The 72,089-nt window shown below is 41.6% G+C and overlaps 3 long non-coding RNA genes across 6 annotated transcripts; 1 reads left to right on the top strand and 2 right to left on the bottom strand.

Annotated features, from left to right (window-relative positions):
• Window positions 1-32,273: 32,273 nt before the first annotated feature.
• Window positions 32,274-35,636, bottom strand: LOC130532715 (uncharacterized). The gene is made up of 3 exons (XR_008952417.1): window positions 35,166-35,636; window positions 34,962-35,049; window positions 32,274-33,803 (listed from the first exon to the last, which is right to left on the bottom strand). It is a non-coding gene; the product is annotated as an uncharacterized LOC130532715 (long non-coding RNA).
• Window positions 35,637-36,030: 394 nt separating this feature from the next.
• Window positions 36,031-54,811, top strand: LOC130532704 (uncharacterized). 2 transcript variants are annotated; one of them, XR_008952412.1, is made up of 4 exons: window positions 36,031-36,272; window positions 36,373-36,636; window positions 53,761-53,813; window positions 53,901-54,811. It is a non-coding gene; the product is annotated as an uncharacterized LOC130532704 (long non-coding RNA). The 2 variants fall into 2 exon arrangements; XR_008952414.1 differs by lacking the exons at window positions 53,761-53,813; window positions 53,901-54,811 and adding an exon at window positions 37,534-38,351 and having other exon boundaries at window positions 36,035-36,272.
• LOC130532697 (uncharacterized) lies at window positions 42,194-46,766 on the bottom strand. 3 transcript variants are annotated; one of them, XR_008952410.1, is made up of 4 exons: window positions 46,266-46,766; window positions 45,654-45,815; window positions 43,010-43,235; window positions 42,194-42,866 (listed from the first exon to the last, which is right to left on the bottom strand). It is a non-coding gene; the product is annotated as an uncharacterized LOC130532697 (long non-coding RNA). The 3 variants fall into 3 exon arrangements; XR_008952408.1 differs by having other exon boundaries at window positions 42,194-43,235; window positions 45,654-45,818; XR_008952409.1 differs by lacking the exons at window positions 45,654-45,815; window positions 46,266-46,766 and adding an exon at window positions 43,701-43,847.
• Window positions 54,812-72,089: the final 17,278 nt, after the last annotated feature.

Here is a 72,089-nt window from a genome sequence, read left to right as displayed (position 1 = left end):
AAGTGTTCAATGGATTTTATTGAGGTTGCTGCCCAGGTTTGTCTGCAGATATTAATCCCCACCACTTCACTTAAGGAACACTAATTTGTGGCATGGACATTTACACAGTCCTTCCTCCGTCTTCCTGTTGTGGTTGCAGAATTAATAAGTCAGTGTTTTCAGTATTCCGCTGTTTCTTCCCCCAATTGTGGATTAACTCCAACTTTAAATTAATAGCCAAATTAAGGAATTATCTTGGGCTTTTAATTAACAGAGACTTCTTATTCTTCTAAAGACAGCCACCCTCCTTGCTTGGCTGTTGTTTATAGTTGCCGCTCTTCTTTCCCTGGAACAGAAATACAGGCATCCTTGGTTGTCGTAATCAAAGCATCAAAAAATTACTCTTGGATTATATATTCTGGGTCTTTCCAAAAATGATGACGCAGTGACTTGAGATAATCCGCAGGCCTTGTCAGGAGGAGAACCGTCTTTTTGTTTCCACTTCTGTGCAAAACAAAGTTGGCATGGTTACCCTGGTTAAATCAGCTAATGTTTCAGTTCCACACACAACTTTAAAACACAAGTGATCCCCCAGTTCTGAACAGCCTGCATGCATGTGATAGCTGATACATCACTCATGAAAACACAGACGAACGCTTGTTTTAAACAGCAGCACATGAACCTTAGAGCGGTACATTAAAAAGGCCAAACATGACAAAAGAGTTCTTTAAAACACATCATTTTAAACTTACATTTTCGCCCCATTTACCTGAAGTAATGCAGAAATGTATGACTTATACTACATCCCACCATCAGGGGGCAACAATGATGCTTTGGCTTCACTCCTGGGAACGCTCACTTTCTTTCAGTACATTTAACAGGCATTCTTTATCAGAATATTCCTTCAACAATTTTGGTTAAAAGTTTAAAAGCTAAAAGCCAACACTGAAGGCGTCAGTCTAATATCTTCAGACAGCTTTGGTGTTAAAATACCAGAGTTGCCAAACCACACGGACAGAAAGGAGATGACACAGCTCCCTGCCAAATACTGAACCGGTTTATAAAACCACAGGTTGCTAAAACATGCTCATTCATTATTTATTATTGAGCTATTTAAAGGTGAGCAAACCAGTAAAGATAGATATGGAGGCTTTCGATCTGTTATGTAACAGTATCTACCTGCTGGAAAAGGCAGAAAAACCCCTCAGTCAGATAATAGATAGCGATTCCTCGGGCTTGGAAGGCCTCACCTACCAAAGTGAGGCCGGGATGAACCACATTCTGCGCTGGCGTTCATTCTAAGTCAGCCGTTTCTTAAGGAGTCGTCCACTGTTGTGTCTCTGAGAAACGCAGGGTTGTTTCTGTCTATGCTGTCAAACTGAATATGTCCTCTCTTACTTCACTAAAACTTCAGCCATTCCTTGCCTGAACCTGTTGAACTTCCCCCCTGTGATTCTCCAGAAGTTTCTTGGAGGAATATTTTAATAACTTTGGTGGATCGCATGAAAACTGCAACGTCTGCCTTTGTGTACCTCAACTGAAAGCGTGTTTCAGTGTCATTTTCACTTCCAAAGAGGTAACATGAACCAGTGAGGGGGTGACCCCGAGACTCGTCTCTCTCTGATCTCCGGATGACTTGGCAAAAGCCTCAAAGTCTCCGCTGGTAAAGGGCAGCTATCTGCTTTACTCCTGGGACAAGTGTCCTGGAAGTCCTGGAATGTGCTCCTCCTCTCACTTCTCATCTTTGAAATTCAGCCTTCATACTGACGTCCTTCCCCTACTCAGGATGACCATGAGCTTTGGTTGACCGTGACACCTTCAGGAGACACAAACTGGCAATCCCTCAGAAGCTAATGGAGAGTCTAAAACTGTTTTCACTTCAGGATCATCATCTAACTTGATGTGTTGTGTTTACCAACCACAGCAGTTTAGTAGGGACATGAACACATCAGCTGAAGTCTTGTCCCAAACCATGACTTGTTGGGTATTTTTAGCCCCTCGGACTCTTTCCTCAGAACTCATTTGATTCACATGATTTTATCTCAAATAAATTTGGGCAAATCGGCAGTCTTGACGAAAAAAGAAAGAACAAACCGCATTTTTTGCAGTTTGATGACTCTGAAGAAGAGATGAATAAATCCACTGAAATACAAGGAGCCAAAATGAAGTAACCGAAGACGCTGCAGAGATGTTATTTATGAGCTTGTTCTGAGCAGACTGTTACAGTGCATTAAACTATTGTATAGTCTGTAAATCGCTGAACTATAAAATAAACATTATAATAATGGGCTGTTTAGAGATGATGTGATTTATTAAAGGCATCTTAAAGGTATCACACGGGTGTAAATATGACCTGTTTAGCAGTATATTGATGCTCTTTTTTCTTTTAGCAAGAAATGGTTACTAAATATATTCCAGGTGCAACATAGAGGGACTAACAATAACAAAGTTGTTGGGGAAATGACGTCTGCGGCCGTGGACGTCAATGTTAGCTGAGCGAAAATAAGGGTGTGTTTTGTTGCATAATAGGCAGGCTGAGGCCAGCACTTTCTAAAAATAGCAACATAAATGGGATCTGCTGGTGTTACACAACTGGTCATAGGTAGGAGACTTTTCAACATGTGTTTTTAAAGTTTTGTGAGTTGGCCACATCCAGCTGTGCTGCCGTTCGGTTTGACGTCAAAGCGGGGTGAAAGGAAAGGTGGGGGAGGGGAGGGAGAGCTGATACGGAGATTCAATAATGATGCCTATGTCATTTCCCCTAAGGTACCTTTGTTTTGCTTTTCAACAACCAATTTTCTCATTTCTTTCACCAAGCTGTTCTCCCAAAAAATGTTTTTTATTTAGTGTACTCACATAGAAATTATGTTTTTGTACCTCTCCTCCATTAGAGGGGACTGACTTAGTTATCCTCAATAACCTTTTTCACATGTGCCGTTTAGCCTGTCATCTCTGTACATGCTTTTCTGTTGAGTGTTTTGTGCCGTTAAATGAAAAAAGAGTGAAGCTTGTTTTACCTTGCAAGTTTAAGAGCAAGTTCTAGTCAAATGGCTAAGCTAGCTCAGCATTATGTACTGCAGATTTGTACTTTGCATGTATAAAAGACTCGTGATTCAGCCTCCTGCAGCTCTCAGTGATCTGAATTTCACGCTTTTCCTCTTCTTTCAAATCTCACTTGATCACACTGGTGTATCGTGTACACGTGCATGCGAACAATAAATATTGAAGCAAGGAAACACAAGTCTATAAACACTTGGGTGCTGAGTCGCCCAGCTTATCCACTGTTTATATAGGCTCTGTGAAGACGGCACTGCAAAACCAGCAAGTTCTCAGCTTGTGAAGTCATATGGATATGGAGATTACAAGCCCCCGCTGGCCCTACAGCTAACATCATACACACACTGCGGAGGGGATCGGACTTCCTCACTCTTCTATGTTTTGGTCTGTTTGATAAAACTAGACAAGAACTGACTGCATTCCTTATAGGAGTGTTGAAACCCAGTCCTCGACGGCCGCAATCCAGCCGGGTTCGCTGACCAAAGGGTCGTCTACCAGGTAGGACAGAAATGCCGGCTGCATTGCGACCCTCGAGGCCCGGACTTTCCCATCCCTGCCTTATTGGGAGAGGAATCACATATAGAGAAATTAAAATCTCCCCACTGCTGGGCGTTTGTACTCAGATGTATCCAAGAATCATGCACATCGCAGTCATTTTTATGAAGTTAAGTGATCTGGAACTGAAATGGAGATTTGAATTCATTCACTTCGTCTTCTCTCACTTATCTCGTAGCCTTTATGATTCCATAAAAATGTGCTTATTACACAACTGACCCCAACTCCAAGCCCAGCCGCTTCACCTCACGTGAAGATGCAAATGTCCGTCATGCTAATACCCGTCACATGTAGCATTCCCCCATGTCGTATATTTATCCAAGCCTTAGCCTAGCATGCAAGCAAAACAAACACGCGACTGCGGTTGATTAGGCGGCACAAGAGAATGGGGGGAATGTGGTCCCGGGTATGTTTTGAGATGCAATGAATGGTTTATTTTTGAGCTTCATGACTGGAGCTGTAAAGCAAAGTGCTGGAATCAGGAGCTGCCAGAGGAACCCGGTGTGGTTTTTAGATGGAAAATAAGGGGAGAACAAAGATTCATATTTTACAGTGAGTGATGATGAACTATTTTTTTTCTCCAGGTTACCAAAGAATACAAAGAAAGCCATAATTCCAACCTCTCTACTTGTGCCAGAATGCTGCTTTCGAAGAAATGTGTGTTTGTGTGTGTATGTGTGTGTACATTACTGCAATATGCAGGTCACAAGCAAATGGTTACATTTTTGGGAAGGGCTATTTGAGGTTTTGGACTTAATGATTTTTAAGGTCAAGGTTTGGATTCTGTTTAGCTTAAGCCTAGTTAGTTGTTATGGTTAAGGTTAAGCTTGTGTTATTAATGTATTTCTATGATCTCTGCCTATTCTATCCTCTACCTGTCCTCCCTTTTCTCCTCTCTCTCTACCCAGCCGGCCATCAGCAGGAGGGTCCCCCTACAAGAGTCTGGTCCTGCTCAAGGTTTCTTTCTGTTAAAGGGGAGTTTTTCCTTGCCAGTGTTGCTTGTTGAGGGGGGTCAGGCCCTGGGATTCTGGAAAGCGCCTAGAGATAATTTTGATTGTAACAGATGCTATATAAATAAAGATTGATTTGATTTGATTTAATCTTAGGTTTATGTTAAGGGCAACACTTAGACACAATAGAAGAAAGCTCTTTGCATGTTTTCAAGTTTGGACAATAGACTATTAACATCCATTCTCGTCAGCTTGTGTCAGCAACATTTGGACCAGCTTATATGTCTGTGATTTCTGGTAATTAAACATGTTCAAAGCAGCATTTCTGCAGATTTGACAGGGAGCATTCTGTTGAAATATGAGTTTTACATCCAATAAGTCTGCAAAGCTTCATTTCTGCAGATTGACCTATAGCTGATATGCTGACTATTGTCCAGGTTCCCCTTTCATTTTTTATTGCTCCCTGTGGGAACAAGCGGGAGTCACCCACTGCCGGCGTCACACCCACACACGTCTCCAGCATTACGCCACTTCAGATTTTAATTCTGGTGGCTGACAGTTCACCAGTGCTGTGGTATGAGGAGATTGGAATACTAACGTATCATTACTGGTCCATTTGGAAGGAACTCCAAGAGATTGGAGGTTTCAGTCAGTCGAAGAAGTACTGGCTGCTGGCGTTGTCGTGGTTACAAGCTACAGTTGAGCGTGGGTGGGTAAACATTGTGGTTAATTTTTTGGATATGTGTACAAGTATCCCACAGTGTGTGTGTGTGTGTTTGTGTGTGTGCACTTGGGTATGTTCAAAGCAGTTTTTTGTGATATATCTGTGTGAGGGTGGTATATGCGTGGATCTGTGTACGTGCCTGGTTTTCTTCTCCCATTAAAACCCTCCACAGTTTGTCAGATACTGGTTTTCCCATAACTCCCCAGTTTCTCCTTGAACAGATGACAGAACTGTGCTGGTGTGGGTCATCTCCGCCTGACCCTCAGCTACACCGTTAAATTGGTGTCTCCATCCTGATCAGCACCAGAGTGGACAAAGTTCAGTTAAAAAAGGCCACAGGAGGAATAAAAGGTTTAGTCTGCAACCAATTCACCCAAACAGAGTCTTTGGCCATTATTGATGAGTCATTACTGCATCCAAACCCTTTTTTGACTCTCATTTTGCTTATGATAAAAAGTCTGAAAACAGTATAACCCTTTAAAATATATTTGAATTTAACAAGTGTTAAATATACTATAACTTATACTTATATAACTATATAAGCAATCTAAGAAAGGTGTGGTTCTGTCACGTTGATCAGGCATAAATGGGTCATTCTTCATGAAAGCCATCGGATTGAGGTCTGAGTTTCTCCTTGGAGACACCAGAACATTCAATCTGTTGCCTGTAAGCCATTTCTGTGTAACTTTCCCAGTGTGCTTCAGATCCTCTCACTGGAAAATAAATAAGTCCAAGTCCTTCTGCAGAGTCTTAGCCTGGCAACACTCTTAACGATTTTTAAATCGTAGCCGAGTTTAAGAACCCAGGACACCACAGACATGAGGACAGTTCTAACTGATTTTAACCTTGTAATCCTCTTAAAGGAACTCACTAGACCAGTCAGCCAGACCACAACACCACACACCTGCTGCTGGGAGCGATGGTGACTCAGCTCGAGATCTCAGAGGAGCTCATGGAATCAAATGTGGTTTCTGGGTAATAACAGGTAAGGGTGGCGATCATCCCGGCTCAGACCCCATTCACACTGTACATGTGGGTCTAAGTACAACTCGGAGTCCTCTCATGCCCAAAGGTTTAACACAGATACTGGGGTGCATGAGTGTTGGGCAAGAGGACAGGAACAGGAAACAGATCCAGGACTTGGCTACATGGTGCCATTCCAACCTCCTCCACCTCAATGGCACTAAGACTAAGGACATGGCTCCATGACTTCAGGAGGCCCAGGTCAAACTCAGAACCTGTGTGTATGCCCTCAGAAGGCTGGCATCTTTAAACATCTGTATTATACTCTTACTCTTCTTTCTGCTGTGGCGAGTGTCCTCTGCTCAGTAGTGGCTACGGAGGTGGGTAGCCTTGCATCTGTGGCAGAGCGACAGGTTCTGTGAAGACTCCTGTCAATCACTCACAATCTACTGCATCCTGTGAATGATACCATCGACGGGTTGAGGAGCAGTTTCATTGGCAAGCTGCTTTCGTTCCCCTGCTCCACCGGGTGACTGGTTCTCCCTCACGCTATGTGACTCTTTAATTCTATGAGGGAAACAACTATGTTTCCCACTTCTACACTTTGTCTACACTGCACCAAACCTCAATATCAAAGCTGTTGTCAGCGTTGTGGCAAACCCACGTGCAGCTCGCTTAACTTTGGATGTAACCAGGGTCCTCTGTGTATCTTAATGGTGCAAGAGGCTGAGACCAGTGTGGGCAGGCTAAACACCTTTTACAAGTGTTGTGTTTCATCTCTGAGACTGCTGGAAGATGCAGAAACCTCATGGAATAACACACTTAAGCCTGTCCACCGAGCTCTGTTTATAATGACCATTTAAAATGTGTGTTTTTGCAAACTCTGTCTGTTAAATTCCTCCACCATTCAAACGCAGCAGTATAATATCTACTGGAATCACAAGAACTTGCCCAGAACCGCAAAACCCACCGCGCAGCTGACGGAGGAGGCAAAACTCAAGCATGTGTTTTTTTTTAAAAACAGCTTCTATTGCTTTTTTTTCAATAAGTTCATTTGCCTTCGGAGAGTAGGGGAACAGAATACGGTCGCCAGAAAAAATCATTAGTTAATACATATTTACTTTATAAATACAGAAAATTGTGTATACGCCAAAGAAATGGCACAATGGATTACCCAGAGATGAATTTAAATCATGTCAGATGTCCCGATGCCACCATAAACATTGCTAATGCTAAAAGACTACAGCTGAGGCTGTAGGGTCTGTTGCCAGGGTAACAAGGATAAACACACCTCCAACATATTCAGTAGAGAGGAGGAGGAGATTCACCAGGAGAGCTAAAGAAGACAGGTGGCTAAATATAATGGCTGCACCCTGAGTGAGCTGTGAGGGTGAGAGGGAGCATATGAACCTTTACACGTGACCTGTGCAGACAATATGCTAAACAAGAGTGCACGCATTGTAGAAGATGTGTGTGTTTGTGTGTGTGTGCGTTTCCATTTAACCCCTTTCTTCAAGTGTGATAGCAGTTAATCCATAAGTCACTGTAGCAAGACTTGAGTTACCGCCCCATTTCCTGTTGACTTAGCTGCATCTGGACACACACACACACACACACACACACACACACACACACACACACACACACACACCACACACACACACACACACACACACACACACGTTGCAAACCTCAACTCAGCCCCATCTGGATGCAAATGCAAACAGGATGTGATCACCTATCTATCTGTCTGTCTGTCTGTCTGTCTGCCTGTCTGTCCGTCCGTCCGTCCGTCCGTCCGTCCGTCCGTCCGTCCGTCCGTCCGTCCGTCCGTGCGTGTATACATATATATGTATATATCAATCAGTTTTGTTATCAGCAACAAAACTGGATAGATGCTGGACTTCTTTGTCACATATGGATGCTTTAATGAGAAAAACATATTTACCAGATCTCGTGAGATCACTTGTAAGGGATAAGTAACATAGAATATAGAGTGACCAGGGTCTTATTAGTGAAATAAACCCCAACAAGAAGGAAAGAATGCCTCAGCTTCAAGTGCAGGTACTATCCATAATAACCAGCTGTCTCTACGTCATCCTGTATATTAAAAAGCTGCTGACTTACAAAATTGCCAATCTGAGAAAAAATGTTGGTTAAAATGTGATGTATCCCTAGGAACAACCTATAACAGTGGGGGGAAACCAAACGTTAGCATGAAGTAATTGATTTGTTAGAATACATCATCCAATAGACCTGAAAATAACTCATTAAATCATTAAACTGATTAAATAATTTTTGGTCATAGACACTTCATTATATCATGCTAATTTTCTCAATTTTTAGGTTTACCCAAGGCAGCTTGGTCAGAGAGCACAATTAAACCAAATACTTTATAGCAAACAATTATTTCCAAAATTAGCAGAGCAATTTAGCAACGCAAGGAGTTTTGGCTGATTTCTCTGTTTAGCTTCCTTTATAACAGTCTGCTTAGAAATTTCAGGGAATCAATATGTTTGTCACATATCATTGTGCTAAGAGGTTGATGGGAAATGCTTTATTCTGCTCAGATACTGCCGATGCCTTTGTAAACTCTTCAGTGAACATTAGCCTGAACACTCGGGTGTTTGTAGATCCAGTTCTTTAGGTCCAATCGGGGCTGCGTTCAACGATCTTTAGTAAAGCTGCTGCTTTTTTGTGTTCTATTCTCTGGCTCACCTTGAGTCTGTCTGTTATGAGTTTCAACACCTGATGTGTGAGAGTTGGCAGCTCTATGTGTGGAAGACATATGTGATACTACCCGAGGAGACAGAACTCTTTTCCAGCGAGGTGTAGCTGACCTCACATTACCTTAATGCTAGAACCATCCTTGACATGGCTACAAGCAGAGTCAAAAAGTTCCTTTTTGAATACCTTTTCTATTATAGCACACAACGGTTTTGTTTACTTTCCTCTCTCCCTGGCATTATAGCTATGACGTAGACTCGGAAAGTCTGCAGTGATACAGAATTGGTAACAAGTGTTTTTCATTGCAATAGACATTCCAAGATATGGTGTAATCACCTACAGCAATGTGTAGCGCCTGCACCTCGGCCTCCATTCAACACAGACAGCATGCAGCGACAGATGCTAAACGTTAAGTTTAATTCTCAGACACTGATTTCACAAAAGTTTTTTTTTTTTAAATACACGACGTAAAAGCCTCAACGGTAAATCAGCCTGAACGGTATGTTCACGTCAGCTCAGAGATCATTATTTGTGTTTATTACTGAGTTTGTAAAAGTGTACGTCAGAAGATTGACAGATCTGGCCTGGGAGCCAAACCAGAGCACGGCTCAGATCATCTGAAATCACTGCAAATGATGTTTTGTTGAGTCACTGTGAGACACTGAAGCAGTAAAACTTAATAGGCTATGGGAAAGAAAGAGGGAATTAATGGATTTGTGTGGAAAAATTGCCACCTCTTTGGGATTTCCAACTGCTTCTACATCCTTCGCCCAGACTCCCAAACATAAATTTGATTCAAAGAATCAAATCTTTCGACTCTCCAGATTAAAAAAACAAAACAAAATAAAACACGAGCATGTGCAGCTCCTGTTGATATGAGCCATAATTCTGCTATTGGCGTGATGATGTATTCTGGCGCTTTGCAATTTTGCAACTGGAAAACATCCAAGATTCACTCAAAGGCTCTGAAAATATTTTCTGAATTTTTCTTTAAACTGATGTATTTTTTCTGCATTTTTTTCAATCTGAAATTGCACTTTGTGCTTGTGTGTGTCTACATTTATTCATCCAAAAAAAGAGAAACATTGTATGTGTTTAAACTAAATATTAGTCAGAAATCCAGATGTCATCTATAAAAAGAGATATGTTCTCTTTGGTGTGGTGAAAAAAACTTGCTCTGCAAGCCTCTACTGGCAGCGATCTTGATTTCAAGATCAGTTTTTAACTCTGAACTACCAAATTTTAGTGCAGGTTCTCTCAAACATACAGTACATGTTGGATCTACGTGTAGAAGGGGACAACAATGGTGTCTGAAGGACAGGATGTTGAGTCTGGCCCATTGCTGCCTTTAGCCATCCATACTGTGGGCGTGGACCGCAATTAGTAATGTATTACCTTATATGCGAATGAGGGCCTGAATTGTGCGCGTTTCAAGTGAAATTTCAGTGACAGTATAATGACCAGGGGGGGAAACCAGCGTGACTCATATTCACCGCTCTATCACCCTCAGAGCTCTGCATCACACACCAATTATTCTCTTCACTTCTGAAGGATCTCATGGGCCACTGGAGTGACCCACACAAACTTCCCCACAAACCACCAACGCCGCTTTAATGGAGGTCTCGGTGGACTAAAAAGCTGCCACATAGTGTGATGATTATGGTTTCATAAAAACTTGATGACAGTAAAAAAAAAGGGTTATTAAAAGGGACATTTAATCCGTATTTTATATGGGTTTCAAATGCTAATGGGAACTGGTTTACACGCGTACATTAGCATCCACGGACATTCGTCACTGTAAAAGAGTAGCAACAGTAACAAAACTGGCCCTTGTGGTAGTACCATGCCAGTACATTATGTTCACGAGAAAGCAACTGGAATTAGCGCGTTTTTTTTCCAGGTAGTTTCACCAAAAAAACATCATAAAATTAAAAAAAGCCCTGTTCTGACCCAACTGTATTCAACATAATTGGTACATTCAAGGACAGCGGTGGTTTAAATAGATTTCTCATCATACGGAGAGAGTGAGCCTTGGTGCCAACTCAAGCCTTTTTGGAGAATTTGTAGCAAGATACACAACATTGTATTACCAAGGATCTCATCGCTTCCATATCTGTATTTGTTATGCTATGTTGGAGCTCAAAAAACCAGCACTTAATCAAAAAAATTTAATTCCTTTGACCTCATGGTGAAATATAAAGGATTGTGAAGCAAGTTTAATGCGATCTTGAAGTAGGTCTGATTCATGCTGTCACTCCTTCAGTGTATCCTGATTTTTTGAAGGGGTTTGGGGGATGATTTGGGTAAAAAATAGAAAGGAGAGAAAGTCATCGGGGTCTGAAGAAGCAGTGTGTTGCATAAAAATATCCAATTACATACTGACAAGAGCAACAAAACATGTCAGAATGGAGTGAAGCTCTGAGATAGGGGGCGTGATGAAAAGTGCAGTTTGACAGGAAGGATGGAAAAGTGCAGAAAATGCTGTAGAGGTTGCAAGTATGGAGAGCGTGTTTTCATGCACAGCACCCTCAGGCGAGCCACCGATGTTTAGTTCTTTTAGGAGGAGTGCGCATTACATGGAGAATACATAGAATCTGGGCTAATTTAATCATGGAAAACCCAGTGAAATTATGAGTGCAAGTGACACTGAACAAGAGCATCCATCTGATTGTTTTTCCCAACCTTCAGCCAAAGGTTTGGAAGGTTTTTTTCACCACCGCCCACAACAATCTACTCACAAAAACAAAAGCCCAAACAGGCCATGGCTGTCCTACAAAGCTGCGGATCCCTCCCTTTATTCTTCTGTTCGGAAAAACTGACACTGAGTGACAACGTGGATGTTGATGTTTGCCTCCAAATGCATGTGAACGGCTCTGCGGAGAACAGCAGCACGAATCATATGAGGGAACATATGAGAACTGTGAGAGTCGAACGACAATAGGCTGGATCAGTGAAATTACCAGGACCTGGAAGATCTTTAATAAATGAATGCTCTGCAGTTTGTCAAGGACATTTCAGAGGGAATTCTGTCGGGGATTTCCAGCAAAGCCGTAGACAGGCACCAGTAAGTGCCAAAATCTGCAGTTACAGTTCTCACAGGCTGCCAGTCGAGTCCGGCATCTCCACTGATTGTTCCTGCTCACCTCCAGTTTCCTTCATCGTCACCATTGTGTACTTTTATTCAATAAACCCCATAACTTCTGCAACATCCCAACCTTTTCCTCATTTTAGTCATCTTTGTCTGCATTTTTGGGGTGGGATTTTATCAGAATGGGCCTCTAAGCGATGCTGTTTTCCCCATGTTGTGGAGTTTTCATTAAATATTGTCAGGGAAGACTATCATTTATTTTTTTATGTTTATATTTAAACAACAAAAGACTAGTTTGACAAACCTTACTAACAGACATTTCACAGATATGACCACAGCTCAGGTTTCTCACAGTCCTGCCTCTTGCCTCATCATTTTTCGTAACCTATGGAAAGTAATGTGGTAACACACAATTGTTGCTCTGTGGATGACATCATCGTGCCCCTCTGTGTGTCTTTGTTACAGCAGTAGGTTATTAAAAGGAAATGCTGTGGTCCACTGACCCAGCATCCCTACGCAGGCAGCGGTGGAGCTTGAAGGCACCGCTGAATAATATTTCCCACTCTGATGAGCCGCTGGTGCCGTCTCACTGCTGATTGCTTTATGTGCTGGATAGATGGTGTTTAGGACCTGCAGCCATCTGTTGCTGGCTTTTGCTGGGACCAGCCAGCACCCTGCTGCTGTCTCGTGTTTTTTATGTGTTGCGTGTCACGTCTGAAGAGAATGTTCTCATAGGACTCAACTACTTCGGATTTATACATGGCATGTGTTGAAACATCTCCCCAGAGGCCAGAATTAAGTCAGTGCTTTGGTCAGACCTTTTTATTACCTTTTATTTTAACAGTTGCATATGAATTTAAAAAAAAAGAAATGCTTATTGGTTTATTTTTAGACTTTTATCCCACCAGATGCATTCAAATACAGAAAACAACCCAAAAACATGAAGCACCTTCAGAAATGCTTTAAATAATGCTTTGTTGAAATGCTGTGTACATGTGTATTTGTGTTGAAAGGGTTAATGTGGCTGTAAGTAGATATGTGCTATTAAGTATGTGCATGTGAGAGTGTGTGTGGATAGTTTCCGCATAACTGTTAAACTAAAAGATTCCAACATGTGCAGTTAAAACACGACTACTTACCGGAACAACTACAGAAAGTGGAATGGAAGGCCCTTTTTCTTATAAAAAAAAAAGAGAAAAGGGCCAACATAATTCAGAGTGACTTTCTCAACAAATTAATAAATCAAGTTCTCAGCGTGGAACACTTCACACTCAACTACACGCCAAAAGCCCAAACATGTGCCAAGGAAAACCATTTTCTCGGTCCTTAACAGTGTGCTTAACTGCGCTGGTGAATTTAAAGGTATATGACCCGTGCGCGTGAGTTCATGCCTAAATTAGCGTTTTGAGGTGTTTTCACATGGGCTGTGGATAGAAAAGGATCACAGGTTGGTATGTGTGTGAATAGGAGCAACACCAGTTCCACTCACCTGTCACTTCTGTGTATTTTCTGCATGTGGGAACGTGCCAGTGGAAAAAGCCCTTTATTTTTTATTGCCGCTTCTCACACCATTCTTTTCCCCTCTGCTTTGGAGCAAGACTGAGGAAAACCCTTCGTTTGTGTGTGTGTGTGTGTGTGTATATATACGCCCTCGCACCTCGTCACCTCAGAAGCCACAACGAGAATCCCTCATTGCCAGGAGAACCCCAGACTGGCAGGCATACCGAACGCCTACGCTCGGATACGCGACTCACATGACTTTGCACACTTGCACATGTTTTTCGACACACGTGGGTCGCACATTTATGGGCAAGGAAATACACCATCGTGGGCATATTAAAATGCCACGCGGCTCTGCAGCCCTAACGCTTGTGTTAAACCTTTTTTTTTTTTTTTTTACTGCTTCGCCAATAGTGGCAGCGAAACGGATTTAGCTGATTCCACGCTCCAACATAAACTATAGGACATGATTTTGACACCCAGTTTATACCTAAGAGTCTTGTAGAAGTCACAGGACACAGCGGTGAATCACAAGAGCCAGCAGCCCCTCCAAAATATTCACATGATCTTGGAAACAGTAGTAGCCTTTTGCCACTCTTCTTGTTAAATATTCCAAATTTCTCACTGTGGAACTCAATCGTCAGTGTTTCCCTTTGTGCACAACATTGGAAAATGATGAGATGCCAGACCTAAATTGCTTACCCAGAATTTCAGCAATGAAGCCCTTGTTTAATTTTTTTTTCTTTTATTATTTTTCACTATTTTTATCTGGGGGAAGTTGACTGTGCAAACTGAAGTGCCCTAGTTTTCAAATCAGCATCAAACATGCATTTCCGGATCAGTCACTGCTCTAATTTGCCCTGTCATTCACTTAATTTAATAACAGAACTCATCTTAGCGTTGGCATAAGGGAAAAAAATGGTCCGAAATCGATGAATGGATTGATTGATAAAAACCAGCGTCAGGCCATTTTTGAAGCAGACCTTTAATGGCCTCCAACTTGAATAAAGCCACCTCCTAATTGTTATGATGTCATGGCAACAGAAACCATCGATGGCATAGAGAGACGTTGCATCAGACACGCATCTCATATAGCAAGCATGTAACAATTATAAGCTGCCAGGACTCTATAAAATGCACCATTTTGACCAGAAGCAGGTCAACTGACAAGGATATGAAATGCTGAGTCTCGCTCCATTCAGATGATGGGGAATGATAGCAATACTCTATGCCAGAACAGGGGCAAAAACGCTACTTAATCCGAATCTGACATGGATCTTGAAGCTTCAATCACCTCCAATCTTGACATTACTGGCCTGGCCAGACTTACTGGACTTTGGTAACCAATGATGACTGCAATATGATTGGATGAGGGCTCTAATGCAACTTCAAGCTCACCTGAGAGAGAACTATGAAATGAAGACAATATACTATTTAGGAACAAAATAAAAATTACATATATACAGTATATAGGTATACACACACACACACACACACACACACACACACACACATATATATATATATATAGAGAGAGAGAGAGAGAGAGAGAGAGAGAGAGAGAGAGAAAAGAGAGGAGAGAGAAGAGAGAAGGAGACTCGGGTCCTCTAGCAGAGGCCTGGGAGTCTGAGGGTTCTGTCCAGGATCTTAGCTGTTCCTAGGACTGCACACCTCTGAACATATGAGGACAGGCCCTGGTTTAGTCACTCTGGGTGGTCCCCTGATGTTAGCAGCTGTTCATCTGTGCTGCCAGGCGTTCATGGAATGCAGTCAGCTTCTTAAGCCAGTAGGCATGAATGTTATCCAGCCCTGGTGTTGTCCAGCTCTTCATTTTGGACACCCTTGTTTGGATGTCTGCTAAGATGATAACTACTGGGTCTTGTTCTAGAAGTTGGCTGTTTTCTGTCTGTACGTCTTGCAGCCATTGGGCGTTAATGTTATGTGTTGCCTCTTTCTCCCGGGTACTCTTCCGTTATTGCTATTGACAACAGACCCTGTTGTCATCTCGTTGCCCTGCCATTGTGAGTAGACCTTCGCTGGATTGGTGGAGAACACCTCGTTTATTCTCCTTGACTCTACTTCTCTTGTTTGCCTCTTTAGTCCGGTGGCCAGGGCTGTGAGCCTTTCCTTAGCGGTCTCCAGCATCTGATTTAAAGCAACCAGAAAAGCAAATGAAGGCTAAAGACTAAGTCTCATTTCATGTTTATCTCTACATTTGACAGACTTGGGAAAGCCTGCAGCCACAGAGGAAAAGATCCTCGAGGTGCAGATTGATGTTTTTGGAGAGATCATCAGCTGCTTTTCGACGATACTGGAGAAACTTTCTTTAGACTGGATCCACAAGATTCCTTTTGGCATCACCTTAAGATGTTTGTGATTTCTTTTGACCAGACCATTAAACATCCCTTGGATGCACAAATATGTGTTTCCTGGACTTTGACACAAACATTTTCAAAGAGGCAAATGTGGTCAGAGCTGTTTTTTCCCAAGCAGAGGTGGGAAACTGATATACCAACCACCTGATGAACACATATTCCCAGTGATCTGTTCTACAACTGAATCAGAGTTGTAATCATCAGTGCCACTGTGCGACGGTGATCTATTGCCATGAGGTGTCAGTGAGGTTCAGTAGCAGCTGTGAGAGTCTGCATTCAGGAAAAGTTGGCAGAGTTTGGGCCCCCAATTTGCTTCTAGAATCTTGTTCAAGCTAAATGAGACAAACTGTCAGGCTGCACTTCAGCCACTGTTGTTACGGTACGTGTTTGGCACGCTTTCAAATCAAATTAACTGAAAATCATCACAGATATGAATAACAAAGCTTTCTATCCACCACTGAATTATAAGCCCACATTCATGCTTTAATAGAGGGCAAACATGGGCTGCTCAAGGGCAGCTGGAGTGCGCGTCTGACACCGTTATTTCTGTCAGCACATGCACAGCATCATACAGAAGGTGAACAAATGCATGTATTTCATGATCCTGAGTATTTTGCGGGTGCGTTCCCTTGTGTATTTTCCCATCATGCGTGTTGTTTACTGCCTTTTTAATGGCTTTCACCCTTATTACCAGGCACTGCAGTGCACATAAGTGGTTTCTCAACATGGTACGCTCATGTGTTGCCAGTGTAATAATGAAACCCACAACACATATAAGAGGAGGAAATGATGGTGGTCAGGGGGTGCGGACTTGGATGGAAATCAGCCTTGGTAGGGGTTTTTCCAGTAATGTATGTCTGTGAAATTCACATGGAAACATGCTTGGACGTAGATGCCAGCCTCTGCAGAAAGGTATTGCTGTCAAAGGGGGGACCGCAAGATTAGGTTTCTTCGCTAAATGTCAGCCGAATATTGTTACCACCGAGGGATCAGAGAGCCGTCAGGCACCAATGAACCGTTTCGGGATGGAAATGACTTCTGCTGGATTTCTTGTCGTCAGCCTGGCCTCTCACTTTCCACACCACTCATATAGCTTTCACATGGCTCGATGTGGGGTTTGAGGGGCTTAAACGCAACAGGATTATGTCTGCATGTGTGGTTTTTGACATGTACAAGTAAAAACTACTTTAGCCTTTTACTTTATTATAGTTTAGCCCTGATGTTATGGATGTGTTCCTTGAAAGTGCTTATAAAGTGACTAGTTGCCCATGATTGTGAAAAGTGGCGACAAATGCCACCTTTTTCCTGCACATGCTCATTTCCCGCAATCATAAAGAGACAATGCAAATTGAAGTTTCTATGTTTTAAAATTGCTTCATGTCAAAAACCATTGTGATATATTGGCCTTTAAAGTCTGTGGTGTCACCTAAATGAAGCTGTTGTCCTTGCACAGGAGCCCAAAATGAGCTTAAATGAATTGGATTGCGGTTCTCATTACATCCCAGAACGACCACATTTACGCTGGCAGCACTTATTTGTAAATCCAGGGCAGTTTTTGCAAAGTTTGATTGGAACCTTCATCACTTCTAACATTCGGGTGCTTTATTCCTTAAACATTATAATTTCCATATATTATTTCCCCAACAAATTAGGACAATGTAAACACAAATTCTAGAATACAGAGACTCAACACTGCTGAGCTCATGTGTCAGACTGTATTTTTTCATTTCACCTCTAGTTTCACAAGTACAGCTGACGTGAAATCGAACCTGTCCAATAACAACATACCTCAGTATTTAATCAGTACAGACCCGAAGCAGCACACAAGTTATTTTACAACGGTGGCAACAACACGATTATAAAAGACAGTTCCAAACCTGAACTCTTTGTAGCCATTATAACCAACAAACTAGTTTAGTTTCAGCCAGTGCAGTTTTTGTCGGTCTGCTTAGATTTATAGACCATCGACATCATAAATACACTGGAGAAGAATTTATACCATAACAACAATAACTTGGAGTATTTTTAAACAAACCACATTTAGATTTAAAAAAAGAAACACATCAGTTCTCAACAATGATTAGATTTACTGTTACTTTCCTGCTGTATTTTGTAGCCTCATTGTCCCTTTTAATATCAACCTCACCAAAGCAACACATTGAGCACAATCATCTACAGCAATGTGATCAAACCAATTCAGTCGCCATGTCGGCCATTTAAAAAAAAAATGCTGGTAAAAAAAGATTGTGACACACAGAAATGGCACCTTTGCCAATACTGCCAGTGCTGACAGTACAGTGTGCATGACAAGAAAATGCACTAAGTTTTGCTTTTAGCTCATTTGTTTGTCAGTCACAAATTAAAGGGAAACTAAGACTCAACAAATGTGTGTGTGTCTGTCTCTCTGTGTGTGTGTGCGTGTCTGTCTGTGTGTTGCTGAAAGCTTCAGACTGACCTCATATTCTCCCATTGTGACTGAGGGCCTATCTTGAGGACACCCATGTTCCAGTGTCTGAATTGACTGAAAAGGTTTTTGCACATCTGTTCATGAAATCAACACATTTCCAAATGTTGATTCACCCATCACTCCCTCTTCTGCCTCTCTGCTTCCATCTACTGTCATCTCGAATATTAAACTTTTCAATTTGATATAATTCACAGATGACAAACAAAATTGAGTGAATCCAGATCCCTGCAGCCAGTGGGTCCACCAGATCTGGTGTCTTCCTCAGTTTTAGACACTCTGAGGTTTATCAGTGGTGCTGGGGAAGACTTTCAAACATAGCATTATAAGCCAATAGATTTTTTTTTCTTAATCATGGATATTGCTGCTGTTCTACAATATTGTTATTTTGGATGCTGCACTGTGTCATTTCCCCCCCTCTATTTTACAGTATATGTCATTTTAATACACTTTTACGTTATTATAATGTCAATGACAAAAAGCCCAAAGCCATTAAAGACGGCTTGTATTTTGCCTGGATTTCACAGAAATCTTTGTGCCTGGAGTAGCCCAGCCACAATATGGCTACTTTTGAAGTTCAGGATCCATTATGACATTTTCAAAGCACTTCATGTCCTGTCCCGTGTACATTTCAGAACTTTCCACCCCGTCATCGAGCAACCACTCGTGTCATCAGTCAAAATTTACGGGCTGTATCCTGCAGTGCAGCTGCTCACTTGCTGTTCCCCCTACTATCACCTAAGAGTTTGTTGACAGTTTTAAACAGCTTTAAACACACTTTGGCATTTTATTGGTCTAAAAATGTAATTTGGTAGGATCTTTGCTGCTTTAATCATTACTCCATGTGCCATTTTCATGGATTACCTAGCAGGGGGTTTTCTATATCTGTGCATCTTTACTGTATTTCTACAAGCAAACAGCACAAAATGACCTTCAGCATCTTCCTGCTCCACCTCCAGAGAAGGTCATCTCATTTTAACAGAAAATAGAATTTGTTCTCAGTGCTGATGCATGTGTTTTCCTTGTATTTGTGCCATTAAATCAATTGGAGCTCGACTTGGATAACATTTCCTACTTTGACACATTTTGCTCCAGTTTTTTTAAGTGACTGGAAGTGCTTCATAAACATCGTCTCATATTAAATCAACAGCCTTTTATTTAGATGAAATGATTAATGAACGTCAGTGTCAGGCAGAATCAAAGCTGCATTCAAAACGCGCCTCCCTGTCGGTGTTTATACTTTCTCCATTTGTATTCCCCAGTCGCATGACGCAGCTCTAAATTAGCGTGTTACCTAATTTACTGGAGATAATGGAGCTCAGAGGGGAGCAGTTAGGACCGAATGTGACGCCATTCGCCTGAAAAGTGACAGCAGGGTTTAGTCCACTGGGCTTCGTCACCATCCACCACCTTGTCCTGCTCAGGGCCTCAATCCAGATGCCTCAGAAAGGATGAATTAAAACCTTTCCAGTTTTTGCTTTTCAACACCTTTTTTTTAAGTGCAGATAAGATGTTAAGCGCAGCATTTCACATCACTCCAATATAATTAGAAGTGAACACAAATCAGCGTGGGCAAGTTCCGTGATCTGTCAGTAGATGGTTTCCTCTGGGATCTCCTCCCAGACCTGACGATATCTTGGGCAGCAACTTATGCACTGATACATAACTCACCACAGCTGTTCTTTGGGCGCTGTGTCAGAGGAATGACACAGCCAGACAATGGCATCATGTCTTTCTCATTCACCCATCTGTCTCTGGACTCCTGCCATCAGGCTGGCCACTGTCGTGCACCTGGAGGAACCCCAGGATCCACCCGAACCTGCATGAGTTTCATCCTGGTACCCACAGGAATGAAGCTATATTAACTGTAGCTGTGTCAATATGAAAGGTGGAGCAACCTAAGAGGGTAAAACACATAAAGTTTCTGCAGCTCATCATGAAGATATGGATTTTCACTTTGCATTTGCTTTAACAATACAAACCATCAGCACTGAAGGTCTTCTCCATGCTAATACACTTTTGTCATTGTTACGCTGCTCTTTTGGCCTTCAATTGCCCTGGGGACAAATAAAGCCTTTTGAGTCAAGCCCAATTGAATAATGTCGATCAAAGCCTTGACAGCATCCAGAATCCCAAACTGCCCACCACTTCGCCTCCTTGGCACATGTCACAAATTCACAAAAGTCAGATGGCTAACATGTGCACATCTCGCATTTGCCTCTCTGTAGCTCTTATACAGCACAGATCCAGCACTATAGATCATCAATTTCAAGAAAATTCCCACTTCAGCTCGGATAAGTACAAATCCATAAATCTTCTTGGCACTCTTCTCTCAAATGTTGTTTGGGGTCCTATTTGACGACTTCTGATTAGTATATTGTTACACAAAACTCTATCTGAACCACTCCAATCTTTTCTTGGAAGTTCTGGCAGCTGGAAATGAGCAAAAACTCTCTATTTTCCAACTTGGATTGGGAGCTGAGGTGCCGCATGGGGTAAGAATAAGGCTTTTTAGACTTGATGAGATTAAATCAGATGAAGCTTAAATGATATCCTTTGAGAAATATCGTTATTGCAGGAGCAAGAAGTAATAGGATACATCAAAGAAAAACAGGATATGAATATAACCAGAGTAAATGGGGGTTATATAAACAGACAAAACTGAGAATAATCTACAATGACTACGTCTATGCAATTTATTTGATGGCAAATCTTCAACACCAAATGTGTAGTATTGAATTATGGGCCACATGCTCCAAGCATCTTAGGGAATTTAGCCTTTCTTTCTAAAGAAATGATTATAGATTGTGCAGTTCAGATTTCCTAAATTCACATAAAGAATGTAAGAACGATAGCAGAACACACGCCACAGTGTGTTTATACTCCATATGAGCCAGTGTGTGTGAGTGTCGTTGCATTTGCGCACAGCTGTACTGTGTGTGTGTGTTTGTGTGGTTGACAGGGCTGATAAACAGGCAACGGGTTGGAGGTGGAAGAACACCACCGCCTCAGATTATTGACACAATTCTGGCAGAAAATGATGCTTCATGCTCCAAAAAACCCGGCTGGTGGGGTTCAGTGCTGCAATCCGATCCCCCTTCCATCTAACAGATCGCAAACACACACACATACGGGCAGCTTGGGACAGAGCTCTTCTATTCCTATACTATAAATGCTGCAGCTTGTTTTACCCTAGATTTTCCTCAGTACCTCTCCTCTGTGTTGTGTCATGATAAGAGATTTTAATGCAGGATTTTGGGTTCAATGGATTGTGTATTCCAAACTGTAGGACAGAATGTGCATTTGTGAGGACATATGTAAAAGTTTGGGAATGCAGAGTTTAGGTAAAATGGCCTTGACTCTAAAGTGAAGAAGGGAACATTTTGTTCCTCAAAAACATGACACTCGGATCACATTTGCTTTGTTGATCTTGCTCCCCTCCGTTGGAAGTCCATACCTAACCCATGACTGATCGACTGCACGTTGGGTTTATTTTACTATTGATTGTGTTTCCGTAAACTACACTGTCTTCGCTGTTGTGTTGATATTATGAATCATTTTGCCAGTAGGTCAAAATTCACGTTGGTTTGGATGATCGGCCGCTCTAAGCGGGACGACTCGGACATGGAGACATTCACAGGTGTGTCCAAGCAGTGTCGCGGAGGATTCCCTATAGTTGAGCGATTACTGAACCTAAAGAAAGTGGCTGCGAAGAGATGCATGGGCGAAGTTAATCTCCTTTGGTAAACAGCAGAAATCAGAGTTGCATCAACATCTTATCTGAAATGTAAACTTCATGGCCGAGTATAAGCCAACGTGTTTGTGCTCTCAGCAACACTTTAATGACTACAAGATGCCATCTTCAGAAACTCCAATTAGACTCTTGTACGACACCAGAAAATTACAATCAATCAACTTTTTGTTGAGTTACCTGATGATCGTGGATTTCCCATTGTGCACCTGGCATGTGTGTTTAATTAGACCCCACTGTCAACAGTGCTGACTTCTTGAACTTTGGAATGTTTTTTTTTTTTCAGAAACTTGCTGAAAAAGCGGATAAACCACTTCTAAGTCTTTCTGGTGATGAATGGCCTGAATCTCATGTGTAACATGAAGTAAATCTATAAATCTCAGGTTTGAAACCCCCAGTTTTATGGTGCACATACAGACAAATGAGCCTGGTGGTGCAGTGGTGAGTGCTGTGGCCTCTTAGCAACAAGGATTCTGGGATTGAGTCCCACATTGGGGCTTTTCTAGTGCTCTTTCTCCTACAGCAAAAGGACACACACATTATTGCTGCCGTTACATTGTTGTGTGATTGAATAATGCCTGTGTTGTAATACACACACACACACACAGGGAAAGTGGATAAACGTGGTAAAAATGGGGAAACATGAACCATATTGATGTTGTGTTCTACTCTGCAGGTGATTCTGAAGCAATCTGATCCTTCAAATCGTTTTTCATCCACTGACAGAAAACATGTTGAGGTCAGCAAATCAGCAGCACATGTTTCATAAAGTTGCCGTTTACTGTTGTTATCATGACATCACCGGCCATTGTCTCAGCCTTGATTATAAGTCAAGATACGTGCTTTTTAAAATAAACATTAAGACTAACTCAAATTCTCCTCCTTAAACAATCCCACTGATCAGCTTCTGTGGGGAACAAGGTGAGGAAGACATAGCAGCACATTCTTAATTTAATTATCCGATTATAAAAAAATGTTTCATTTGATTTAAGTTCTACAACTTTATCATCTTCACAACCAACAAAACCATAATAAATGGGTTGTTTCAACGTCAGGGCCAATATCTAAATTAGCCACTTTAATTTACTGCTGTATGTTTACAGGAGAGAACTCGAGTAAGGGTTAAGAACATAAGCACTGCCATGTGTTTTGCTAGTTTGAGTGCATCTGTTTTGCCAGGCCAATCTTTTACTCTTGGCTGTTTAAACAACAGAGCTGGAAACTGGTACCATCCTCCGTTGCCAGTAAACTTGGCTTAGCGCAACCCCTTCCCTCGGTGGCACTTACTGCAGCGCCACGCAGCCAGTAGATGAAGATCGTTTGCAGAGATGGACTTGAAACAAGAGTGTAGGCTGGGATATCATCTGCAGCAGCGTGCCCGGCAGCTCTCCAGTAGCTTCTTGTGTGACTGATGCGAGGCCATGCTGCTTGACTAATGAATGCTGTTTTGCTAGCAACAGCAATGTTTACATTGATGAAAACTGATCAGAAAATGATAATGTGTGTGTTGGTTGTAAACCAACATAAGGACAACTTATTCCCAGAAGAGTGATGTGTTCATTTTAATGCTTTTAAAAGAAGACACTTTTAAAAATGGTCTTCCTGTTTCTGATCGGCTAATGTGTTTTTAGCTTTTAGTATTACCAGAATGAGAGTTGATGTAAGGAGAAAATTTTATTCAACGATGATCTAAATTTTATTCACAAATTGACTTTGTGCTGAGGAATGCTGATTGGTGGAACACAGCCTTTACAATATTTAATTTCTACAAGATTCTCTTTTGTTTTTGTCTTGATCATTTGGGAAATAGAGCAAAAGCTGAGAAGCCAGTGGTTGGAGGATGAGGTGTGGGATCAGTGAAGTGGATTTTGCAAAGGAACAAATTCAGCGTAACTTCGAGGATTCATCGCAAGAATAACCAAGCTGGCAGAGATAAATATCAGACACACACTGAAGCAAGATTGTGAAAAGATGAACAAAGCTTTAACAAATTCTAAGGTGAAAATCTGCAGTGGGTCTGACCACTGAATCACTCTTCTATATGCCCTGATTTGATCAGATTCTCTAAGTTTGAAGTGTGGTGAAAAGGGAAAGCACGCAATTTTACCCATGTACAAAACCTCTGGAAAAGTTGGTGGAAAAGGGCCAATTGTTGTAGTTATAATTGTGGAGATTGAACTTTTATTTTGCAAAACGGGTTGTAGTCCCACTCATGAGATTTAAATCATGCAGAGCAACACTGAATCATGCAAAGCACATCAATAATCTGATAAACGATGTGTCTAATTCATGACCCATACTGGAACTTACAGGAAAAGTTTAACATCCAAGTGCGATAATGGTCACAAATTAGTTGATGTGGCAGAACCAGTTTTGGGGGGGTTGAAAATAGCTCAATTAAAACAACTGTAAAACAGATTTTTTACAGTATGGTGAAACAATTTTGATAGGAAGTAAACTGGAGCTAGTTAACAACAAACATCCATCCTGTCAATAGTGATCCTCGCTGACAACAAAAACCAGGGAACAAAGAGTTTTTCGGCAAACTAGGAAGTGGTGTGGTTTCAGAGTAGCAGCTCACTGACTCCTTGTTTCCTAGTTTACAGGAGAGTCTAAGTGTATAATGAGGGCCCTGTAAACCTTTGGTGCTGCGGTCACAGAAAGCTGCCTTGCATTTGACATAATTAGGCCCAGTACTGCTGCACTACCACACGAAGGGCTTCGTTTTTTGTTTTTTTCTTTGGACTGCCGGACCGAGCTGGCTCCATTTCAGCTGCAAATATCAATTTTAGATTATGTAACAAACGTGTGATGTACTAAGGCGTCACAATTTTGTTGTTTTCTGCTCATTAGGGAAGAGGAAAGCTTCATTAAACTAGATCATTTAAAGCATTTTGTAGAAATATAGATTAGATTTAAAAGTGAAGGTATTATACGTTAATGTGTGAGCTGTTTTTTTTTTTTGTAGATGTTATAGTCCCTCCAGCTCTTCTGTGGATCATACATCTGCCATTAAACCAACCATCCAGAAGAAATGTTACAAGTGATGCAGATTCTTCCCAGATTTTCCCATAAAAAGTAGGAGTGCGATTCTCTTGCAAAATCGATTTTGTGGAGGAACAAAAAAACAAAAAACAAAAAAGGCACCGAAGGCGAAGTTGCTGGCCAACCTCAGCGTGGAGATCTTTTATTTTGAAGGTGGTGAAAAGCTCTTGATCTCTGCCAGACGAAAACCGTCTGAGGAGATGGGCTAGGTCAAGCAAAACGAATGATAGCGCTGGAAGCCTAATGACAGGATGATGCCAAGTGAGGACATTTTGTGTTTACAAAAAAAAAAAAAAAGTTGCTCATTTATGTTGCTGTGAGCATGTTGCTTTAGCTTTTTTCCTGGCAGGTACCGCACAGGCCGCAAATCTCAACAGTTAGTGACTGATCCTGTTAATTACCACGGTGACTGATAATATACAAACCCCACCACATTCATTTTCCCAGTGTATACACTCGGCAGCCACAGCTTGGCATGTCATCTTCTGGCTCGGTTGGGACCAACCACAGAAGTTCACTCCTACTCTGAGCGTTATCTAACGTACATGGCGAGTGGCACATGGTCTTTTAGGATGAGTGAGAATCAAACTCTCAGCGTGTTGCAACTCCCATTTGTTTCTGGTTTAATGTAATTGGAGCTTGGCTGCAGTGAGGTGCTGGATTATCACACACAGACACACACACACACACACACACACACACAACACACACACACACACACACACACACACACACAGACACACACAGTTCCCTCACTGCTGGAGGTTTGGCCAAGAACCCGGTGGTCATGGTCTGTCTTCAGACACTGCTGGGGGTGGTGGAGACGCCTGCTCATTTAAACCCCAGCCACGTGAGCTTGTATGTGTGTGTTTGAGTGCTCACAGCGCATATGAAGCTTTAGCAACACACTGCATACCTCAACCAGCTACTGTACTGTCGTTATGGAGATCTGATGAAAGCCCGGTTAGCAAATCTGCCCTTTTGTTTCACCAGTCTCCATGTGAGCTTTTCAGCAAAGGTTTTGGCTCTTTTTTTAATCAGACCTGTATCAATATCGCCCACAGCACTCCAAAATATGCTTGATAGAATTAAAAAGGCAATAAATTAGTGTAAACTAGCCTGCCACCACAGCATTTTTCCAACAAGCTAAAGGATTCGGAAAGTTGCAAACCACTTACAAGAGGACTGTCAATTACGACATGGAGTGAAAGATGTTCTGGTAGCGGGAGGATGCCAAGACACCCTCAATGCACTGCTGCAGTTTGCTTGAGCAACATGCCGGCCTCCCAAATGCTCACAGGAGGTCCATTTGCCAATACGTGCCTGAAATAGGCGCCAGGACCCTCCCCATGACCCTAAAAGGGATATAGTGGGCAAGGGGAAAAAAAACTACTTTAGCAGAACTTTTTATTGTTTTTGATTGCTGTCTGTATGTATAAATGCTTCTATTTTATCATCTAATTCTCCCGGCTGTAGCTATTGTCGTATCCTAATGTGTTGCACCTGTACCCACTGCTATCTCCGTCTTCTCTGAACATCCAAATCCACATGCTTCTTTCTGTATGAGACAAATTATTTTCCCCGAGTTCCACGTGTCATTTCCCTCGCGGATTGTGCGTTTGCCTCTCCCTGTTTTCAGACCATTTGGTTTAGATTTGCCTTTCCCCGTCGTTTTGGACTGATTACATTCTAATCCACGCCTGTCATTTCAGCTGTGAATTCCCTTGTCCAAGTAAATGTAATTTTCCCCTGATGTTTTTTTCAGCAGTATTCCCAGATCGCTGATCCTGTCATGATTCTAGGAGTTGTTGTCAAACAATTTAATATTTCCCGATGATTGAACCAGAGAAATGTTGTGAAACCGAGTGCCAAAACGTGGCCTTTGACTTGTCTTATAATCTTAACCTACCACCCATCCTCTCATCATTGCTAAAAACTGCACACAGTTTATACAGGGATTCAGCAGGATTCAAATTGTGTCCAAAGTATTCATAGATATTAGAATTCTGCGGACCTGTACAGGAATGAGATTTCACCATTTGGTTATTCAGAATATTAAAAAGACACCTTGTAAAACCGGATTAATTATTGGTGCACTTTGTACATTCAATAGTTAAGGAAGTAAAACATGTGGGACTTGTTAGGTAATGCCACTGGGCACTGAATCAGAATTAAACTGGTGTACTGAAAATTCGAGGGATACTGTAAACTCGAGAACATGTAATGTGTAGTAAATGCAAAAGTCAACCTTCAACATATAAGCTCCCTCCTTGGCAGTTTTACTCACTAAGGCTTGTTAGAGCCAAGTTCAGCCTTGCCACACTGTGCAGCCCAGTGTTTGGGAAGAAATGGTTAGGCTTTTAGTCCACCACCGTGTCTAGTGTCCCTTAAAAGGGAGTATTAATGCTCAAGATTCCATGAATGTTGAATGCAATTGTATCTAGGTTTTAATCTAAAACCCGCACAAAGTGTTTTCTCAAAATCAAAAATCATCTCCGTAAATTGAAACTTTGACTAATTTTACTTTTCTGATATGTTTTTGGCCACTTTGTCACACTGTGTGGTTTCTTGTGTTTCTAATAATCACTTCTTTCCAATCTTCCTCTGTTTTCATATTTTTCTCAGCACTCCGCCATATGCCAAGTCTCAGTCTGGTTCAGATTACGAACCATCATGTCATTTTGATCACTTTATTACATCCAGCAGATCTCTGGCAGAGTGCTTGTAACCCTTACAGTGTAGTCACAGATGTAGAATTTGAAATAACATAACCCCGTGTTTCTTCATGTTGTTCTCATTCCGAGCTAAACGGTCCATATGAACTGGTGGATGATCTATAATATGTCTTACTGCACCTTAAACACACAGGTGTGTCATTGTCAGTGTGAAGATTTGTTCTTATAACGTATGGTGACATGTGAGCTGCTGTTGAAGGAAAAAGTGGGGACATCCAATATTCACCTCACTTGCAAACACAACTGATTCATGCACACATCCCAAAAAAATTCTAATTAGCAGATTGACTGAATTGTCACTACTTTCAATGAGTGAAAATGCTCCTCATAGGCCACTGTAGCTTAGGCCCTGTTCACACTACCTGATTTTACCCAGTCGTAAGGTCGCTGACTGGTTCTTGCGCTCATCTGAGATGGCCTGACAAAAACTGGATATCTAATGTGCTCAATATCCAGTCGCAATGATGTAAAAAGGGCTGCAGCCAATATGAGCAGGCATGGGGGTGTTGCACGAAATGCAGATGTGACCAGAGCAGCGGCAGCATGAACAACAAAAACAGCTCTTTTCTGCTGCGTGTCCGTCTTTGGAGTGAAAAACATCAGCACACGTGTGCGTTGCATTTAGATATTTCCTGTGTCATTTCTCACGTAAGTTTTTAAAACAAAACGTTGTTTGGAGACCAAGTAGAGCAGTCAGTCAACGAAGCTGCATGCTTTGAGTCACACATATCACAAAATGTCAAGATCTGACATCAAAACCATACCTAATGGGCAGCTATCACTGTGCGGAGCTGCATCTGAATTAGTATCATTATTTGACAACTTGACAACGAGAACAAGTTCACATAGATGGCCAGTCTTGGGTCCTGAACTATTCAAACACTGCATGTCATGTAAAAAATAAACAATTAGAAAAAGCCAACAAACAACTTTATTAAGTCATTAGACTGCTTTATAGCAAGTGTTGATCTTGATTCCAGTCTCAAATTTGCCAGCTCGAATCATGATATGGCCATATATATGCTAGAGCCTGCGGAGCTTGTTCAGGCAGACGTCTCAAAGCGTGTGATTCTGGACAGGCTGATTGGTCACATGACCCTCTCTACTAATTAGCGCAGGTATTTAATCCAATGACTTTAACTGGTCACTTTTTATTGCTCCATGCTGCTCATGCTGCTTTGCCTTCTGCTGCCTCAGTTATTTTGCTGCTGTGCACTATTCTGCGCTGTGCTTTGGAGCTCAATTCCACCACCTCCCCAGCATCCTTGATTTCTTCAAATCCTCTGTGTGTGTGTGTGTGTGTGTGTGTGTGTGGGGGGGTAATATCTAATATCTTGGCAGACTATTATCAGGAAAATAATGCATTGAGACAAGGCCTGATGCCAAAGTTGCTTTTATGTTGCTAAATTAATGCTGTATTAATTTTGCTAATATTTGTGCACAATAAAGTATTTGGTTTAATGAAGAGTTGTTTGAATGAACTAGTATAAAACATTACTGGAGTGTGTTACACATAGCAGGGAAACTGTGACTCATAGGAGCATTAACTAGCCTGGTGCTGCTCTGCCAGCACAATGTGTCAGCCTCTGGTTCGATAACGATCTCAGTTACATTTCTCTTTATACTCAGAGCTTTATACAAGCCAGAGTGTAAAGACTTTAATCTGATTCTGTGACTTCAGTGACATTTACAGATTCAGGTTCCTGGATCACCTAAAACAGGATAATGGAAAAATACGTCTACTGTCCAAGTCTCTCACCCACGAGTGTTGCTTTATTCTTCCTCATCTATGTCCCATTCATGCACTTCTAAAATTTCCCTGGCAGGACTGATGACCTGACCTGCAGGTTATGTGTCTGCTGGCTGAGACCGCTCTGCTCTCGCTACAGGTTCGAGACTGTGATTTTAAGATAAGGTTAATCATTTTTGGTTTTCATTATTTCCAAAATGTGAAATAACTGAGGTTTGCAAAATTCTAACTTAATTTATTGAACTTGAAATCCAATAACATACTGAAGATTAAGATCAATGTGCTCAAAAGTGGGAAGGTATTTTTATTATGTAAATGTTTTTGAAAGGGTGACAAGTAGAATAATTAAAATAAACAAAAAACCCAGATGTAACCACATAGTCATGAGTTGAAAAACCAAGGCCTCATCTGCTGAGTCATCATCTTTGGATCTAGCTCCAGGTCCTTTTACAGTGGTTTCAGTGACACAAATGTCCATGCCCTGTCCTTGAGCAAGATTCTAAACCTTTTTTCAAATTCTTTGTCTTCGGCTATTTCCAACGAGCATGTGGTGTGCCCTGTCAGTAGTCGTGAATAGGTGAATGTAGACTTCTCCCCTAGTCCCATTTACTTTTATGCAATATGAATTTTGTGTTCAGAGTCTCCTCATTCTTTCTTTCACACCATCTTTATCATTTCTTCACTCATCAACGCCACCTCTGCCAAGAGTGGAAAAACAAGATGGGCCGCCGTTGCTGATGACATCATACCGGCAGCTGTTAAGTAGTGATGGAGTGATGTCCTGCGCACTTGCTTAAGTACTTGACTCGCACTCATGTGCAGTCCCGTAAGCCCTTTGGTAGCCGAGAGACCCCATTTCTGCTTCACTGCTCCCGATTTACCACTAAGCATCCTCACCAGTGTGTAAAGTTACTTATGGGGTGATGGTGAGATGTCAGCCGACGTTCACACGCGCCGACCTGACACTCCGTGGAACATTCACAACCACTAATGGCTTTCAATGGTGAATGAGGTCAGCGTTGTCACATCTCTCGTTATGACTGACTCTTTTTCTCCTGACATGATGATTCAGAGAGGATGCTGAGGACTGATGGAGCACCTGCTTTTTGTCTGCAAAAGAAATCAAATCTCCGCGGAGGTCAAAAGAAGTAAAGAAATTATACAGCTATTGATTTGGACCAAATATCAACTGATGGCTTGTATAAACAAAACTCAGAGGATTTTAAGAGCACGTTGGTGCTTTGACTTCATTTTCATTGTTGCCTCATGGTCTCCATTTGAGAGCTGCCAGAAGTCTGATTTTTGTCTCAGCAGATTAGCTTACCGGTAATGCTGATTTCCGCTGATGGGGCTCATGTAGGTGGAACATGTTCAGTGCCTCAAGGTCACAATTCCTAAAACATGTCAATTGTGTTTAGACAGAAACCAAACAAATGTTGCAATATGCGCTATTAACAGTGATTTGAAGATATCAGACCCATGTGGAAGATTGAGGATACATGCCTGTATGTTTGCCTTTAGGACACATAATTGTTTCATAATTTTTGATGTGACCCACCAAATATGTAACTGCTTATATGTAAAAAATTACATTGACAATATCTAAATAAAATAACTTTATTTATATCTTCCACAATCATTTATGACCTCCAAGCAAGTAACAGTCAAAGAAAAACCCATTTAAACAGGAAGAAACCTTGTGGAGGACCATGCTTATGACTTTGAATACTGGAGATCAGTGTTCACTGCCATGGCAACAAACCAGCAACCTTGGGTTCTAATCACAACATAAATGCATCATAATTCAATATTAATCGTCCCCCAGTGACATTATTTTATGTAGGCAGTTCACTCAAAGGTTTGAGATGATCAAGTGGCTGTGGAATTACTGTAGGTAGTTAAGAAGGTTATCAGTCAGGGATTAAAAGTGTATGGGTGTGGATGAGACAGCGGCGAGTTGTGGCAGATTTCACTGAGGCTCAACACATCCCAGTATAAAAGGGCCCTCACATCACCTGTGAGAACTCACAGTAGCATCCTGGTAATGAAATGGTAGGCTGGATGTAGATCTAGGAGCTTTTGAGCTTCTTTTAAAAAATGCATAAACTAAGTGTAGCGAGTGCTCCAAATGGATATATTTCACTGCATGACTAAAAACTATAAATAACATTTTTTTTTCAAGGATCAAAGGACTTCTGTTTTATCATCAACACCATTCAACACCAGAGTTTGATAAATGCATGGTTTTGTACAACATTAGCACACCCATTTGAAAGCCAGGTGTGCAGAAGTGATGCAGTGTGAAGAGTTTAAACTCTTTCATCTAGTCATTTATAGATTTAATGAATATTTATGCAATTTATAAAATGTTACCAAATAGGGATATAATTTGGATGTTAATTGTCGCACCTATGGGGCACCTGATGTAAATATGTCACCTAAAAATTGCTTTCTTACATTTAGCTAACCGCAAAGTCTAAAAGTAAATGTAATTTGTAACCTGGATTAAATATTATGTACAAATTTTAAATATAAATGTTTAATGTAAATCTTAATATTATATATAAATGTAAAAAAGTTAAGAGTAAATGTTAAATGTAAATTGCAGGACAGAGAATGACTCCAGATATGAAAGTGTTTCTTTGTCAGTTTTCTTTAGGAACGCTGAAACCATCAAAGTATGGTATAACACGCTTCCCCAACCCGTAATCCTCCTGGGTGAGAGATACGCCCATGCCCACCACACAGCACCCAGAGGAAACCCAGGGACAAAGATCAGTCCCTTGCTGGAGGCTTGATCAGCCTGCCGTAACGGCTGCATGCCTCTCATCCAAAACCGCAGGCTCGTGACAAACAGGAGAATCTATAACAGGACTATCTATAGCACTCTGCAAATCAAATCTGCTCACCAGAGTCTAAATATTCGATATAAATATAAATGTTAAATGTAACTGTTAAATAGAAGTATAATTACTATACATAAATGTTAAATGTCTTTCCGAGTGTAAAACTAAAGCTACACTGAAATGCACAGAGCAAATGTGGTTGTGAAAGTGATGAGGTACTGTCCCTGCACAGAGCCGCAGAGTAGCAGAAATGGACAGATCATTGAACGTAATGGACATGTTGTCCACTGATCCAGAGCCACTTGTGGGCAGGGCTGCGCACTGTTTGAGTTGGAGCTTTAGTTTTACACCTGACTGTTCATTTTAACATTTACATTTAACATTTGACCATGTGAGAGTACAGCTGCACATTTCTATATCAGCAATCAAAGCCTTTAATGAATGCTTGCATGAAGTAATGGATGTGACATTTTGCTAAGCAGAACGAGGCACTTTTGAAAGTAGTTACTGTAAATACAAAATATAAGTTCTGGGAATAAATACATGTGCTAAAGATGCAAATGTATCTGCATAAGATGGACCCACTGTCTTTTATGAACCATTCGACCAGTTCCAGTACGGCTCTGTGGAATCTTATGGCTATTGAAATTAGTTTTCACCATAAATCATCAAAGATACCCTATCTGAGGTCTACCGGGCAAATATGATGTAAATCTGACCCTCTGCTGTAAAACCTGAGCTGCAGAACAGATGACTCAGGCTCTCCTCCCAGCTTATCCATCTGTCTAAACCTCCATCTGGAACGTGTTTGTGTGGATGTCTCCTATTCTTCAGCTTCTGTCTCAGCAAATCCTGCATGCTGTCAGTGCCAGCAGAGGCATCAGACAATGGCTGTTACCCCTGGGCAAGGGATGTTGGCCTCATCTGGATTGGGAGCCCAATTGGCATCCCTCTGGAGGGAATGGAACATGTTCCGTGTGAGAGCAATGGTCTGATAAAGTGGGATCAATTAGATGGGCATGGCTTCAGAGTGAAATACAAAAGGATTTGGTTTCTGGGCGGCCTGGGTTGGAATAGCAGCTGACAGTTCATGGTTAAAGATGGGATTAGATGAGGGGAAAATGTACCACTCTTTAACTTCAACTTGGATCTTTTTGTCCGGGGGAAAAATTCCGGCTGAGGACCGAGGCATCACAGCATCTTTGGATGCGAGCGGCTTTGGCACAAAAGGCAGGGTGTGGAATGACACAGTGCACCATCCATCCTCCTTACTTGAAGTGGTGTTGATGGGCCTCTGTGTGGAGGACAACAGCCCAGATTAGCTTGAGACCCATTTAAGCCATCATGGCTGACGCCACAAGACGCTGCATGTTAAAAAGGTTCAAGGGCTCAAGCAAATTCTCTTGCATTTATGACAGCAGAAACATCCATTTAGGATTTTTTTTCTCCTTTTTGAAATGACGAAAGGTTGACGTGCCAGATACATGTGTTGTAAAAAAAATAGCAGTGAGAACATCCAGAGTGAATGCTTGTGTTCCCCCAGTATTTAAGTCTATGTTAAAATGAAAAGGTTCTATCACAGTCCTCATCTTCTCATCAAATTTACCTGGAAATCATCTTTCCTTTCATAATCCTGGCAATAGGACTCTTTATTGAACCCCATGTGAGGATTGTCGATGCTGATTGATCAGATCTTTTGTTGGATCATTGCGGCAACATACTGTATGTTGATAAATGTATAATAAATGAGTGTGTTTGCAGGCCTTTTATCCAATATAGACAGGCTATCCGATTCAATGGGGAGGGGGGAAAAGCCTGCATCAGGAGTTCAGCTGATTGTAATACATCAACACTAGTCTGGCCTTGGCATCAGCTTATGTGATTTGGGGGTATGCAGGCATGCAACAGCAACAATTATCCCTCTCAGTCATGCCGGCATGGCAAAACATGATTATCTATTAGAAGCAGCCTGGAGTTAGAGACCGAGTCTTACCAGAAGTTATATAACATGTCTGGATTTTTATTCTCATGCAGTGTCATTTACTGTAATATGCTGGCATGATTTTGACATGGTTTAGCCAGCAAAACTCTTCATCCAAAAGCCTTTTTGAAAGCCTTTAACTCTCGTATCACCTCACAAACATGAATCATGAGAGGATCTTTGTCCCTTTGTATCACTAGGCTATATTTAGTCATAGATAGGCGTTAGCATGTGTGAAAGTTCCATGCAGAAAAAGGTTCACACATTGTCTTTGGATTGGAATGTGCCTTGGAGGACTGCATTGAAATTAGAATGCTGCATGATCTTAATAATTTAATGAATCATTGAATGAAAGTGATTGTCTTAGATGCTGTCACAAACTAGATGATGCTGTAAATATAGTTTATTTACATTATTAATATTTTCCTTCTTATTATTGACTTAGGAGGGTAAGTTATACTTTCTACTCACAGAGGTATGTGCAGAAGATTTATATTTGTCCTTGTTCATCTGGTGTCCTCATCCCGTCATTTTGGCTTACAGCTCACAACTCCATCACCTTGATAGGAAAAGTGGTTGAGTTTAATATTAATGCTAAATAAGTGCACTCCATGAGATTATCATTTCATTTTTAGGCATTTATTCAAAATTCTTGGGTTTCCTTTCCAGTAGTACCTTGTGTTAGTCTTGCTGCTGCTGTTAGTTTTGTGTTAGTTTTGCTCTGCAGAGTTGGTCCAGATGTTCAAATGGTCCAAAGACTGTATAAAAATAGACAGAGCCTTTGACTACCCCAAATAAATTGCTGTATTTGCACATTTATTCCTTGCCAAACACTATTTTATGTAAAATATGACTTGTAGCAGCCTGTACAATTTTTTAGCTGAGCACCACAGTCAACTTTTTGAAAAGCAATAGTGGCAAAATCTTTTTAGCTCACCAACTAGTAGTCAGGCCGTTGGTTTGTGTGTTTTTTGGGTTTTTTGGGGATCTTCTGCTGTTCTTTCAAGTTCTTATACACACTGAGAAATTAATACTGTTGAGTGCATGAATCAAAATTGATGATAATCACAATTGTGACCTAAACTCAGTTACTCCCTGTTGGTGGAGCACATTAAAAGAAGCTCCACACCACAAGGTCAGTGTTGAGCTAAGCTTTGTTGTACAGTGCAAGGAAGTGGTGACATTTCATCCATTTTATTTAGTTGGCAGTCTAGTGATTGTAGTTTTATTAAGCAAAACAATCCTAAAGGTTGGGCCAGCAAGGATGTCTCATGAACCTGCTGATGGTTCCATTTATGATGCACGGCCAGTAGACATGGTTCCACTTGGCAGACACTCAAGCTTTTTCCTTTTTGACCATCAAACTTCAAGATTACATTTTCATTTCTTGTCATTTTACTGCGTGTGATTGCATATGTTTGTTGGCTAGGTGGCAGTGGTTAGTCGCAGAGCAAAGCTTTTGTAGATGACATCTTCATTGTGATTATGCACAGCCCCCCCAGCCACCCACACACACACATCACCACCACCAGCAGAAGCGGCAGGGACCTCACCATCAATGCATTATTAAAACATGAAAATGTCCCATCTCTCCCCCCAGATCATAATTTAACCCGATCCAACATGAGGAGCAACGTGATGTCCAGCCACTCCTTGCTGACATCATAAACCCCGTTGTAACTCTTCCTGGGAGTCGGGGTACTCCACAATGCACACGAAGCCTGGATTAAGTCATCGGTTTGTCAGCCCCCCTGAAGTTTGACAAGACCCTGCACTTTTTTGGTAAAACAAACATTTTGATCAGCATGCGGAAACAAGGGTGGGGGAGGCAATCTGGTGTGAGGTAAACATCACTAACGGGTTTCCCTCTACTTTTTTGCAGCTGAGTGTGGCAGCACTCCTGAGTATATGCACACGGCGGGAGCCACCATGGCGACAGGGCCCGTCTCCACTGACGAGCCAAAGTTTGCTCTTCCCATGGTGCTTTGTGTTTGGGTGATATCCCTCTGAACTCCCACAACTTCATCAAAGGGGAGCGAGCCGAGCAAGAAGGGGCAGAGGAAGAAAAAAACAAAAGAAAGGAAAAAAGAGAGGAGGGAGCCCTGCTTTCCTAATCACAAAGCCCACTGGGGCTTCAGCTGCGGAGGTGAGGGTGAAGTAAACAATTTTGTTTTTTCTTTGCTCTTTCATTTCACGGCCTCTTTTGTTTCAAGCTTTTCTTTTTTTCTGTAGCGGAGGGAAAGCGGGATGATTAATGCAGATCCCCTCCTTATTTACTCTCTAGTCTCACCCTTCTCTGTTTTGGGAAGATTCCCCCCTGGTAATTAATTCACAGAAGAAATAATTAGACTGAGAGCAGCGCAGAGAGGGGAGAGGGTGGTATCTGGAGAGGAAGCCCTGAAAAGACAGTTCGAAAAATAAAGAGAAGTGATAATGACGCCTGGCTGAAAACTCAGATTGGGCCATTATGGACTCAGGGCTATAGTGGCCAAGAATATTAAGGCTCTAGTTTGGGTCGACTTGGTGGTGCCCATATTTTTTAGATAACAGGGATGTTAACAAATGTAAAATGATGCATGGATGAAAGGGACACGTTCCAGTACCCTGTTAAAATCTGATTGGTCGGCCTGTTTGCTGTATAATGATGTCTCCAACAGCAAAGGGAAAAGGGTTACTGACATCCAAGTCCTGCCCTCCTTCCTACATAAAGGCACAAGTATTCCTAATTTAAAGGCTTCCAAACACAATTAAGCACTTTTCAGTTTCAATTCTCTTGGTGTCATTTTGTGTGAGCGTGAATGACTCGATTGAGTCTGTAACAAATTTTTTGGAATGGGCAATGCAACCCCTTTGAAAGGCCCACAGAGTGCTTTTTCACCCTGATTCTCCGCTCGTTTTCTTCTCCTTTTGTCAGTTTCCCTCCCTCACCTCCATTTCCCTCACTTCTCCAAAGCTTTGTTCTCTCACTTGCTTTACGAATGCTTCCCTCTCTCTCACATGTGCTCAGTTTCACCCTGTTCCTCCTCTGTGCTCATTATTCAAGCTCTCCTTCTGATGCAGCCAAGGAAGAGGACGCATTCACAGCCTCTGCTGAACCGGCGCGGCCCTTTGACTTCGTTCTCAGGAGGAATGTGTCGGAAACGTGCTTTAGCTCTTTCGTCGGTTTCTCTGGAAAGTAATTTGGGCTTAACTTATGATGAGGCAACTTCATCACTCATTAAATCTTTTGAGATACTTTTGAAAGTGATCCGTGTTTTCTAAATGAAAGTAATACCACACGGAAAAACATGCAATCAACCCTATGCTGAAAATATGGCTTCCCAGAAAGCCTCACATGAAAACTCTTCATCATGCTCGGGGCACCGATGTCAGATTTTGATTCAAACACTGCTAAGCGGTTACACAGAAGATGCAAAAGCAGAGTCACAGTCAGACAGAAACTATTCAGAACTTTGCGAGCACAGGAAGGCAACATACATCAGTCAACTGTGCCCATGAATCAACCCATCCACTTTATCACCTTGGTCTTTCAGCCATGCAAACAGACAGGATACGTGGGTTGACAATATGTGTGTGTGTGAGTGCATGGTGTGGGTGTGCACGCACCGAGGTGGCGTGGTGTAAAGTGATAAGGCTAAGTGAATGATTCCCTCCAGTAAACAGAGCGGAGCAGCAGACCAGACGGAGGGCAGGAACGCTGCCATTGGAATCTGGATAATCCATTCTGTCCACTTTATTAACATCATCATGGTGGAAGCAGAGAGTGAGAGACTGAAGTAAACACAGAAAAGGAATGAAGGAGTGACAGATCTGTGGGATGATGACATGCTGTGAAAATAAATAAAGATTCGGTTCAGCGCATTACAGCAGCACGTATATTCATTTAAAGCGGATGTAAACCTTCATTTGTGCCTATTACAGTACATATCTGCACCAGGTGGTCCTGCAGCCATCGAAAGACATAAGACATTTACAGAATCTGAGGAGACGAGGGACTGTCTATCCCCCTTTGACCTCCAAGCCCCCAAATTTAATCACTACTAAAAGCACTTACTAGTTCATGGAGGGAGAGGATGAATGGACTGGTTATAGTAGGACAGGGAGGATAAACTGACTGGTTATCGTGGGACAAATCAAATCACCAGAGCTGTTTCAGTGGAGCAGGGAGGATAATTGGACAAGTTATAGTGGGACAAATGGACTGGTTTAGAGAGACAGAGGATGACTGGACTAGTCGTTGTTGGTTAGAATATTGATACAGAGGATCAACGGACTAGTTATAGTGCGACAGAAGCAATAAAAGCAGTGGTTATGGTGGGACACAGGATCAGTGGACTGGTTATAGCAGGACAGAGGGAATAAAAAAGACTGTTGTGGTAGGACACAGAATCAATGCACTGGTTATAGTGGGGCAGAGTTAATAATTGGACTGACTATAACAGAACAGAGCAGTTAAATGGACTGGTTATGGTTGGAGACTGAGGACAAGTGGACTGGTTATGGAGCAATAGGAATGCTATTTGGACTGGTTACAGTGGGAGTGAAAGGCTGAGCCATGATTTGAAAATCCTGGTTCGTGCACAGCAGATGTCCTTTATTGTTTTTACGCCATAAATTTGGTTCAGTAGAAAAGTCTTAACACAAAGAAACAAGATTAGTTTGATTTATTATTTCTGTTTGGAGTAAATCCCTTCTAAAGCCACAACCACACAGTTTATTGTTGTGGATTAGGTTTTCATGTTACCAATTCTTTCTCTTTAACGTTTCTGTCACTAGAACACAGTCGCGTTCTAGTGTCCTCTTTACCCTCAGACCCTTGAGGAAAGCTCATTTTACAATGTTTGGATTCAACTGATTTAGTTAATCTGCTTATTGTCAATTATGCCTTGGCCCTTTCGGAAAATGCAGCTCAGGAAAAAAAAAAAAAAAAAAAGGTCCCAGCACGTTGAGAGGAGCCGAGCGGACGGCCAGGGAAATTTCCAAATAAAAGCAGGCCATGCACGAGCATTAGCAGCGTCACACAAACAGCTTTCTCATTGTGGAAAAAAGCAAAAGTCTCCAATTTTGATTCGTTTCACATCAAGAGCTGCTGTTTTATTCTGGACGTGCGGGTTTTGAGGTCAGAGTTGTCATGGATTTTATGTGTATGATGAAATAGTACACACAAATGGACATGCACACACACGCACACACAAGCATTACCATTTTATACTCACACTAAAAAATGAACTAAAACCCAAAGACACACCTATATGCCATATTTAGCAACAGCATTACAAGTCTTTCACTGTACACACATGCACACACAAACGCCCACATGTGCACACACATACACATGCAGGATTCAGAAAAAAGCAACACTTAGAAGTACCAGAAGTAACAAATAATTCTTTGAAAAGTCTCCAGTTGATCCAAAGCGCTGCAGCACTTCTGACAGGAAATAGCAAGCTTGACCACATTTTACAATAGCCTTTAAAATGCTCTTCCTGATCTACAAGGGCCGTTGGAGCCCTGGATCCATCATATTTGGAACAGCTGATAGCTCCAAATCATCCCAACAGACCACACTGCTCTCACAATGCTGGTTTACTTCCCAGAATCTTTAAAAGTAGACTGGTGGAGGTTTGAAATCTTCCTCTTTGAGAACATTTAGAGAACAGGTTATAAGCATACTAACACTCATAGTTAGGACAGGCTAAGCTTATCTTTAGAATTATCAATCAAATGCTATCTCCTCTCCTCTCCTCTCCTCTCCTCTCCATTATTGGATGCAATTTCATTGAGACATATGGCAAATATCTCCTTTTTATTATTATTTTTTTCTCCTTCCTAATTTTTGTTTAGAATTGGGAAAAGAAAAAAAAAATATGAAAGAGACTGAAAAGTTGAAATGTTTCCATTTTTGGTAATGACTCAGTGTATTTCCGTGGTTTGCCCTTTAATGAAGCGTGTGCTTCATGGGTGTTTCTAGCTGATGTGCGCTGTAAATATTGTAGGTGTTTATGTGTATATCTGCAGCCCACAACATCCATGTGGGTGTGAACACTCTTTAACACATTTGTGTACACACACATGTGTACATAACACATACAGTGTTTGTGTATTAATTTAAGTAATGTATAGATGGGAACCTATAATGATCCACTGGAAGCTGTGGGTGAACTCTTAAAACCACTAATCCTGGAAGGTGACATCAGTTAATCTTGGCATACAAGCCTAGTGGTTAGTGCAGTTGCCTCACCACAGGTCCTGCTGTCAGGATGTCACACTTCTTCTCGAGTGTGCATGTGTGGGGGAATATTGTTCTTCAGAAGATCAGTGATATTAAAAGAGGAGGAAAAATTGAAAATCATTCTTAAATGTATGGGTGGCCAGTGGATGGAGGCCAGACTTGTGGTCCCATTTACTGGTTCTTGTAAGGAGGCATGAATCTGCATTCTGAACTAACTAAAGGAGGAAAAGGGAAGCCTGATGCCATAATCAAGTGCTTTGCAACAGGGCATATAAAAGCATGTCAAATGCTTCCAAATTCATTAAAAGTTAGAAAATGTTTGACCTTCGTAAAAAGCCACAGTTGGAATAATCCTTGTTTGACCACAGAGTTGATTTTTTTTTTAATTATCTAATTTAAAATCAGCCTGCAGTTTGAAGCCTAATTTTGGTTACCACTTCACATATGGTTCAAAGTGGCTCAGGTCCAACTGGGAGGCATCAAAGGCACCACTGGCTATAATATGTGCTCAGTTTAATTTTTAGTAAAGCTTAAAAGTCCGACTAGGTTTTGACAACACGCCAACAAAATATTTGTATGTAAATTAGAGACTGATCTGCACAAAATGGGAATTGATGCCCTTTTTTAAATGGAATCATTTACCATGAGAACAGTATTGGCCCAAGAATCGTACCATGGAGAACTCCATGTGAGTAAAGGCAAACTTGATATCCCAAAGCAGCCTCTCTGTAAAGGACTCAAACTGTTCCTTTAAGTTCTACATTGCATTCAAGGTGAAAGAGGAGGATGCAGTTGTCTACAGTGTAGGAGCACTCCAGGATAGTTATAGTGAGAGACTTTAAAATGGCTTTACATATGCTAAAATAAGACTGTCTAGAAAACAAGTCATAACATTTGCCTGTCCACACTGCTCTATGAATGCTAAACTTCAATTGAATTGCCACTGCAAACTCAAATTCCAGCAGCCACACCGTAAATCCTGAGGGTGGAGAGGTAAGGTTTGATGATTATCACAGAGAACGGATACATTAGGACGGAAACAGCTGCGTTTATAATGGTCAAAGGAATGTAAAGGTGAAAACGTAAAATGAGCAACTGGGTTTTATCTGGTCAGTGAAACATGATGCATCGGAAACAACTGAAAAATGCCCTGAGGAGCATGCTGGCACGAGGGAACTTTGGCTTGGTTTAGTAGATTCGAGTCCCCTCTAAAGGTAATGAGAGAGAAATACTGGTTTCATCTTTACTGAAAACAGGTTCATCGTCCAGGGATGAGGTATGTGTGCCTGTGTCACCCTGGGACAGGTTGTCTATTTCAAATGAGAGGGTTTTTGTACACCTACACACCCACCTCATCTGTCTCCTGTGCCTTCACTTAGCAACAGGCCCGTCAGATCCTTCCACCCTCTACTGTTTTTCATTAGTTATGTTCAGAGAGCAGCTGACACTTTTATACTAGAGCAGATGCCATATATACGGGACGTGGCTAATGAGGGGGAAGCCTTCACAGCCACCACTGAGCCCTGTTTCCAATTTATCTACACTACATACATATACAAAATATGTGTAGCTTTACCCAAACAGTCTTCTAAACGCAATAATGCCCAATTTCTTCATTAATATCAGGAAAACAAATTCCCTTATTCAGAGGATTGACATTTTAATTGCTTTGAATAAACATTGCTGGATGTCAAGAGACCACCCAATGAAAATTCTTTTAAAATTAAAATTGACTCTTTCTGTCATGTTGTCTTGTTCTTGAGACACCTAATGCAAATCTAGCATAACATTTCTATGTGGACTGGTTACAGCAGGACAGAGATAATGGTTTCTCAGTGCACAGCCTTTTTGAGGGTGGAGGGGGCTTCTCAGGAAGTCCAAATGGTGATTTGGATGAACACAGAATAAAAGATGGCAGCATCGTGTCACACTGACAGATGCTTGAAGAATGTGGCTGAGAGGCTACACCATAAAACACATTAGACATCACCTGCAGAGCTCCCACATTCAGTCAGAAAGAAGCAAAGCTGAACACAGCAGCAATTACTGGGTTTTTCTCTGGAGTCCTTCCGACCACGAGAGAAACTCGACACCCCGGCGTGACCTCCACCACAGACAGATCACCACGTGATGACGGTAAAGCTCTGGAAAATTAGCAGGAGAAATGTGATCTCTACTGTTTATGATCTTCTGATTATCTCACACATGTGCAGTCCACCAGACTCATCATTAAGTCCTGTGGAGCAGCAGAAAACATACGTTGATAGAGAGAGGAAATGTTTTTTACTCAGTTCTGCAGAATCCTGCAATTGAACTTTCTTGTTGTTTGCACAGTGTTGTTGCTCTGATTCCATCAGCCTCTGCAGTTTCAGATGCTTTCCCACTTGACAGCCGCCGAGACGAGCCACTAATCTGTGAAGGTGTTGCAAACTCGCAGCGTGTCAATATTTATCAGTCCGGAAGCGCGCTGATCAATACAGACGGCTGGTGATAAGGAGCTCTTTAAGTTAACTCTATTAACACAAAGAAAGGAAATAAAAGAGATCAAAATGAAAACATCTGTCTTACACAAATCTAAGGCTTTTATTCTGTGATATCCTGAACAGTTTTATACTTTTACAAGTTTGACAATACCAGAGCTCAAGCAAATGCATTTACATGTATTGAGACATTTCGTATTATTTCAACATTTAAATCCATTCAATGTTTGTTTACATAGATAAATACTTGGTGCCTTTTAAAAGCTTTGAGCTTGTCTACTATGATTGAAATATCATGTATTTTGATAAAGCGTAAAATTTTATATGATGAAAAATAAATCCTATTTCTGCACGAATATTCACCCTTAATACATTTAATCAAAACACGGTTTCAGTCAATTTGTGTTAATTAAATCTGTTTAACAGCATTGTTTTAGGGGAGGGTAATTAAATTTAAAATGTGTGAGGAAAATAATATAATTTAATTCCACAGCCTACCTGGACCCCCTGTAGGGTGAGTGTCTGGAAGTATATGAGTGTGTTTCCTTTCTGGAGCTGGAGGGAAACATTCGGCCCCGTAAGTGCTCCACCTCGCCTTAAGATCATCAAGAGTACGTCCTGCTCTGATAGGAGCTGTTGTTCTTGACTCCATAAAATCCTGCTCAATCATTGCTCAGTTCATACCAGGAACTGTCTGAAAACCAGCAGTGCAGGGTCGATACTGGAGCAGAGTTCAGATGAGGTTTTCAGCAGCAGTTTTCAGTCTTTATTAGTTATTTACCAGAGGTGTCCAGCAGACAACATATTTGCATACTGGGACCTGTGTCAGATATGTATTTACTGCAGATCCAGATTCATAAAGTGAATTCATTTGGTTAATGATTGCATTGTCTTTGGTCTGGTCTGGTCTAGACTCAATGGCTGGAAACTTCTTACAGGACAATTTGTTATGGTCTGTTAAGTTACTGGCTGGAATTTGCTTTTAAAATGTTTGTTTTTCAGCATTTCCTCACATTTTTAGGGGGACATCTTTTAAATGACATCACTATTTTTCTAAAGCCAAAGTCCCCAGCTTCCTCCATAAGATTCTCACCATATGTCTTTTGAGAGATCCAAATAGTTGTGGAAAATTTGGTGAGATAATTCAGACTAGTATGACATAAATATAATCAGCCACTTTAATATCTGGTGGCCTGCAGAATTTGGTAATGTTTTACCCTCCAGGGAGTCATTAACTCCCAACACCACTCTTGCCTCAGCCAGTGCAGTAAACACAGAATTTGCCACCTTTCCTCCACATGCTCATCAGTATCCAAACTCCCAGACTGTGATGTCATCACAGGAAGCAGAAAAGAATTCCTCTTTGGTGACAAACCGGTAAATGATCATGGGCATCATCAATGACATCACAGAGTCAAACCTCAGGGTGTTGACGAGCAACTGGTTATTAACTTTATTAAATTTGGGCATTTGTCTTTGTTGCGCTTTGTGTTCTACTTCTGTTTTAATCCTTTCCCCAATGTCATGCATTTTCTACCTTCCCTTTTCATGTGTTCTGCAAGATTACCTTTGTTGTTCATGTCTGTCCTCTTAAAGACCCCACCCCAATATGTTGCACGTGTTTAATGTTCACTTTCAAGTACACAGTGGACAAATAAAGGTGTTGGACAGATACTAATTTTAAACAAATGCTGGCTAAATATGCTAAAGAACAAGGATTATCGCACATTTCCATGCCAGATGTTATATTAATCTAAGTAATAGTCACACAGAGTAATAGCATTTCAAGTTATTAAGCCTCACTGAACCTGCGTGAATAACAGGAATGTGACACAGCTTCATCACATGATGTCCGTGACCTTTAAAGCTCAAAAACAGCAAGATATAAATTTATTTTGGACAGCTACCACTTGTAAACTGTAAATCAATTCAGCTGAACTAACATAAGCTGCAGTTAATGTTTAGCTAACATTAACCTTTAAGTTCTTTTCACAGTATCAGTAATGGCAATATGTTGTCAATGTTATTGTTTTTAGTTAATTAATGGTTAGCTACAGCCAACAGGAATTTGAAAATGATCCCGTATTTGTCTCATTTCTGTGTTAAGGGTTTTCCTTGTAAATATTGTTTGGTGATGCTGTTTTAACAAATTCAGACAGTGGTTGCAGAGTATTCTATTGAGGACACATGTTGTTCTCTAATGAGAACAATCTTTTGTGCTAAATTCCGGGAGGCTAACTCTGTCGTGTGGGGTAGCACCATCCGTTTGCTCTTTGTTTTGTTTGGTTTATTTTTGTAGATGTTTTTAGTAAGCTGCTACTTGGCACTTTTAGCTGTATTTTTAGGGGATTTATTTAAAGAGCCAAAACTAGCCAAAGTACTAATCGCAGCAGGATGCAGTCAGGAAGGAACATGCACACATAAGCAGAGAGAGGAAAGTAAAATATCAACCTGTTTCTATAAAAGGAAGATAACGAGCAGCAGTACTACTTAGCGGAAGCATGCCTCAGGACACAAACACACGCAGGTGGGCCAGTGAGGTCATCCGGGATCACTTTCATTATCTCCGCTGCTGCTGTTCAACTATTTGCCAGCTGGCCTTAGACAGTCTGACTGCTGGGAAGATGAGAGGGATCAATAAGAATGGAGAGTTCTGCAGCACACTGTTGTATTTATCATCAATGCCACTTGCTAGAAAATCACACAGAATGTTTAGATTATGTTGGCATGGTGCACTAGCCTTTGCATGAATTAAGGAAAATATGTCGGTCTGGGCAGTTCATGCAAATGAGCAACGTGTTTGCAATCAACTACAGTACAGTACAGTACATATCAAACATTGCTGCATAATGGAAAAATGCAACTTAATCCATTACATTGTTGACATAAATGGTTAAAGGTGCTCTGTAATTGTTACGGTGGAGAACCTTGCTGGCCATGTATCCCTCAATTGGAGCTTATTGCTGATCTTTTTTTTTGAAAAGTTTGAAAAGCTTAAAATATGCTAGGAGATTATTCACACAGGAAATTATAAAACATACATTAAAACAAGACCTTGCTCACCTGAGCTGGAAGTTCTCCACTTTGACTGGAACAGAATTTAACAAATTTTGCCCTATTTTTGAGTGGCAAAAGGAGGAGCCATTCCAAAAATTAGCTGCAGGTATCCTTGTTTCAAAAAATCTGTATCCTTTTTTGCTTGTTTTTTCCAGTCAGACAGTGCTCCACAAGCCCACAACCATTTGCTTTCTAGAGCTACAGCTTATTTGTTGGGATTTCTGGTTTGTGTCTGTCTTTGGCCTGCAGGGTGTGGTGTTGAGCGCAATTGGGTGCAGCTGGCACTGCAGGCGGGCACACCTGTAGGCAATTTACATCTTGCTGCCTATTTAAGCAGGTTGTGCCTGCCTGTCAGTGCTGGGGTGTCTGTTCACGGTCCTGAGTGTGTCTGTTTGTGTGGGGAGTGCGTTTGTTCGTCTAGTGTAGGTGCTTGTTCGGGTTCCTTGGTGTTGGTAGGGTGTCTGTTTGTGGTGAAGCTGTTTCGTTGCTTTCCCTGTTGTATGTTGGTGCTCTGAGATTCCTGGAGGGTCGCTCCTATTCCCGTGCTTCCGGTTTTCCTGGAGGGCTGCTCCTGTTCCTATTCCTGGTCTCCTGGAGGACCGCTCCTGCTCCCCTTGCAGTCTGGGAGGGCTGCCTCTGCCCTCAGTGTCTCGGGGCACGTTCGTGTGGTGAGCGTGTCGCGCCGGACTCCCGAGTCCTCACCGGTCCAGGAGGACTGCAGCTTGTTGAGGACTCACCGGTGTTCCGAGTTCCCAGCAGGGGGACTGTGTTTGGTGTGAGGACTCGCAGATGGACCTGGGACGGGTGGACGCTGCCTCCCGATCCCCCTGCGGTCCAGGAGGACTGTTTCTGTTAATGTGTGCTCCCCTTCCCTGTAAATAAAGCCTTTGACCTCTCCACCACTGTGTCCTGGTCTGCGTTCGGGTCCGCTACCACCTCGTATCGTAACATAATTAACCCCTGAAGGTTTCTCAATTTCTGGATTTGCTATCTCTCACATCTCAATTGCAACATTATTAAAAAGACACCAGGACATAGGCCGCTACAATAAAAACGGTAACAATCCAGCAGCAGGCCCACTGTCTGCTCCATTGTACTAGGAGGGGCACTTCCAGAGCACTACAAAATGGCCTGCAACAGACCACTGTCAGAGCAAGACCCTGTGTGGTGGAACGAGGGACTTTTGTCCACAGGTGGGTCATTTTCTCGCACCAGAATTTACTGATTAACCACTGGTGGCCTGTTTTAGTGACCGATGAGACCAGGTTCACATGGACTGTATCAGACAGATATGAGAGACTCTGGAGATGCTGTTGACAATAGTCTGTTGTCAGAACATTCTCCATGATGATCAGTTTGTTAGCGGACATCAATATTCTCAGGAGGATTATCCATGGAGAGCTACACAAACCCTCTTGTGTCGAATAGAGGTGCCCTGGAAGCTGTTTGGCACCAGGATCTTCAGGCACAGATCAGATTATTTGCTGCTCCAGTGGGCCCTGGGTTCCTGCTGGTGCATTACAGTACCCAGCTTCATGCGAATGGAGTGTGTCAGTAGTTCCTGGACAGTTAAGGCATTGACTCTATTCTCTTTTCCACCCTCCTCCTAGACCTGAATTCAATCAAGTACCTCTGGGACATCATGTATTGTTGCATCCACCACTGCCACGTCACACCACAGGATGTCCAGGAGCTGACTGTTGCCCTAATCCAGGTCTGGGAGGAGATCCCCCTGGAGACCATTTGTCATCTTATCAAGCGCATGCCCAAATTTTTGTAGGCAGCGTGTTCAGGCACAGAGGCTATAAACACTACTGAGCAACAGTATGAGTTGTCTTTAGTAAATTCGATCCAGTTTGTGATCTAATTTTTCCAATTTGATTTTAAGAAAGATTCTGAATCCAGCCCTCAGTGGGTTAACAATATGAGTTACCATTGTAACATTATTTGTTTTTTAATGAATTACACTATGTTATCCAAAAGACTTCTAACTGGAGTATTTCATTCATCGAGATCTGGGATATGGGATTTACGTGTTACCTTTATTTGATTTTTTTTACAAGCAGGGTAGAAACATTACAATTTTACACAACTTACATCTGAGTCACACAGCCTGACTCTTAGCCCAGTCTTCCACTTGTTTTCTTCCAAATGTTAAATGGTAAATTGTTTTGTCTTGTGATGTGCTTGGGTCATTTCAAATCAGGTTCTAACTGCAATCATGCAAATTTCTTGTCTCCTGCTGAGTGAGAATGACATCACACATTTCCTGACTCACTCCAGGTTTGTTTTTCAGGAGTAAACAGAAGTGATTGTACTTAATTTCCTTTACACTGCCATTTGTTTCTAATAGGTCACCTGTACATGCAGGCAATAGATAATGTCAACGACAACACCCCTAATTATAAATAGTTGTGTTTGCAAACTAAACTTGACTTTAAGACTACCGTAATTTCCGGACTATAAACCGCTACTTTTTTCCTACACTTTAAACACTGCGGCTTATTTTACGGTGCGGCTTATTTATGTTTTTTTTCGTGGCGCTCTATCACAACTATTGTAAATCAGTCATTTTTACTAACCCTCATCAACATGGAAAATACTAGAAGAAAAGTATATGATGCGACTTTTAAGTTAAAAGCGATCACTCTGGCGGTTGAAGAAGGAAATCGAACTGCTGCGCGTAATCTTGGCATACATTACGGTAATCAATGGCGAGAAGGTGGAGACGCCCGCCTGAAGAATGGATCCAAAGCAAAAAGACGACAAAAGCTTTTAGACGTAAACATCGCCGGTGGCCCTAGCTTGAAAACGTTCTGGAAGACTGGGTCAACACACAGAGAGCAGGCGGCTGCGGTGTTTCCGCTGTACAAATCAGACGGTAAGCAAAAGCAATCGCCACCGCAATGAAAATAGAGGATTTTAGAGGTGGGCATTACAGACACCGTTAAAAAAAAAAAACATTTACCGGTAGAATATATTTGTTTATGTTGCTAAGCGGATTAAATTAAAAGTTAAAAAATCCTAACATGATAAAAATTGGATTTAAGGTCTCTGTATAAACATACAATTGAAAAGAGTGGCTGTTGTTTCTTACCTGTCAGTTTGTCACTGGTCAGTGACTCGTCTCTTATGGTAATAAAAACATATACCGGTACTGAATGTTTTCGATCTAATTTTTTATATGACTACGTAGGATACCTGCGGCTTAAAATCCGGCACGGCTTGTATAAGTACAAAATTGATTTTCTTTCTAAAATTAGATTATGCGGCATATAAACAGGTGCGCTCTATAGTCCGGAAATTACGGTACTTGTAAAGATGTTAGCTCAGAAGAATTCAAAGGTTAAGAGTCAAGCTAACACACCCAGAAAATGTAATCAAAATTATATCTGTTCTGGTCATGTGTGAGAGCTGTCTGCGCAAGCCTGACCTGGAAGTCAAACAACAGGTAAAAAGATACCTTAACAGAACTTGGCGAAAAGTGGAGTTCAATTCTGGATGTATAAATGCAATGTTGCAACATTGTCCACTGTTGTGCCAGTTTACCTCTGGGTTGCTAACACGGTAGCTTGCAATTGACAACTGCTTTAGTCTGTGACACTGTAGTTGTTAAATGTCTGCTACAAGGAAAATAAAAGAGTACACATTGATACCTACATGATTCCAACAATAAAGCCATAATTCTCAGTCTTATTTAACAGCTACACTAAGCTATGTCTGTAGCTCATAACTGTACCTGTTGTTTAAAGCAACACCATGTAATTATCAAACCAAACTATTCACATCTATCAGGATAACCTCAGTTCAATGGTAGGCACTTCATTTTTCTGCTAATCTATTGTACGCTCGTATTAGAGCCCATTTCATCAATGACTGCATGTAAAAATGTAGCTGTGTCACATGGCCTGTATCATAAAACCAAAGTTTACTTCTAAGTTACTTCACATTGCAATCTTCAGCACTGGCTACTGTATCCTGTTGTTGATTTATTGGCTGGCGTGAAGGGCATTTTCCAATCTCAATCATAGAGGAGCTTCATGGTGTGTAATCATCCAAATCTTCTCTGCATAAATCTGTCCCCAGGCTGTCTTTGAGCCAAGGCTTCTTTTGGAGTTTTGGCTCTACCGATAACGCTCCCATCTGCAGATGTAACATTCCCAATGCATAAAAACGACTGGAAAAATCTACAACTTAACACTTTCAAGATGCCAAACTGTTCAAGTGTGAGGCATCACTTCTAGATTTCTAGCACCTATGCCATGACGGGAGATCTCGCTTTCTTAAAGCCATGTGTCCAGTACATGCAATCAATCATCCCAGGCGTCATAGGCAAACACATTTGTTACTGTTATAGAGAAGCCTGACTATATAATTGATTACCGTTTTATTTCCAGATTTGTCTTGTGCGAGGAAAGACATGACTTCACTTCCACTAAATCCTCTGCAGCATTTTGTTCCCATGTGACGCACCCTATAACAGCCCACTTGTCATGGTGGCAAAAGCAGATATGACATTAAAGAATGGCTCCAACACAATAAAGTGAAACCATCCCGCACGACGCTGAAAATTCTCCCCATGATGAATCAGAATGGGACGAACCCAGATGTCTTCTGCAATATGCAATAGGTTCAGTCTTTCTGCAGCCATTATGAAACAAGCTAGTGTTTGTCATTGATTTATCCACTTTCCACAAATCATTTGGTTATGTGCCACCAGCAGAGATTTGACATTAAAAAAAAAAAAATCAAAACTACAGGTGAAAATTTACCACCTGATCTCCAATGTAAATTATATATTACATTACAGCTACGGACCATGATGAGCGCACTTGAGCACAAGACATTATGTGAATCCAAATTTGTAAATATCTTTTGGTTTTGAAAGTACAGATATCCAATCTGAATCATTTTCATGCCCTCCAAAAAAAATCTTGCACATCATCCATCTTCTTCTACTTATCTGGAGTTGAGTTGTGGGGCCAGTAACCTAAGCAAAGAGGCACAGACCCCCTCTTCCAGGGGGATCCTGTGGCATTCCCAGGTCAGCTGCTCCTGTAGATAAGCTTTCTGCACAGGAAACCACAGACTCAGAGGACATTTTCACCTCTTCTAATCTTGAATATTTGGTCACTACCTACAGCCTGTGTCAAAAGGTGAGGATAGGAATGTGTTCCCCTCGTAAACCGAAAGCTACCAAATAACAATAATGTATCAAGATACCCAATGAAGAAGTCTGTGTCACTACTGATGCCACACCAATCAGCTCCCTGCTGCTGTCACTCTTGAACTGGCTCCAGAGATGCTCAGACCGATTCACATGGTGCAGGATGTCCCGGGATCCCAGACCCAGAGATGGCACTCCACCCTTTCTTTGTAGTGAATACCTGTAATATGTTTGGCCTTGTGCTCCGTGTTGCCAGGTTTCTGTTTTCTGAAATGACTGGTGTTTGGTCACATGGTGACACAGATATTTGATAACTGGACAAGCATAGGGAAGATATCTTGGTTGCCAAATTGAAATTGAAAAAGGCGGTAACAACAACAACAAATTCCATAATCCAAAACATATTTTACTAATCTCTGGAAAAATCAACAAAAGCCACAGAAATCAGCAAAACTCAATTTCTTTGATAATGCTCAATCCTTGTTTTCATCTTCAAGTCTGACAATCATATACTTTTTGGAGGTTTGACTGAATATTGTTCCATCTGACTAATGATACCTTCTCAAACTAAAGTACCGTATATGAAGGAGAACCTTTTAGATTTCTGATGTTACTTTTTGCTAGTAGTACTAACCTGCCCAGCTGTAGTCATGAAGGATCAAAAACCCTGTTGAGCGGTCAGTCATGTTAATAACCCAATAAAATCCCACTGTTGCCCATTACAGCAGGATCTTTGGTAAGTGGTTGTTGCCCGGTTGAGTTTCTGTCATCCTGGCATATTTCCACCTCCATAAATGGGGCTAAAGGAGTGCTGCACCTTTTTTCCAAATTCAGCTCTTGCGTTTCCTTATTGATGAGATGACGTGAGTGGAGGTATGAAGAGCTTGTTTTTAAAATTTCTTTTGTCTCCCTGAGGGCAGATGTTGCTACTCCTGTATGCTGACGCAAATTACCATTTTTATATCTGAGGTGGGAACAACACAGGTGGGACTGTTAGAAGAAGGTTCATTATGTTAAAATAACTGTTGCTGTACAGATTACACATTTAATCCCGTGAGGCTGACCTGACGACAACACACAAAGATGAGAGTGAGCGTTTCATGTGAGCAGCATTTGACACACACACGCACGCACGCACGCACGCACACACACACACACACACACACACTGACTGACTGACTGACTGAGTGATTGATTGATTGATTGATTGATTGATTCCATGCCCACCTGGGCGGTGCCTCCTTCAGACTCGGATCCTCTACCAGAGGCCTGGGAGTGTAAGGGTTCCATGCAGGATCTTAGCTGTTCCTAGGACTGCGCTCTTCTGGACAGAGATCTCTGGTGTTGTTCCTGGTATTTGCTGGAGCCAGGCCAGATCCTGTGGGACTTCCAGATCCAGACTCACAAGATGGTGGTGGCCAAACAGCCTGACATAATGGTGGTGGATAAACACCAAAAGACAGTGGTGGTGATAGATGTAGCAATCCCAAATGATAGCAACATCAGAAAGAAAGAAAACGAGAAGCTAGAAAAATACCAAGCGCTGAAAGAGGAGATAGAGAAAATGTGGGGTGTGAAGGCAACAGTGGTCCCAGTAGTGATTGGGACACTAGGGGCAGTAACCCCCAAGCTGAGTAGAGGGCTCCAACAGATTCTTCGCCCAGGTGGGTGAGGAAGAGATTTTTTTTATATATATTTATATGCTGCCCCTATTTCCATATTAATCAAGTAAACCTATCATGAGTCAAATTTCTAACAAGAGATTATATTCATATTCAAAATATGTACCTTTACTTTGATACACTAGTTTTGGATAAACAAACGTTATTTAGTTAGATTTGCAGAAAGTAGGGGAAATGTTGGAAGTTACAGCATACTGTGTTGGAAGCTTCTTCATATAAATGCAGATGTGTAAGCATACATTAAGAACTAACACCTTTTTGTTGTTGTTTCTCAGTACACAAGTGTAACATTCCAATTATCATTGGCTTTTGCAGTTTGGAAATATTTAGGTTGTTCGGCAGCATCTAAGCTAATTTCTGTCACTATCTGTGGAAAAGTCGTTAATGTCTCTTCAAAAATGGATTTTCCACCGCACATCAGTTTCACAGTTCATTCAAAAGTTGAGGTTAGAGCTTGTTTGATGTTCTGGTGGACCAGATATGATACCCTCTCATTTCACGGGGACAACCTCAACATCTGCCATCTTTATACCACATGAAATGTGTGGTTTGGCCTGTCTCTGTGGTTACCATGGCAACCATTACATATTTTGCACAAAAACATTTGTTTCTTTCATTTTAAAATTTTTGCTTCTTTCATTTTTGTTGCTAGCGTCCTTGTAGGTGGCCTCCTGTCCACACTGGGATGAGATCACATGTTCGCAGGTATGCTTACTCCGGGCGCTGCACTGACCAAATGAACCATAATGCTGAGCTAAACATCCACAAGTTGATCTGATCCTGTGTTTGCAGGGGGAGGCCAGTGTGTGTTAGTCCTCTGCACTGCAGCACTATCTGAGCTAATCTGATCTCAGGCTGTGGTGGAGCAGAGAATGCTGCTCAGTTGAAAAACATTGACGTTACTGCTACATTAATTTCACTGACACAAAGTATTGAGGACAGCAATGCAGATATCAGATTTTCTGCATGAAAAATGTTGGAAAATAAGAGAAAAGATTAAAAACCCACAAAAATTTAAGTCAAACCATTTCACTGCTTCCAGTTGTTTGTCATGACAAGAACTGGTTTCTTTTTTGTTTGTTTTTTTGAGAAATCCTGACATGCTTCCTCCTGACAGGATATTTACCTCTGATGGGGTTGTTCTGTTTTGAGGTTGGCTTGTTCACAGGATTATGGAAAGGCTTCTGGCCTGACTTCACTGGAACTTGATGGAAGAGAGTAGCCAGGGGCGAGCAATGGCCAATTGAATATTGAAGTCAAACCAAATCACGGACAGATGTACAGTGGAAACAAATTTTCACTCCCATTACCACTGCACCACGAGGGATTCGCAGAAGACAGTCAAGAGATCTAAAAATACTGCATGTTTGACAGACACAGATTGGCCAATAATAGAAATATAGCAATTAAATATTGCAATTGCGATTCATGAGTGCCAAGTAATTGGGTCTCTGGGGTTACACCCACTTCCGTCACCACACAAATATAAAATTTCATGCAAATGATGTTGACGCCATTGAAAATTGTGCAAACACACAGTATGGTGATATGTTCCAGCTATGTAGAAAAGTGCAAATATTGTAAAATTTATACCTGTACATATGGCTTCTAAGCCATATGTTTCACCATTGTGATATGTGATGTCAAACACCGGACACATGTTCATGCCTTTACACCATTAAAGATACAACTTCTTGATTACAGACTGAAGAATGGATGTTGTCTTTCTGCTTCCATGAATGAATCATTAAAGTGTAACTATGACCCTAGGTTATGGCAAACATACGTCTAGGCAGAACTTCAAGGGGGTTGACAGAACAAACAAACAGCATCATCTATAAATTCAACACTTCTTTAAGAAAATTTATTCCAAAACATGCTTCAAGTTGCATTTCATTGGAGTCATTCCATTGTTGAAGGCGTTAGGGCTGATGGTTTTCTGTCTCTTAAGCATATTGTAATGTTTGACTACTGTTTTGTGAAACATGGCTACTGTTGCTACAGGTGATCCCTGGTTGCTAGTTGAGCCAACCTAACACCATATAATATTATGTCTCTCTAAGCTCCCCAGCTCGCTGGTTGCATTCGATTCACTTGTTTTCCACATATCGCGCAGCGCCAGCTCCACTGTTAGCGGCAGAGCACTCTCAAGGGGCAAGACTCTCTTTGGTTTTGGACTTGAGCACTCTTTCTGCCAGTTAATGAGGCCCCTCTTTAAAAATGAACGACAGAGAAAGCGGGTGAGAGAAACTTATCCCTCGCTCGGCTGCATCTGAACAGCTGCGACTGTGGTTTCCTCCTTTTCTGTGGTTTTGGGAGTCGTGCCCTTTAGACAATGTACCTCTGCTGCGATGTTTAATGGCAGCTCATCTGAGATGGAACCAGAGAGAGAGAGAAAAAAGAAGAGACAGACAGAATGAGATACACGCTGCTGGCAAAAAGCGGGCTGTACCCTTAGAAAGTGATAGATAGCAGGTAATTAAAAGACATTTGTTACGCAACTTACCAAAAATCCCACTTACAAATCAAATCGTCAATAATTACAATGCTGGGTAATTATTCTCTCCTTGAGCAGAGAGAGAACATTTTGAAATTTAATAGCAGCTGGCTCATCTGCTGTAACCAAAACACCACACCGTGCACACTATTAGCCGGCTCCCCTGGCTTTTCCAGAATGCTTCGGCATAAGACTGATATCTAAGACATCCAGACACATGCTGTTAGAGCGGCATGGAGAAGTAATCATCAGGAAAGAAAGACGAAAAGGGTCTGGAGGAGATGAGAGGTTACACAACTGAAGCGTGATGTCGCAGCCAGGCCTTGTGGTTACGGATCTGTGAGTTGGTGGCAAAGACTCCAGCATTTCAGTTTTGGAGCTTGATTATATGAGCCTATCTAAAAGGCTTTCAAAGTTTGTTAAGGGATCGGGAGTGCACAGGATAAACTGGTTGTCAAAAAAAATTGTAAGACACATAAACCAGCAACAATAACACAACTTCAACATTATCAGTTTAGTGGTTGCAGTGCCTTGACACTTTCATTGGAAAGGACACTCTCTGACACTCCGTGATTCCTCCTAGGATAATTTGCAGGTTACTTGTGGTATCTAGTGATTTAGTTTGTGGTCCCTAATTTGAGGTACTACTACTTTCTGGTGGTTTCTGTGCACTCCACTTGGGCCTTCGAGGAGAGTTTTATAATTAAATTTCTTCCCCAAATGGTTTCACAGCTCTGAAAGCAAGTAAAGGGTGCTGGCAAGAACTCAAAGACAAAAGAAGATAAAGAAGCAAAGTTGGAAGGTGGAGAGATAAAAAAGTCAAGGACAGTTTATGAAGGAAGGGAGGAAAGACTTGTTGCTAGACAGGGAGATGTTTAATCTTATTCATGACAGGAGTCAGCCATCCTTGCCTTCATGCCATTTTAAAAAAAATATTTTGCTCTTTCCTCATCTTTCTTTGACTCAATACAAGTAGTAGTGTTTTGTCTGTCTTTTTGTTTGCAGGACATGACACAAAGTATTTAGTTTAAATTTTTGATGGCAATTCCTGCGTGATCTGGACTGCTATTTTCACGAATGAGGATTTTTAAATGTGCCCTAGCAGACTTCCTGTTTATGCAGCACTTGCCTGTATAGCTACATCTGCTCTCCAATAGGGTTGAAAAGGTAGTTCAGGTCTCCAAAATGGAACACAGCTCTGAACGCAGCTACGATGATGGTCACAGGTTTGCATCACTGTCATTGTAGGAGTACAATATGCTCAAGCTAACTGTCAAAACCAGTGCGAAGAGCAAAAGGAAGAGATTAAATCACGGCAGATAAAATGACACTAATTGTTGCTGGCTGTCCATTCATCCATCTTCTTCCGCATCTTTGGAGTATCCTGAAGGATTGTAAGATTGGCTCTGAAACTTAACCCTGTCTTGTGGGTCCTTAGAGATCTATAGGGTCTTCCTAAATAGGACATACCTGGTAAACCTCACCAAGGAGGTGTCCAGGAGGCATCCTCACTAGTTGCTTCAATGGCTGTATTCAGAGTTCTCTCTCACTCTTTTACACAATTTAGGACAGCTGCATTGTTATTTTTCACATGCATGCGTTGTTTGGTTGCAGGTAAACATACAGACATCTTTGTCATTTGAAAATTGAAACAATTCAGTGGTAGGGCAGGACAAGTGACTGTGGAATCCAGAAGGAGCCCTCGGTTTACCACTAACAGCAACCAGAGGCTTTCCAGTGCAGACCGTGCTGTGCTTTAAACAACCACTTTGTTACCGCAGCGAGGGATTCCAGGTGCCCATCGAGAGCGCCACGCTAGCTGGACACTCACCAGTAATCCCTGTTCACACATATTTAAGGCATCGGAAATTTGACTGTTCCAGGATCTATGATCAGTAGGTAATTAAGAATGGTTAGCATGAAAATGCTGATTAGTAGCATCATTCCTATTATTACCAGTCAAACTGGACTTGCTTCAACACTCTCTAGTCAATAAAGATGGGAGATTTATACAAGTGGCAAAATGAGAGAAAAGCACCAACACTCATGATGATGCTTTGCTCGTGATCGACCAAATCAACTTTTTGCTTACTGACTGTTCCTCTGTGAGAGGTGCTCTGCCAGGGGTGTGTGGGCCAATGCAACAATAAAAACCATTGTTGCATTTGTTTAGGCAAACCATCCAGGCTGTACCCTCCCCTTTGGACATGATTTGTGGGTCTAATATGGGCATCTGATTTGATTCAAGAGAAGCTGGAAAACATCCTGTTTTCAACCCTACATACAATGGATATTTAGTAGATTTGAGGTTCTATCATTTCATAGCTTTCTATGTTTTGTTTAATTCTTCTATTTAGGAGCAGAGGTGGAAATTATATAGTTGTATGATTCTTATTTTATTTTTGTCCTCTTTGGGCAGCCAGATAGTCTGCAGATGGGTAATTTTAAATGACTCTACATTGAATATAACGGCAGCATGAATATGGGCTAATACCTACTTGACTAAAGATAAGTAATGGAAAAAGTCCAGACATTTAAACTGCCTAATTAACCCTATCCCACAAACAAACGGTACACGTCACCATTCTTCGTAGCACATGCTCGTATCACCATTGCATTACATCCACTTTTGAAAATGGGACCTTTTGCCACATGTCCTGTGAACCTAAGGCTGTTTGATGACACATCTAAATCAGTGAAAGCATTTTGAATGCTGCTGTGTGCTAAAATGCATTTATGGTTATGTCTGTGTGTAACCAAGCTTTGGTAATAACATGGCTCACTAGCCAAGCTGCCCAAATACCACAGAGGCCAGCCAGTCAGTCACCATAGAGGCTCCAACACACACGCACAGACACACACACACAGACACACGTGGAGCCACACACAGCATGCTCCCGCTGTAAAGGTACACTCTGCTCCTGTGGCGACTTCACAAATAGACTTGTTTTCTTCACACTGGAAAGTATGACACAACGCAACACACAACGCCCTCAGCCCTTTTCAACCACACCCACCTACGCCTTCACACATGAAGGGAGATGGCAGAAGACGGGCGGGGTCGATTCGATTCAGGAGATGTTTCGAGCGGATGCCAATAAACACTTAGTGATGACGGGTGAAAGAGTGGATACTTCAGAGGAATCTTTTGATGTCGGAATAGACGGGCCACGCTGTTCTGTGCAAAGACTCAGCAGGTTAACATGACGCAGAAAAAAAAAATTATGTTGGAAGTTGTGAAAGTTCAGCCAGACTGGAATGGGACATGATGTTCTGTGCATGGCATGGTATGGCCAAAGCTAGGCTTCATTTTTGGCCACACCAGTGCAACATTGTGTCATTATCAACTGCCATGGCTGGGTTGCTAACTTAATAGCTAGCTATTAGTATTTTTACGGTCTGTGACTGTCATAGCAGTGGCAACATTACTTCAACAATAACTCAATAACACTCCTGCATATGTACTTATAGTCTACTTAAATTCCCTTTAATCATTGGTTGAATCTCATTTTAATTAAATCTTTTTTCCTAGAGCACGCAGATGTTGCCATACTGATAAAGTTCTAAGCAGTAAATGGTGTCGGCTGTGCAAACCGATACCTGTGGACTTCTTTAAGAAGACTGAGGTAATCACAGAGTTTTATTTTCTCCTTTTAGTTCCCCCTTCTGTGAATGGAAATGACGACAATGATAAGTGGCTCATGAAATCAGACCTCTGCATCGATAGCCACTGCAGCAGTTTATCTGAGCTCGGCACACACTTGTCAACAGTCGAATTGGTACTACCGTGCTCCCCTTTCAGCTGCTTGCACAAACAGTTGGATTGGACTGACGTAGCAGGAGCTGGTAGAGGAGGAAGAGAAAAGAAACAAATAGGAAAAAAGAGGCCGTGACTCTTGACGAAATGTCTAACAGATGTTGTGCAGCCGTCTCCAGCATCATTGCATCTGATGGGTACATGTGCTAACACATTTCCAGTGGGGGTAAATTGTTCACAGTGCTCTCACATTATGTTCTTTTTACAATTTGCATGATTTGTTTGGGCAGGTAATGTCATTTACAGTCAAGTGGATGAAGTAAACAATAACAAACAGCGCAGAAACGCTCAGGTTATTCAACTAACCTTATAGAAATTTGACTAGCTCATTTTGAGTCTCCTTATTGCCAAACTTTATACTCTGGCAGGATGACAGGTAAGAAAACAGTGTAATAAATGAGCTCCTTATGAGGTTTAATGTTTACAAGTCCTGGTTTACTCACATTAAACCAGCATGAAGCTGAACAAACCCAGTCATTTAAAGATCAAGAGTCAATGCAGTGCTGGCTCGGTGGGGGTTGTCAATGGCAAAACAATGCTACAAGCTAAATACTAATATTAGAGGGGCTATACACATACAGTATCAGCATCCTAACGTATATACGCGCTATCATAGTGTGTATGTGTGGTTTGTCATGGACATATGAGTGGTGGAGAACATTGCACAGGGGGTTTTGGCAGGGTAGAAATCATAACAAGTTAGAAAAGCCTCCACCAGAAGTCTTACAGTGACAAAACGGGCAGGACGGTATAACCTCTGAGGACATGTAAGGGGTATTTGATCACGATCCTGTCCTCTTCAGCTTCACCTTTGTCTTATATTCCTCCCATCATCTCAGTCCTGCACAGGAGGCCAGTGTGATGTTGCAGCTGCAGGTCGACAGACACAATTCTCTTTTCTGCAAAGGACATCAGCATTTTCTGACCTTTTGGAGGACACTGAATCCTCTGCTGTTTTCCACCTTTCACCCTCTGGTATTTTTCCTTTATTTCCACTGTCAGACTCGAGCTTGGTGATGAATTTTCCTGTCTCGGTCCCGAGGCTCCTCTCCTTCTTCCTCTCCCATGGGGTCTCATCTACTCTACTGTATCAGCCATTCATTATACTCCATACTGCTTCAATAATGCTGCCTCCACTGCATCTGCTTAATGCAAATGTGATGCATCTAGTGAGAGCAAACGTCGTGGAGGAGGATTCACTTAATGTTTTTGAGTTGGTCCTACGTATAAGGATAATCTCCCACACATCCATCATCGCACCACCTCACCTAAAATTAGGGTATAGTGTTTCCTACAGGCAGAAACATAGTTACTTTAAGATGTAGGAGAAATTAGCAATGATAGAGCTGTAGGTAATCCAAGAAGCTTCCCATAATTGATTGGCATTAACTGGGCAAATATCGAGACTCACACGAATGCTGTTCTTGGCACACGTCATCTACCACAGATTGCTACACGAAACTCGATCGTCTGTTGTTCTCTGAAACAACAGGAAGGGAACAATGTCCACCACTTGGACACACATTATCACGTGCACACATTTTTCTATCCTGAATTAGGATTCTGCTCAGCACTCTTCTTTTTTTAAAGATTCCTGCCCCTAAAGAGTGAGAGTTTTATAAAAGAGTTCACTGCTTTCTCTGTTGCTAACTGTACCTGAAGATTATAGGCAGATGCGCTGACTTGTAATAGGACTGGAGCTTTTTTTCTTCTGTTTGAACAGTTTCGCTCAAATTCACTGTAACATCCAGCTAGTCAGTCTAGCAACCACATATTCCAGCAAAACCCATTGATTGTTTTCATCTCTCCTTGTGTAACGTGAGGGTTGGTTGGCTGGTTGGTTGATGGATCACTCTTTATAAAATGAGACAGCAGGATGGAGACAGATTTCTATAAACAGCGCTTTACTTCACAGTGGATCAAATGGTACCGCCACACACTTCCTGACACTTCCTGGCACCTGACCAAAAACTGACCAATTACCAGACAGGATTCAAACAGGCAAATACAAGCATCTGAAAAGGCAGTTCTAATATCCCAACTTAAATGTTTGCAAGTGCCCCAACACCAATATGTTACCATATTATAATATAAATAATAATTCTGCATTGAGAACATTGATAATAAACCTATAAAAAACACTTATAAACCGTGTCAGTTGTGCAGCAAATTATTTTACATCAGATAGAATCCTGAAATGAGTAAAAAATATAAAAATGAACTAACGGTAATTTGCATTGGATGTCAGAAATAGAGTTGTGAAACCAAGCAGGCTAGAATAAAAGACTAACAGCTGAGGAAGAACAAATCTAATGGTGTTAATACTCCTTCTATCGCAACAAATGTGTGCAATGTTGTAACAGTTAAGACAGGGCTCCAGGACAAGGAATGCTGAGTTTATATTCCTCTCTTGGGAAAGGATTTAGGTAAAAATTTGCTGAAATATTTCGGGATTCATGGTCACTTTAAAGTAACTTCTTGATTCAATGCGGTTGTTGGGGCTCCACAATGGTTCCTTCAGGCCTTTATGAAAAAAAAAAATCACATTTGTTCCACTACAATATGTGGAAAGGAGCAATATATTCACTTAAAACAACCCAAAATTAGCCTTTCTAAACTCCCCCAGTGCATGATTTGGAGTAACTTTGGTGAACACTGTGGTTCTGCATGATTAGATGTTATTAGGTTTAACTACAATGTTTAAACTGGTCTTCACTTGTTCTTGAACCACGGTGACCATGGCAGCTATGGATATTTTTGTGGGGAGAAAGACAGAAAGTGACCATCCACGAGAGATAGCAAGAAATAGAAAGGGGGAGAAAGGAAGGAATGAATCTGCCACTGTCAGGGTTCACAGTCGGGGTCAGCTTGCCATACCGTAATCAGGTTTTTAAATGGACGCATCTCCTTAGCACAAAAACACAAACGCATACACACAAACGTATGCAATTAGTCCCAAGACCAACCATAATCAGCATCCTGCCACCACAATCACTGTCAGTGGACGTATAATCACTGCAGCTCTGTTCTGCTCACTCAAGTGATGGATGAGCGATGAGGTCATCAGGATGTTATCATCTGATTGGCTAATGAGGGGAAGTTCTCAGTGAAGAGGCCGTGGCCTCCATGTGTTGTCAGGACCCTTGAACAGCCTGGGACTGTCCTGAGTCATTTCAAGTCTAAAAAAGCCCAAAAGCCTTTAGTGAATATTTTCACTTGTAGCAGGCAGTCCACATGCACTTTTAACTGACAGACTAATATTTAGACATTATCGTGTTAAATGAACCATAGCCTCCCCCCTGATTTAAAATGAATATATTTTTAGTACAATTATCTGATGTTGAGATGTATCCTCAGTGTTTCATGATTGGACAGGTTAAGGTTGTTTTTTTCTGTAATATATTTTCCATTGCAGAAACTGGACCAGTAAACTGTAAATGGACCAAAGGGACACGATCAGTAGTTGTGGGTTCCTGTGCAATTATAAGTTAATAAATACATTTTGGATGGTCCATTACAAGAAAACCTTGTATAGATATAGTAAATCTTAAAAGGTTACACAGCAAAACACAATGCTTCATAAATCATTATTGCATTACATTCCATTTATTTTAAATAAATTAATTTGAGAAGACAATTATTCATTGAACACACATATATACATTTATCATTCTACTACTGTTTGAGGTACCTCATTACAACAAGGCTCCTCATTCCCTAACTCATAAGAATAACTCCTGACCTTAAAGCAAAATCTTTCCTCCCAAACACTCATTAGAAATTTTGAGAACCAGATCCTCACAGCCTAAAATGTCCTCAGTTTGCGAGTAAAACATAATGCCAGTTGTGTTTTGGTCATTAGTACTGTAGGACGTGGACGAACACACACACATTAAGACACACAGATGCACATGTGCACACAGGATCATTAATCAATGTCAACCCCCTCCTCTTCCTCCCCCACTGTCCTCATCCATCTTCCCTTACTTTCGTCTGTCCGTTACTTTCACACTCAGCTCTTCAGTCTCGACACGATGGCCCATCTGTCAAACCATCATCCATCTCTGATCCACCTAATCCCACTTTCCCTGCATGCCAGTTCCAACTACCAGTCTTGCACCTTTACTGTTAAATAAATGGCTCTGTCATTTTTACCATGATGTCACTGCAGCTGGATCAGGAAGAAAAGTTTGACAAAGTAAGGAACCATTTCACGAAGAACACCTGTTCCAGCCACTGTTCGGTGGAGCTGAGAATTCTCAGTCTCAACAGCGAAGAACACAACTCTTGTATGGCTGGAAAAGACAATAAACAGGCACCAACAGCAGCAGTTCCACAGGGTAGAGTTATCCAAGGGTTGTTATCCTCATCTTATCCGGGGTCAAGCGGGCCAGTTTCTTATTACAATTACCTACAGAGGTTTAATTATTCTCACCTTGAGATATTTCCAGAGCTCTGAACTTGCTCTGACAGATATCTGCATTTCCTATTTTAGAGCACTCTCTCCTCTCGAAATTAAATCAAGAAGTCACGCAACAGCGACAGGCTGACCCGCCACTTTGCCCCCCTCCACCCTGTAACAATGCCAGCTGTCAATCACAATGACTAATGAGCAGTTGATTACATCATTGCCCCTCTAATGGTCCGTCAGGGACCTCGAGGTCCTCGAAGAAAAAGAGAGCGCAAAAAAAAGAAGCCAGTCAGAGAACATGAGGGAGATTGTATTTGTGTTTGGGAATAAAAGGGGAATGTAATGAGGGGGATAATGAGGCCGGGACATCCCAGTGCAACATCCAGACTGGAGATGAGAGATCTGATTTCCAGTTTAAACCGCTGGGGGTTTCCTGAATGAGGAAGGGAGAAAAGGGGAGGAGGTAGAGGGCTGAGAGGAGGCCTAAGAAAGTAGAGAAGATGGGTGGAGGGATGAGGGGTTGACTTTGCATCTCAGAATTCCTTTACCCTCCTCCATCTCTACCCTGCCTCCAGTTGCTCCTCTGTGTGTCCTAAACACTCCCCGGCTGAGTGAGTGTTGTTTTGACAGCTGGACTGTTTCTGTTTGTTGCTAGCTGCTACTAGCACCCGCATATTGTCCATATGAATGAGAACAACAGTTCAATGAAGAAGTCCAGGTCATCATGTCAGGCACGGGTAAATAAATGAGACAATTATCCAGATGAGGTCAGGATCTCTCAGAAGATGTGTTCCCCCAGTTGTTTCCTACAACACTGTTCCTTTATGCTATTTTCTGAAAAAGACTAACTTTACGAAAACCTGTCGGTTCTTGATGGACTGAATAGTCGTTTTAATGTTCAGGTGTCACATCTGGCTGAGCTCAGTGATGCTGTGGGCAGTTGGGAGAAAGGTCTAGAAGGTCTACCCTCAATGCAGCACTCCATCAATCTGAGCTTTAGTGTCATGACAGAAGCCTCTATTCAGTAAAAGACGCCTGAAATCCTACCAGAACTTTACAAAAATGGTTGGATTAAACTGAGATGGAACTTTTTGGCCTTGATTCTCAGCCTCTGAAGGTAACCTGGAACAGATCAATCTATCAATCAATCATTATTTATATAGCATTTGTTACAATCAAAATTGTTTCTAGGCGCTTTACAGAATCCCAGGGCCTGACCCCAAACAGCAACAGTGGCAAGGAAAAACTCCCCTTTAACAGGAAGAAGCCTTGAGCAGGACCAGGCTCATACAGGGGGACCCTCCTGCTGATGGCCGGCAGGGTAGAGAGATAGGAGAGGAGAGGAGAGGAGAGGAGAGGAGAGGAGAGGAGAGGAGAGGAGGAGAGGAGAGGAGGAGAGGAGAGGAGGAGGAGAGGAGAGGAGAGGAGGAGGAGAGGAGAGGAGAGAATAGGTAGAGAATAGGTAGAGCATAGAAATACATTATATTAAGTAAAGTAAGTTGCCGGTAGAGTCGAGTTGAGTGGGTCAGCGGGGTCGGAGGTCAGTATGCAGCTCTGAAGGCGGCGATACCTGTAGAGTTTTTCAGCTATCAGGAGGCTTTATAGGGTCAGCTGGATGGAATGAATAAAAACCTGATCCAGAGTATTCATGATCTCACTTTGGGCTGAAGGTTCACCTATCAGACAAGACAATAACCTTAAACACAATAGGGACAACTCTGCAAATGTCTGACTGAAATCATGGATCTCTGGAAGCACCTGAAAATGGCCTTATCAATTGTAACCATTTTGAGAGGGTCTATTATCTCCACATGTGACTGTGCTTCGACTAAATACTGAGTAACAGGCACATATTGTGTTTCATTTTGAATGCCTCTACACAATATAGAGAGCTCTGTTGATACTTTACCCTTGAGAGAATATGTTCTTATTTTATTCTAGCAGAAAGCCACAGTATGAACTGGCTTTGCTACCTGTCAGGGTGGACACACAGACATCAACCTTATTTATCATGAGGCGTCTTTTAAAACCCTATTGGCTTCACATACATTAAGATTGATTAAATGGCCTCACCCGCCTTTGTGCACACAGACGCTGTATTGCTCTGCTTTTATTTTAAGGCAATAATGGCAGAGGACATCGCCATCTTTGAAGGCTTTAACAGTCGACTTTAATACCCGCCCGTTTCTTCTGCTGATTTGCAGTTGGCAGCAGAACCACAACACAATACATAATAAAGCTTAACCAAACACAGGATGTAATCAACAATGGACAGAGGAGTATGGGCTGATTAATCTAGGGAGAGGGGTCATCAGCTAAAGGGATCATCTTGGACCAAATGTGTTGGATCCACTGGAACAATGAATTTCCTGAGGCAAGTTCCACATGAATGCTGAACAAAATTGGATGATCTAGTTGGATAGTTTGGGAAGTTTTTTTTTTCTTTCCAAAATGTACTTCAGTAACAATGTTTAACTTCTTCAATATGTGCACAGTATTTTCTTAAGTTGTGTAGTAAAAGAGCTCCCAGAAGTGGCATTAGTCTTGATGTTTCTCCAGGCCGACGTCTTCTGCCTTGGAAAACAGGACATCACAGTTAGAAAACCCAGACTCTAGACACGGCTGTGTCTTAGACTCTTGTGCTGATTATCATTGTTTCCTCTTTTTAAATTCACCTCATCCATCACATCTTAGTGTACATAATCTTTTGTTTGCGGGAGAAAAAAAGGTCAGACTCGTGTACAGTAAATCTTTTAACATTTTGGGTTATTCCAAGAAAAGAGGAAGCATTTGGAAGAGAGGAAACAGTGCTGGGATTTATAGCAGAAGGAACCCATTAAAATTTCAAAACAGTTTATATCGTAAGAGAGCAAATAGGAAAATGTTATTTAAATTATTAAAGTAGTGGTTTGACATTTTGGGGAGAAGGTTGTTTTGTTGTTTCTTGTGTACAGTTCAGGCCAAAAAACCTGCGCAAGACCCTCATCCTGACCCTGAATAAGCTTTAGAAAAAAGCAATACTCTCAGTTCTGTCATCATTGTTAAATGGACACTCCTCGTGATAATTTTACAAAGTCACACATAGTGTGCTGTTTTAAGGCAGGAAATTAAAAGAGTGAGAGGTCAAAAACGATCAGACTGGAGATTTATGGGGTTTCTGTCCAGCAGGGGTCATCAATGACGCCAACTGCTGCCATACATCTCCGAAGAGGAAGAGCGGGATGAAGACAAAAAGAGCTCCTTAAAAATTGGGAAACTTTTCCATCATTTTTATATATTTTAACTTTAGCACATTCTACATTAGTTCACAACTTATAGGTGCTCTGATGTACACACCATTGTGATCTATAACTTTACCATAATTTGCCATGAACTTTGACCCTATTACAGTACCATGGTTTCCACTGGGGTATAAATTGCGGGTAGGAACAGCCAACTAGTGCAGCAAATCCCAGTATGCATACCGAAGCCTCCCGAATCAGGTAAGATTGACAGTTTTATGTTTATGGTCCCTCAAACTCTCATATAAGAGATTAAAGCAGAAGATGATTAACTCTGAAGTCTATTTTGCTTCTGCCGCAAACACAGCTCCCTCTGGGTTGACTGCTTTTCCTATTATTTTCCGCATCACATTTCCAAACTCTTTAAGGTTGAGATGATGCAATATGATGAAAGATCGGTCCGGGTGATGGGCTTTCCATCAGGTACATCTGAAACCTCTGCTACATATACACACTGCCTCTGTGTGTGTGTGTGTGTGCATGTACGTGTGTGTGTGTGTGTGTGTGTGTACGCGCATGTGCACTGCGCCGTGACTCAGATTTCACCGGTCTGGATCCTCCATCCTTATGCATCACAAAACCAGAAACCATCCCTCTGGCAGGTCTCCTGTCCATCGCTCCAATTATTCTCTCTCTGACCTGTTGTGTCTGTGTTTGCTGACTCCTCGATTCCTCCTGTACCAAAGTGTGGTGTCTCATTAGTGCAAAACAGACACCCCAGTCCCCCTAAAAGGCTTGTTGCCCCCCCTCCCCCGCAGACATTCTAACAGTTTGCTTGTGGAATATTCGCTCATTTAAGAAGTGAAAACTTAACGGGATAAAAATGCTAAAGCAGTGACACATGCAAAGGGATGATGAAAGCTTACTGAAGGTGATTTGGAAATGAAAAAAACTGTAAAAACACCGAAAAAGAGCTTTTCTGGAGCAAATGCTGCCAGCTTAAAAATAAAAAAGTCATTTTTTTCTGCATTTTTGGCACAACTGTCACAAAGGCAAATGCTGCAACAACGTCATGATATTTCATTTTTATACTCTTTCATTTGCCCTCATCACAAAGTGACCTGTGTTTCACCAGCCCGACATCTGCAGTAGTTCAGAACCCACTGCGATCGGATTTTAATGGTGAGGGTTCGTGTTCCAGCCTAAATTAAACATCACATCACCTCACTGGAACACCTACGTGTTAGTTCTGCTCAGCATTGTTTGACTCTTGCAGCGAAGCCATAACGTAAACAAGTAATAACATCTTGACAGTTTGCAGTTGGATCCATCCAGCGGCCGAAGATGATCCAATGATTTATGAGAGGAGGTAGCTTTTTTGGAAATTAACATGAAATTGACCACTTTCCCTCTCCTGTCCTGCGTTGCTTCAAACTTGCCCAGCTCCAACCACTTTCATTTATATTTTCTACATCCAGGAATATTTCAGACAGATGATCTGGCCCTGCTCCTAGTATTACAAACCCTTTCTACCATGTGTTTACTTACTCTGAAGAGTGATGTCTGAGTGTGTGTGTGTGTGCGTGCGTGCGCGTGTGTGTGTGTGTGTACCGCGTGGCGGTCCACTCCTGTAAATCATAACTTTGAGATTAGCGATAAGCCCTGATGCTAAGGGCTGGAGGGAGATAAAACTGGGAGAACAAGCGCAGCCAGATACTGACATCATAAACCTCAAGCTGCTGTCCAACAAATCTACACGTGTTCCCAATACATCAAAACATATACACAGCGTGCGTACATGTGATTCCCCTCTTTGCCATGTGTGAACCATTAACCGTGCTCCCTTGGTTTGGTAACAGTGAGCAGAATGCTGAATATCTTGACGCTGCTCTCTGCAATGTCCCCATAACTTTGCAGAGTATCTTTCAGCTCTATGCTTTGGTTAGAACTGCATCTACTTTGCTTCCCAGCTGAGACACAAGAAAATGACCTTAAACGAGTCTATTTAGATGCTAATATCCAATTATACTATGCAAAACTGTGGTCTTGACATGCATGTCGTATCATCTTCCGTTCGTCCCTTCACTCATTTTCAAATGGATCTGCCTTAAGGGCCACTTAGTTTGAATAAATCATTGGAATAAACTCAAAAATTCTTCATTCACACATTTTTCTAATTCAAGAAAAGAATCACATAGATACCTACGCCATATCATAGATACTGTATATTGTTGAGTCAGTCATGGAAAAGCTAGTTGTGATTCCTGACAGGTGCTACATATTGTAGAATCTTGTATCATGTTAACCAATTTCCCTGCATAATTTCAGTTTTGTGGCTAAACCTGCTAATATCGTTATTCAGTCTGATAGATGAGGGAAGTTAAGGCTGTCTTCTATTCATGGAGAAATCTAGATGTAGACGGAGCAAAGATGGAGATGTTCTGTTATTTTTCCCCTAAAAATCACCAAAACATCTTTGAGGAGGACCTGAGGCAGCAGAGAAGAATCACCTTGATGAAAGATTCTCTCCTCTCTGGCCCTAAACAGCTGCTACTCCCCAGTGCATGATTTGATGATCAGCATCTCGCCTCACCGTTTTTTTTTCCAACACAGCGCCTTATTTACACACGTGAGCGGCTGCAGAAACCCGGTGTGTTCAGCTACGGGTGAAACTTACTGGTGATCATTTAGAGAGAAACTCCGAGTTTATCTGTAATGATAAGTTACTGAAAACAATTGAGTTCCTGTTTCTTCATCTAACCCTCCTGTGGCTGCTATTGTTGATTCTGAGCTGTGTTCATCAGTTCTCTGAGTTCTCTGTTTTATATTTGGGTTGGCCAGCGAGTGAGGCCCAGGCTTATCAGCTTTTTTTCCATCTTGGTATCATGGCACTGATTAGAGGAAGCAGGGGAGATCACAAATCTGTAGAATTTTGAACAGAAGTGAAGCCTAATACATCTGATAACCAGACACCCCCCCCCCCACACACACACACACACACACACACACGCACGCACACACCTCCCCCCATTGTTCTTTTTACTGATCCTTTAAGCAAATATGTGTCCGGTAGTTGTGAGTGTCGTTCTGCCCACAATGAAATGCTCCACCACTGTGAAACGACTCACTGGGATTTATCAGTGCTGGACACTTGTCAAGGCCCCTGGAAGCTGGTAATCCCCGACATTACAAGAGGCCCTCTCTCCCAAACCGCAAACCACCACCAAGATAGAAGAAGACCGCCCCCCCACCCCCAACAATACTGGATGCCACAGCTGCACGTGGGTTACCTTTTGGAATTGCACAGGCTTTTTCATGTATTCGTTTAGTTTCCTGATTTAAATGAAGAAAGCCATAATTAACTATCATCTAAAATTTGAATATTTCAGCTTTCTGTCCGGTTGCTACTGGCAATGAGGCTAAAACTCCATCTTTAGAGTTGTTTACCCCTCAGCTCGGTTGAAATATTGAGGCTCCACAAACACCACCACAACAACAGTGTGTTCATGGGAACACACGCAGCAATTAGAATCTAATCAGAGTCCTTCATGCATGTTGACCATCTTTCCCACGTAGATTTTTCTCATTTATCTCCTTCTGCCTGAATGCTTTAACCAGTCCTCACGTTCCCCCTCTTTGTACATCAGTGCATTCTAATTTGTCAGCTTTGTTTTTTTTTCCATCCATGTTTTGAGTGTGCCTATCACAGGCTCTTGGTATCTAACCCTCATCTATCTCTTTGTGCACTGGTTTGCATTTGAAAAGGCCACCCGCGAGTCTAGAAGAGGGCAGATCCTGAGAAACATGGGTTGGAATATTAATTGCTGCTACTTTTATTTCAGTTCTTGTCCTATTTGTGACAAAGTTCAATACACTTAAAGCTAGCATAGGAGAGAAAGGTTAGCTACAATAGGTTGTAAGCATTGCTAGTGGACAACCAGACCACGCACAATAATGTGAAATTAAAATGAAATCTTGTTGTATTCATATAACTGTGACCAAAATTAACAGCTTTTAGGCCAAAAACATCAATAATTATATAAACTGCATATGCAACAATTTAAGTTTTTTTAAAATAATTTTAAGTAATGTACTGTTTGCAATATTCCTCTCTTAATATTCCTTCTCTATTTACAATGTTAAACTATTTGCTTGTTATCAGATCTGAATTTGAATCTGAATTTACCAAAGTGCTAATATGTTATTAATCATAATTGGAAACAATTATGGAAACAAATTCATTTTAAATGAAGTTGAATACAATACCATTGTTAAAAGCAATAATGCATTTATATAAAAGTAAACCATGGTGACATTTACATATGCACATTAGCTTGTTATTTGTAGAGTCATTAAAGTTTAAGAACTATAGTGTTTGTGTCCTGCTGAGCATCATTCCTCCTAAAGGGACCGCTGATTGATGTGATAAGCATTTGTTTCCACCCCTCTATTCACATCAAACACCAGAGTTGCCCCTCGTGCCTTTGGCCTATCAGCCTTCTCCCTACCCCAACAATGGCTGGGTCCTCAGATTGTCACCTATATCGAACCTCCACCGAGACCACTCGCCCGGGTATCGGGTGGTAATCAACGCAGCGTCCTTCGGTTGGCGTCGTCTCAGAGACCTTCTGACGTCACTCCGACATGCCTGCACGATTTGTTCCAGCTCACTTCCAGCTGACCTGCATTGTCACACGTGATCAACATCGTGCAAATGCTTATAACAAGCCTGCAACGTTCCGTCTGGAGCCTCGCGTTTAGGAATTTGTTATACTGATTACAGCACGCAGTACTTCAGTTTTTCTATAACCAATTGTGTATTTATTTCTGTTTTGCCATTTTGATTTTCAAGCCCTGGTAGAAGTTTGTTCTTGGCACAGAGGCCAACACAACCCACTTTGATACTCCCACTACACAATCAATCAAATTCTTCATTTACGATATGGTGGAACTGTTCAGGTAAACCTGTTCAGACAATTTACCATTCATTCTGGAACCCAAGACGATTTAGGGAAAACATTCAAACTAGAGAAAA

Source organism: Takifugu flavidus, chromosome 1 (genome assembly GCF_003711565.1).
Source record: "Takifugu flavidus isolate HTHZ2018 chromosome 1, ASM371156v2, whole genome shotgun sequence".
NCBI classification, from domain to species: Eukaryota; Metazoa; Chordata; class Actinopteri; order Tetraodontiformes; family Tetraodontidae; genus Takifugu; species Takifugu flavidus.
The sequence above is the reverse complement of the archived record's forward strand: the minus strand, read 5'-3'. Positions and strand labels throughout refer to the sequence as shown.